This window comes from Camellia sinensis, chromosome 6 (assembly GCF_055761805.1).
Source record: "Camellia sinensis isolate YWXY chromosome 6, ASM5576180v1, whole genome shotgun sequence".
Taxonomy (NCBI): domain Eukaryota; kingdom Viridiplantae; phylum Streptophyta; class Magnoliopsida; order Ericales; family Theaceae; genus Camellia; species Camellia sinensis.
In genome coordinates this window covers 95,927,139-95,999,227 of record NC_138966.1, presented here as the reverse complement: position 1 = coordinate 95,999,227, position 72,089 = coordinate 95,927,139, and the positions used below count along the sequence as shown (strand labels likewise).

At 36.4% G+C, this 72,089-nt stretch overlaps 2 protein-coding genes across 2 annotated transcripts; both read right to left on the bottom strand.

The window, feature by feature from the left end:
- Nucleotides 1-8,261: 8,261 nt before the first annotated feature.
- Nucleotides 8,262-8,762, bottom strand: LOC145793431 (uncharacterized). Its single transcript, XM_082876255.1, has one exon. The coding sequence runs from the start codon at nucleotides 8,760-8,762 to the stop codon at nucleotides 8,262-8,264; it is 501 nt and encodes a 166-aa protein (XP_082732381.1).
- Nucleotides 8,763-39,710: 30,948 nt separating this feature from the next.
- On the bottom strand, nucleotides 39,711-41,300 carry LOC114297769 (VQ motif-containing protein 9). Its single transcript, XM_028242241.2, has one exon. The coding sequence runs from the start codon at nucleotides 41,125-41,127 to the stop codon at nucleotides 40,156-40,158; it is 972 nt and encodes a 323-aa protein (XP_028098042.2). The 5' UTR covers nucleotides 41,128-41,300; the 3' UTR covers nucleotides 39,711-40,155.
- Between the last annotated feature and the right edge of the window lie 30,789 nt (nucleotides 41,301-72,089).

Below are 72,089 nucleotides of genomic sequence, written 5' to 3'. Positions count from 1 at the left end.
CGTGCTCAACATGGTCGAACTGTGATGACCCTGCTATAGGTTGGCATCTTGCCGAGCTACCCCTAGCTCGGCCCACTGCCCTGGCAATATCCCGGTCCACTATAAGATTATCCTGAGATAGCTAGGTCTAAGCCCTAACTACACAAATCTGACCAGTTTGGTGTATGCTCAACCCAAGACCGAGCTACGCGAGGTCTTATTTTAGCCCACTTCGTAGCCCAACATTCAAAGTAGATTTTACCCAACTCGACCTAATTCGCACACAAATTATCCTCTCAATTGCCCCTTAATTCTATCTATAACACATGACTGGGATTACTTTCCTCTCGCATAGCTAAAAATATTCAAATTAGCTAAACAAGAGACTTTGCTCGGTTTCCTTGTTTGGTTCGGAGAAGTCATTATCAACCGTACCATACGTTCCTTCACTTGCTAGACACATCTGACACAATCCCATACCTGAGACATATGGCACACCCACGTTGGCTCTATATCTTTGTCACAGCAGTCAAGCACTGATGCCAAAAATTTGAAACGTCCTGTTGTTTTACCTCCATTATATATATATATATATATATATACATGAACAGTCCCTATTGTTTGTCTTCATTACTGTTCATTTCCTTTGCTGCAAATCCTCACACTCAGAACTCCAAACCCTTATTTCCTACACTCAAACCACAATCCAAAGATTTGCTTCACCTCCTCTTGCTCGTCATTGCTGCTGGTACTCCTTCTTCTGATTAGATCTTGATTTTGTGCTCGAACCAGTAAGTATTTCACACATTTCTAACTTTTTCCATGAATGGTGTTCTTCATATTTCTGCACTGTTATACTCTTGTTCACGCCTATGAATAGCCTTTTAAAACCAAAATATACGCTAAATATGCTTGAAAATGAAACGGTCTGAAATCCTCAAAACTTCACCCTTAATGATGAATATTTAATGATTAGAGATAAAACTAGCCAAGAACAGCGATATTGATCCAAAATGGTATTAAGGCCGAAATAAAAATCAGTTTGTAACCTTATACTTAGATTTGACCGAACTAAGAGCTCCTTTCATCAAACCGGGCTAAAACCTTGCCCCTGATCCAAGCCGAGCTAAAACCTTTCCCATCTCCATAACCGAGCTACAACCATATTGGCTGTGGACCAACCTTGCTCATCGACCGAGCTAGATACACTTTGCACTTGGTTTATCCTTGTTTTAGCTCGCCTGCCACATGAGCATAACACATTTTTATTTTTCCACTCTATAGACTGGACTAGGTTCCTAAGGCCCACCACTCACTTTGCCTCTTTGCAGCACTTGCTTAACCGAGCCAACCACCATTCAATTTAAGCTATGCTAGGCCGCCGCACAAACCCTTTTAATACATTCAATTTAAGCTATGCTAGGCCGCCGCACAAACCCTTTGAATCGACCTAATATTACTCTAACAAGAGGAGGAGTAAGGTCACAAACTTCTTACTAGAGTTCTCTCCTGAGCTTGACCACATCCTCTCCCAAATCAACCTCGTTCCTCTCATTGAAGAGCAAGAGATGGCAAAAAGGCGTATTGTTCGAGCCCTCATCACCGAGCAACCTTCTGCTTCTAACGTTGAGGTGCAAACCGAACTACCTCCAACCGGTAAGCCACAGGAGACCGTCGTCACCCTCCCATCCGCCAGAGCAACTTCATCTCTGTCAAGTGAGGCCACGCACTTCTTCCATACCGCAGTGCCTGGTGGACGAAGAAGACACCAAGCAGTCGGGAGCCGAGCTGCACGAGACCGACCAACCATAAAATAATCGATGCTCCGACCGCTCTAACCCTTCTTCCCTCCCAGTGTGGGCACTAGTTGTGACCTTTAAGGGCCGCAATATGACCACATTTTATTCTATTAATGCTGAAAAGGACCACCTGTTGGCCTTCAATTTAACCAAAAGTGTTTACCTGCTTACATACCTATTGACAAGAAGCGGCACGAGAACCTGACCGAGCTAAAGGCGATTTGGTCCGCCATCAAGTCCCTTATCTTGGTAAAGTCTGAAGTCTTATACATATATTAACTTTACCTATCTTTTTGTGCGGTTTGGCTAATCATTTTGTATGCTTCACAAACCGTACAAAAAAACCACATTGCCCACCAACGTGCCCTTGAGTTGAGAAAAATGACCAGGGCGGCCATTGCGGATGTGGGCGCTAAAGAGGCCGAGCTATAAGCCCTGAAGGCAAATATCGCTGATCTGACTATTGAGAAAGAAAAGTTGGCTGAGCTAGGTAGTGTGGTCAAGGCTGACAAGCAAAAAGTCCTGGCTGAGAAGAAAGACCGCTACTTGCGCGAACTCGCCAAGATTGAGAAGAAAAAGAACGCCGAGATCCAGGAGCTACAAAAAAATATGGAGGGCGTTGAGGACCGGGGTTTCAAAGAAGGTGAGGACACCTACATCCAGCAATGCGAGGTGGCCCATGATATCTTTTTCAAGTGTGGTTGGAAAGTGGCAGTGGAAAAGCTCAGCCAGGCACAAGACTCTGCTGTGTTTCTCAATCCCCCTCCCCATTACATATCAAGCTATATGACGGACTACGCAAATGTCGTTTAACAGAAATTCTTGGTGGTGGAAGAGGAGAGCCTCACACCAAACAATACTCCCTTAGATCTTTCTGTTTGGTCGGAGGTACTTGACTAGTCCGAACTAAGTCCGAACTCTAGAGGGTGGCGCTAGAACTGACCTGGCAGGTGGTGAAGTCGGTGATAATGCTGATGTCAAGCTGGAAAATCTGTTTGCTTGACCGGGATATGACTCCATATTTTTTGTTTTTTGCTTTTCTTTGTAACAAGGCTATATGCCCTACCTCTTGTAATCATCTTCCAATTAATGAAATTTTTTGATCTTTTTGCTCGGTTACGTTGTTTCTTCTGACATGTTTTACATTATTTTGACTGCATGCCTAGCCGAACTAATTAGCTTGGCCTTTCCTAATCCTGCCAACCTTGTTTGGCCGAGATATTTATCTCAGCTAAGGAATCCCAGAAACTTGTTAGTCAAACTTGCTAACTTCCTTTGGCTGAGATGTCTATCTTCGGTGAAAGAACCCAAAAAAACTTGCTGGTCAAACCTACCAACCTTGTTTGTTTAGATACTCATCTTGGCAAAAGAGGGTGAAAAATGTTTTGGTCAAACCTGTTAACCTTCATTGCCCCCAGTTGGGCAAAGAGTACAAAAAAAATTTGTTGGTCAAACCTGTCAACCTTCTTTAGCCTAGATACTCATCTCCGCTAAAGAGTGCAAAAAATGTATTGGTCAAACCTGCTAACCTTCATTGCCCCTAGTTGGGCAAATAGCACAAAAAAAATTTGTAGTCACCTTGGCTAAAGAGTGCAAAAATTTTATTGGTTAAATCTGCCAACCTTCTTTAGCCTAGATACTTATCTAGGCTAAAGAGTGCAAAAATTTTATTGGTCAAACCTGCCAACCTTCTTTAGCGTAGATACTCATCTCGGCTAAAGAGTGTAAAAAATGTATTGGTCAAATCTGCCAACCTTAATTGCCCCCAGTTGGGCAAAGAGTACAAATATTTGTTTACAAACAGAATAAAGACAAGTACTGGAAAAAAAAAATGCCTACCTGTTTTATTGAATGTTAAAGAAATTACAAGTGTAAAAAATAAAAAATAATAAAATTCTTTGAGATTGATTGTATTCCATGGCCTTGTGATAGCTTGGTCGTCCACGTCTTCGAGATGGTAAGCTCATTTTCCTGCAAAACTCATCACTTTGTACGGCCCCTTCCAGTTGGGTCCCAATTTGCCATCTCTAGGCACCAAATTGTTACCCATTACTTTGCATAGCACCCAATCTTCGATCTTGAATTGCCTCGGATGTACCCCCTTGTTATATTTTTTAGACAATTCCTGTTGATAAAAGGCGATGTGTACTAGTGCCCCTTTTTTTCTTTCTTCGGCAAGATCTAACTCCAAGGCTATGGCCTCTCCATTCAAATCTAGATCGAAATTCTCACTTCTAATGGTGGGGAGGCCAACTTCCAAGGAGATTACTGCTTCCATGCCATAGGCCAAGGAAAAAGGCGTTTCGCCGGTCGACCTCCTAGGTGTAGTTTGGTAAGTCCATAAGACGCGGGAAAATTCTTCAACCTATTTTCCTTTCACTTTTTCCAACCTCTTTTTTAGACCATCTATGACTACTTTGTTGGAGGCATCGGCCTGGCCATTATCTTAAGGGTACATCGGCGTGGAGTTGTAAAATTCTATCTTGTGCTCTCCGCAAAAACCCCTAAAGATTTTCCTATCAAACTAGGTTCCGTGGTCAGATATCAAGGCCTTGGGAATTCCAAATCGGGTTATGATGTTCTGCCAGACAAACTTCTTGACGTATTTTCTTTAATGGATGCGAGTGTCTTCGCCTCCACTGACTTTTTAAAGTAAGTAATCTGTCGCCGCAATAAAAAACTTTCTGTTGCCCGGCTGGGAGTGGTCCTACTATATCTAAGCCCCACATTGCAAAAGAGCAAGGGCTGGTCAAAGGTAAGAGCTCTTTAGCTGGTTAATGGATTTGATACGTGAACTTCTGACATTTCTCGCATTTCTTGATATACTTCTCCGTGCCTGCTTGCATGTATGGCCACCAATACCCCTATAAAATAGCTCGGTAGGCCAGAGATCTTCCTTCTTGGTGGATTTCACAAATGCCTTTGTGAATTTCGAACAAGAATGCTTTGACCTTGCTAGGATAGACACACTTCAAGTACATACCTGTGAAGGACTTTTTGTATAATGCTAGCAATGGGGAGAGCCAAAATCACTGTGACTTCACCCTAATCTTGTTGGCTTCCTTCTTGTCCTCTAACAAAATGCCATCTTTTAAGAACACCATAATGGGGTCCGTCCAAGAAGGACCTAACTCGCCGCTTTAGATTTTTCAATGCTCGATCTTGGCAGAAAGTCAACAACAATAGGTGTGGAATAGATGTGTCCGCCATCGACGCAAAATCGGCTAGTTCATCTGTTTTGCTATTTTCTTCTCGGCCGATTTGCTCTATCCTCACAACTTTGAACTTCATGATCTCCTTTCTGACTAACTTTTAGTACTTGGCCATTCTATCATCTTTCCCCTCATAATTGCCCAAAATTTGGTTGACTACTAGTTAGGAGTCGCTGTACACCATCAGCTTGGTGGCCTTCATTCGGTAGGCCTACTTTAAACCGACTAACAGTGTTTCATACTCTGCCTCATCATTAAATGCTGGAAAACTGAGGTTGATAGCATGCTCAATGGTCAAGCCATCTGGTGAGATGAGGACTATCTCAAGTCCAGTCCCGTGTCTGTTGGACGCTCCATCTACGATGAGCTTCCATATCTCCCCTACGAATAGCTTCCAGTAAGCAGAAAGATATGAGGACGATTCAGGATCAGGGACGTTGACGATGTTTTTTTTCTAAGTTTTTGTCCGTCTTTAGGATTTGATCCTCACTGTCTGACTGTCTTAGCACTTCATTTTTAGGTGGACCTTGCTTGTAGTAGTGCTATCTGCTCCTTTCCTCCATACTGTAAGATTGAATGGTTCGTTGCGCAGTTAAGAAACTTGCTTCGGGGGTTGCACTATTCCTGTGGCACTTTTTCCTATTTGCTCGATTGCCTTAGTCAAGTCAACCGGGCAAAAATAATGACTTCTTGGGGCAAACTTAGCCACAAAGTCTGCCAAAGCTTGGGCCTTTATTGCGGTTCTCGACTGAAACTTAATGTCAAACTGTCCTAACTCCACGGCCTACTTCAAAATTTGCTCAGAAAAGTCCGTCTTTTCAAACAAGGCTTTTAAGGGGAAGGCCAATAAAACGATCATGGTGTGGGCATGGAAATAATATGACAATTTTCTAGAAACCATCATCAAAGCTAGGGCCAGTTTCTCTAATAGCAAGTACTTTGTTTGGGCGCCCAGCAATGTCTTGCTTAAATAAAAGATAGGCAAGTGTTGTATTTCCTCGGCGTGTACCAATACTGCACTAATTGTGTGCTGAGAAACCGCTAAGTACAGGAAAGTTCCTTTCCTGGCATAGGGGTTGCCAACAACGGTGGATAGGTCATGTGTGTTTTTAAGCTCTCCAGAGCTCAGTCGCATTCGTTATCCCACTCAAACTTGGCCTTAAGTGCCTGGAAGAACGATCGACATTTGTCTGATGATTGACTTATGAATCAATTTAGCGTTGCAACTAGGCCCGTGAGGTGCTGTAGTTCCTTGACTGTGTTGGGCCTCTCTAGATCTTGAATGACTTTGATCTGAGAGGGATCGACTTCTATACCTTCGTTGGTTACTAGAAAGCCAAGAAATTTACCTGACCTTACGCCAAACGCGCATTTGGATGTGTTCAATCACAGCTTGTGGGTCTTCAAAATTTGGAACTTCTCAACCACGTCTTTGAGATGGTCTCCCTCGTTCTTGCTCTTGACCACCATGTCGTCTATGTAAGTTTCCATTATTCTACCTAACAATGGTTCGAATATTGTGGTGACTATTCGCTGAAATGTTGCCCTTGCATTCTTTAGGCCAAAGGGCATGACCTTGTAGCAATATAACCCCCCTTGGCCTAAAGGGCATGACCTTGTAACAATATAACCCCCTTGGTGTTGTAAAGGATGTAACCTCCTAGTCTGGTTCATACATAGCGATCTGATGGTATCCACGATACGCATCAAGAAAGTTAAGTCGGTTGTGACCTGCAGTTAGGTCCACCAATCGGTCGATCTGTGGTAGAGAAAAATTGTCTTTTGGGCATTCTTTGTTGACTATCTTGTAATCCACACAAACACGCCACTTCCCGTTCTTCTTTGGTACTACTACTATGTTGGAGATCCACTTGGGATAGTGAACCTCCCTGATTGACCCTACCTCCAATAGGTTCCCCACTTCTTCAGCAACTACCTCGGCGTGATGAAGTGTCGATCGATGAGTTCGTTATATAATTGGTCTGGCGGTTGGGTTGACATTAAGTTGATGCCATATGAAGTTTGGGTCAATGTCAGGCATGTTATACGGCATCCAAGCAAACACTTCGATGTTAGAGATCAAGACTTCCATGATCTCCATTCTCTCTGTGCTGGACAAAGATAAGCTGAGCAAAAAAAACTTCTCTAGGAACTTTTCGTCTATTTTTACCTCCACCAGATCTTCCATTGCTTTCTGTTCAGCTGCTTTGCCGACATCTGCAAATAATTTGTTGCTATTTGGCTTTTCTACCATCTGTACGAAACCTTTGACAGCCCAACTGTCGTTCACCGTCACGAAGCATTGCTTGGATATGATTTGGTCTCCCAAGATTTCTTCAATCACTCCAGCTTTGTTAGGGAATCATATCACCTGATGGTAGTTTGATGTTACTGCTCGCATGGCGTGCAACCTTGCTCTCCCTAAAATAATATTGTAAGTGGAAGGGACTTTCAACACCCAGAATTCCACTTACTTTGTCATTATCCCAGCTTTGACTGGCAAAATTATCTTACCAATCAGCCATTTTGGCATAGAGTTGAACCTGGCATAGAGTTGAACCCGACCAAGGGAGATGTCGTGGGTGGTAAGTCTTTATCCTCTAATTTGAGTTGCTTGAAAATCTTATAGTATATTATCTCCCACAAGCTCCCTTGGTCTATCAAGATCCGCTTGATGTCAAAAAATTTTACCCGCAGAGTAATCACTAGCACGTCATTGTGAGGGCTTTACAACCTTGCTAAGTCCCCGTCAGAAAATGTGATAATGTTTTTCATTTTCGTCTTCATTTTTTTCACGGTTGGTTGTACACTCAGTACTTCCCTCATATGCTCCGTCTTCTTAATCATTCCTCTTAGCTCGCAGACTCTTTCGAGCTCAATTATCCCACGAATCACGTTGATCACGCCTTGAGGCGAACCGTCGAATGGCATCCTATCTGGCCCATTGTGGTCCTAGGGGGCTGGTCGAGCTCCCCTTTCAATGTATTGGTCCACGTGGCCTACGGCCACTAACTCTTCTAGATGCTAATGGCATGCAATTTTCAGTACAGTGCCCCACTTCATCATAGAAGGTGCACCGATATCTATTGCCCTAGCCCTTTTGCGCTTCCCTCAACTTAGCTGGCCGTCGAACGAAGGGTTCATTGCATATCTCGCTAAGAATCCTGTAGATAGGCTTCTTGAACACCATGGTGATGACGGTGCGGACTCTCAATCTCGTTGTCTGGGAGTCCACGCCGTTTGGTCATTTGCCTCGACCGTTTTTGCTCAGTCAGTCATCCCGGCCAACCGTGTTAACTTTTGCCGCAAGCTTTTTGTCAGATAGCGCTGTTGTGTTGGACTTTGCCTTGGTGCGAGCACCATCTTCATCTACCTTGATGTGTTTGTGCACTCTCTCCATCAAGGATTCTATTATGAGGGGTGATGTCATTGTCGTTGAATCCCTCAATTTATAAGCCGTTGGCAAACCCCGTTTATACTGTGCGATAGCTAAGTTAGTGGGACAATCGCCTATCTGGTTGAAGGTCTCCCAATACCTATTGTTGTAAGCCTTCAACGTTTCTTTCTTGCCCATGTCAATGGTGAGAAGCTGGTCTATCTTGACCGGTGTTTTGGTGTTTGTCTTGAACTTGGTAACAAATGCCTTCGCCAGTTGCGCCCATGAAGCGATGCTACCTTCTGGCAACCTCTCAAACCAAGTCAAGCCTAGGTCGCCTAAGCTTGATGGAAACAAGATACACATTAGAGTCTCGTTCCGTCGATGTATGGCCATAACTTAACGAAAGTAGCGAAAGTGCATGTAGGGGTCTGACTTTCTCTCATAAGTTGTGAACTTAGGCTGGTGGAAGCCCCAAGGGTAATGATGCGTTCTCTATCGCTAAAACAAACGGTGAGCTTTACAACCTTACTAATGCTTTGTCTGTTGGTTCGTAAGTAAGGCGTGGCATTGGCATTCCAACCTCGACACTTCCATGTATCCAATGAGCCAGCTACTATAGAGCAGAGACCTTTTGGAGGTCGCGTGCTTGGGCGTCTTCTGTCTTTCGAGCCCTTTCTTCTAGCACGGTTCACAGGTCCGCTGACCTAGGCAACTCGGTGTGCTGAGAAGTGGTTTGATACGTATGAGATGGTCAATTGCTTTCCTCCGTGTAAGACCTTTTAGTCCTCGTTCTCTCATACCTAGAGTAATAAGTCCTAGAGGTTCTTGATTGTGTATCGCCTGTCCTGAGGCTTCTGGTCTTAGATTGCGATGATGTGATTCGCCTGTCGTGATCCCCTGAGTGGTGAGAGCACGTTCTTCCTTTGCGGATCTCTTCCTCTTCTATCCCGTTGCCTTTTATCTGGCGCTTCATGGTCGCTATGTCAGCCGCTATTCTCCTTATCAATTCTCCTTGTTCCTTCATGCAATCTTCCAGAACCTGAGAATCCACCATTCATCTCTGTCCATCTGGGCTTTGAGAACGATGAGGACTTGAGCCCCATTTTTCCCGCGTGACTCTCCATGGGTTCCGTTGCTGAGGGTCCAATTCTGCCATGGATAGAACAAAAGGCAAATATTCGCGTCTCCTCTCCTCTTCTAGAGTTTGCCTATCGACAACAGACTGAGGCAAGTCTTCGTTATGCGCCATTGAAATCAGTTGAAGGAAAACTTAATCAAAAGGTTTTTTCTCTGTAATGGTTCCCACAGACAGTGCCAATTGTACGAGCACAGAATAATCTTCTCGTATAATCCTGTTGACCAAGTTTGCCCACCCCCAAACGTCGTCGCTCTGATACTTGGAAACACAAACGTGAGCTAGCCGGCGGGTGTTTGCCAGAAACCTCTCCGATACCTGAGTTTGCAAAATAGACAATAGACACAAAAGCTCTGTGTATTTGTGAGTAAAAATTGCAATACTTGTCCATAGGTTCTGTCATGAGTTTTTATAGATTTCGCTAGGCACATTCCTGATAGGACTCTAACTCTCGTTAGCAGAGTCCCCCTAGGAATCCCAATCCTAAAGGATAATGCTTATTCCTAGAACACCTTACTCACTGCCACCAAGTGAGATGGTGAAAACTCTTTACTTCGGCTGACACTGCGGTCAACCAACCTACCTCGGCTCCATGCTCAACATGGCCGAACTGCGATAACTATGCTGCAGGTTGGCATCTTACCGAGCTACCCCTAGCTAGGCCCACTACCCTAGCAATATCTCAATCCGCAATAGGACTGTCCTAAGATAGCTAGGTCTAAGCCCTAGCTACACAAATCTAACTAGTTTGGTGTCTGTTCGGCCGAAGACCGAGCTACACAAGGTCTTATCTCGCCCCACTTCGTAACCCAACATTCAAAGTAGATTTTACCCAGCTCGGTCCAATTTGCACATAAATTATCCTCTCAGGGTAAAACCAGAACTAATCTGTTGTCTACAGTTTCATAAAAATTAAAACAAATTCAATCCATTTAAATCGTAGAACCAATCCGAACCAAATCATTTAAACACGATTAGATTCGGTATGAAACCACGGATTCACATAATCTATTAACAAAGAAAAATCATATAATATTTTTATTTCATAATTTTTCAAAACATAAACATGCATATTGTTCTACCATTAATTTAAACAAACATAATATCTAGTTCCGCAGTAACAACAGTAATCACAAAATTCAAAAATAAATAAATAAATAAGTAAAATTAATTCCACCATTAGACCATTACAAAATTAAAACTAAAGATTTTTAAACACAATAATAGCAACGAAATTCCATGGCCACAACAGCCTCATAGCAACAAATTTCATATCAAAGTCCACATGTGTATGATATGAATATAAGAGGTATGATAGTATGTATCAGGGGTGTATGATATAAATATGGTCTAAGTTGCATACGGTCCTGTGAAGTGTAATTCAAAACCGATCCGTGAAATATAGTTCCTCAATTTTTCAATCCAAAACCGAATCACAAATTCAAAAAACTAATTCAAACCTACCAAATTGAATTAGATCAAATCAATTTGCAAATTTTATAAATTCCTTGCTCAGCCCTAATGAGCCGACTGCCTTGTTCATGTGCTGTTGAGTTTGATGAAGTGCAGTTTGTATGAATTTCCTCCTTAAAGTAGCTATGGAGTGGGTTTAGTGCTTTTGATGATGATGCTCTAAGGGATTTTAAAATGTTTTCATTAATGAAAGGTTATATAAAGGATTTAAGCATGTCATGACATTTGTAAATAACATTATATATAATTAATCTTTCATTAACTGAGTTATTTGTATCTTATATTGTATGGTCTTTTTAGATTTTCTAGTAGAGTATGTATTCTCATTCTTTTATAATAGTAAATAACGATTTTATTTATAATATATTTATTATAAAAATAGAATAATAATATAACCTAAAATAAATTAAAATTTGACTTTCAATCTTTAACTAAGTTTCTAAATTGAGCATTTATCGTTCACTCAAAAAAATGCATAAACAAATATTGGTTGTCACTAAACACCTATGGTCCCTGAATGGGTATGATGGGACTAATTTACTCCCCCACTCAATGAGAGTCCAGATCCTCTCCTTACACTCTTTCCTTGAGTTCTTACTGGCAACGATTGAGATGCACCCAACCAAATCTAACGGTCCAGATCTGGCTATAAAAAAAAAATTAAAACATATTGAAAATGAAAGTTTCCGCCCAGAGCTATACATACAGGTTATAAACACTTTTTTGACCTCACTCGCACTCAGCCTCACCCTCACCCTCACCGCTTCTCCTCCACCAAACCCAACCTCACCGGCGACCCACTCCCGACGGCAACCCACTCCCGACAGCGACCCACTCCTGCCATGGAGAGGACTCTTCTCCTCTTTGTAACATCATCTCCTAAGCACCCTATCACCGTCTGGCACCATCCATGGTACGTCACTGCCATGTTGATCACCCTTATTAGGCGAACGGTTTAGGGAAGTTTTTCGTTTATGCCCTGCAAAAGATGATTGAAGTTCAAAACGTCCACACCCATTGCTCCCAAGAACAAACATTTCCACCACCATGTGAAGTTGTATTTCAGTGGATGTAGCTTGCACTATTTCATTTTCCCCTTCTTTTTTTGTTGGCACAAAATAAACATAGTTGTTTGATTTCAAATCTGGGTTAGACAATGCATTGCAAATGTTTGAAGAAATGTCTGACTGGATAATTGTTTCATTTTGGTTAACAAGTTCCTCATACTCTGTTAATTTTTTCTGATATAAAGTGCAAATTATTTTTATTTTATTTATTTGTTTGAATAAATGAGTACACATTTTAGCATGGATGTGTGGCGACTTGTCAAATTACTAAACATTTTAGCACATTATGAATTGATTTCTTTAACTTATTATATGTTGGTAATCTCTTGTTGATGTAACAATGATAGACTTGGATGTTTGTAATGATTTGAGCTTCATAGATGGCCTAACAAATTAATGTGCAACTGGTGTTCAAAAAAAAAAAAAATTAATGTTCAACTTTCATTGTTGAATGCAGCAATAATCAAGTAGCACATTGAGCTTTGTGTTTTGATGGGCTAAAAGGGCCTGGATGGAAGATGCCCCTACTTCAGTTATTCCATTTGGTCTTGTTGGTCTTAAGTTTACCTTTTAATCCTTTGGTAGTTGCATACCCAAGCTTGACAACAACAAAAAATAAAATCTGCAGCCTATGTGCTCTATTTTTTGAATTAGACGAATATGAATTTGTTGATAAGAGGTAAGATAATCAATAATATTTTTAAGATTACAATTCAGCATGATTAGGTGAATTGGCTAAGCAATGACTAAAAAGTTAAGCATTGTGATTTATTATGTCATTTAGTCAACTTGATTTTGCAAGTCCATTTGTATTAAAACTAAATATCAAAACACCATCTAGTATGACAATGATAAAGAACATTTTGTTAAACCTATAACAATTTTTTTTTTTTTTTTGGTTGAATTTTTTGCCTTGGTGCATACTGATAGATATTAATGGGAGAGAAAATCTAAAGATCAAAATTATTAGCCAAAGTGGGCACATGTATAAAGATCTATACATTGACACCACAATGAAAAAAAAAATCAAAATTAATTTATCAATCTTGAATATATGCGTATATATACAAGGGATATATATATATATATGAAATAAAAAGGAAGAACATTACACCATAAAGAGGCATCCAACCAATTAATCAAATCCAATGTTCAATTGGTTTACAAAGACAAAACATTGTTAAAGTTGACCATGGGTCTAATTTTAGCATCCCTTTCTCTCGCTAACAAAACCTTATATAATTTGCTAAACTACTTTCTCTTCTAATCTTTCTCACATTTTGCATGCTCCAAAAAATAAATAAATAAATAAATAAATAAAATACAAGCAACTGAGAACATCAACAACTCATTCCACCTTTAGAATCAGTTAAACTTGTGCAACTTGCACTATCAATACCACCACTTGCACCAAAGCAACAACTTATGTAGTACATAAAATATTTACATTTGTACATGAAGGAATCAACCTAAAGGATGAGAAACATGTTAACTAAAATGAAACACCATATTCATTCAGATATTTTTACAAACACTTGCAGTGCATTATGCAACCTAGATTTTAAATCAAATACTTGTATATTTGTTGCCAAAATCAAGCTAAAAGAAGAAGATAAAATGCAATGTGCATTATAGTGCTTATTATGAACAGTGTTAGCCGTTGGTTCATGGTGGCGGATGACGATGAGAACCATTATGAGATCTCATGACACACAAGGAGAGTTTCTCTTCAACTAAGCCCACATCTTCTCCATGGCTGCTTGCATAGTAGGGTGAGAGTGACATACCATGGATGGTGCCAGACGGCGATGGGGTGCTTAGGAGATGATGTTACAGAGAGAAGAAGAGTCCTCTCCATGGCAGGAGTGGCTCGCCATCGAGAATTGGGTTGCCGGTGAGTAGTGGCGGAGCCACATAGGGCTCAGGGGGGTCATGTGCCCCCCAAGAGTTTTGGGAATTTTTTTGTTTTTTATAGACATAAAGAAAATATTTTAAATAAAAAAATTTATAAAAGTATTATTTAAAGTGAAATGTCAATGACATTTTTAAAATTATGAGAACAATAATGGTTATTTTGATTGAAAATAAAGAAATTATGATAAGCCATATTATTATCTATGAAAATTTCAATATAATGGTGGCATCTATCATTATTGACATGCGAACATAATTAATTTCAATGAAGATATGGAATTTATTGGATTATTAGTTACATTTGACATGTGGAGTTTATCCTTCATGTGTTTCTTTTCATTCATAACTAAAATGACTACTATATAAATTATAATCAAGCCACACATCTTCAATTATAAAAAATAAAATATAAAAAAAAATTACAATAGGTCATAACTAATATCAAAATGAATCATAACTAACTATTACTTGATATATAGTCATAACCAAAATAACAACCATAAGAAGTTATAACTAAATTATATCTAACACTATAATGTATTATAACTAAAGACTACGAAGATCATAATCGCGACATATAATAGACGCTTTTTTTGCGATATATTTTATAGAATTTCTCTACTAAAATATATCATTTCTGTTTCAACGTATCTTCTTTCTTAATTTTTCAATCCACCTATAAAATAGTTACTCCACAACATTTGTATAAAATTTAATCTCAAATCTTTTAATTTAAAATTCACATTTATCCAAATTAACTCTTAACATTTAAGTTTAGTAATATCTCATTGTTATTTATTATGAAAAAAAAAATTAATATTGTCATTAATTTGTGCTCTCTTTACACTAAATTCCTAGCTATGCCACTGCCAGTGAGGTTGAGTGAGAGTGAGGTCAAAAAAGTGTGTATAACCCGTATGTATAGCTTTGGGTGGGAAACTTTCATTTTCAATATATGTTTTAATTTTTTTATAGTCAGATTTGAGCTGTTGAATCTGATTAGGTACATCTTAACCGTTGTCGGTAAGAACTCAATGAAACAGTGTAAGGTGAGGATCCGGACTCCCAAATGATCCACTCATGACTTGTCTTAATCACTCTAATATTTTTTTTCTTAGTTGGTGTAATGTCGTTGTTATATTAAGTAGTTGTTTAGGATGTGCTATATAAGTGTATTTTTTAGTTAAAAAATTAAGGAAAAAATATGTATATTTAAAATAATTTTTTGACTTTTTTACGAAGAGATATGTAATAAAATATTAAATGATCATTTTACTCTTTTGACTTTTTTACTTTTAACTTTTTGATTTTTTGAATAATTGAATTTAAAGAGTAAAATAATAATTTTACCCTAGTGGCTTCCCCCACAAGTTACTCTTAAGTAGTATAAATTTTTTAAATTTTTTTTTAATAACTTTTTAACTTTTTAATTTTTTTTCGTTTATTCCAAACAAGGCCTTGGCCTTATTTAGAAAGTTGACTATTTTAGTAAATTATTTTAATTTTTGGTTATTTTAGTAGGTTAAAGTTTTTTTACTTAGGAAGATAATTGGATTTTTTTATAACTACATATGATATTTGTGATAGAAAATATGAAATGATTATGGGTTTGATGTGACATTTTATCTTACTGGCTATTGTAACATATTTTGTCTTTTTGTGAATTTTATCTTAAAAAGTCAAAAAATAGCATTTGCCAAACAAGACCATTATAGGGCTCATTTTAGAAACATAGGTTAAAAGTCAAAAATTAACTTTTAACTTATTTTGGATCACATTAGTGTTTGGTTTGAGTTTTTTGGATTAAATTTTTTGGTTTTCTTATTTTTTTTTTATTTTTAGTGAATTTTTTTAAAATTTAAACATTTTTTTTTATTTTTTTAGATGCATCTTACTTAGATGTATCTAAAAAGTAAAAAAATTGTGAAAAATATTTTTAAAAATTAATAAATGCATAAAAATATAAAAAATGTACTGAATTCTCGTATTTATTTTTTTTTTTATATTTTTTATATTTAGTGAATTTTTAAAAGGTTTTTTTCACAATTTTTTTATGATCCTTGAATTACCTTAATTAATGTGTGGTGCTTTATTTTAAATATAATCTAAGGGTTACAAAGTTTTCATAATTATTTTTATAAAAGATTTTTCATTATACCTAATATAAACACGTACTTATCACCTATATATACACTCGTTTTGTCCAATCAATCAACCTTACTCAAATTTTAGAATTATTTCCTTTTTCAAAAAAGTTTATCCAATACCAGGATGAAGCTAACAAGGGTCTAAGAGGGTCACGTGTTCTTCTTGAGTTTAAATTTTTTTTTACAAATATAAAAAATATATTTTAAATAAAAAAATTTATAAAATATTATTCAGAGTGAAATGTCAATGACATTTTTTAAACTATGAGAATAATAATGATTATTTTGATTGAAAATAAAAAGACTACGATATTATTATTTATGAAAATTCTAATATAATGGTAATATTTATCATTATTGACATACAAATATAATTAATCTTAATGAAAATATAGAATTTGTTGAATTGTTAGTTATATTTGACATGTAGGACTCATCCTCCATGTGTTTATTTATTATTGATTGGTGATATCACATGTTAATGATGACGTGGTATGATTATTATATTAAATTTTTACGCATATTTTGTATAAAAAATTACTTTATCATTATATAATTTATTTTAAAACTTTATATCCATGACTTTTTTTAATATTATCCGTGATACACTAATTACAAATAATATTATTCTTTTATCTTTCTTAAAGTCAATGGTAAAAATTTATGTGAAATATTATTGTAAAAATTTTTAATATTATAATTAATAAGTGCCCCCTTTGATTTAATTTTTTGGCTCTGCCACTGTCCCATACACAATTAAGGCTGTGTTTGGTTATGCATTTTAAACACATTTTCACCTCATTGATTTGAGTGTAGTGTTTGTTTTATACTTTCAAATTATAATTCCACACTTACTTTTGAAAACTCCTTTTTAGGCGGAAAAATTTGGCTAACCTGCTCGTTCTCCCGAATGTCCATCCGGACATCCGACCGATTGACTAGAACAATGTTCTTTTTAGTTTTTTTTTTTTTGGCACTTGTTATTTTTATATTGTAAATAAAAAATATTTTCAGAATTTTTTTAATTTTTATATGAGTTTTGAATAAAATTTTGAGTTGTGTGTTTGGGTATTTGAATCAAATAACTTTTCTAATTTAAAAAACTCAAAACTCTCTCCAAAACTCAATTCAAAACTCTTTTCAAAACACATAACTAAACAAATTTTTCACAATCAAATCATAATTCTAAAATTCAAAATACAACTTTATTCTCAAATCATATTTAGAAAACTCTATCAAGCGCTGCGTAAGTTTTTCTCCCCTAATTCAAGCCTTGGTGATGGTAATTTGCTTGCGTACTTTAAATTATATTTGGTTAGAGAATTTGATAACATAAATAAAAAGAGAAAAAGAAATGTAATTCAACTTTTTATTTAATTATAATGGGAAAAACATGGGAAAATAAAGTGAGTAAGAAATACAATCCCAGTTTTTGTTTTTAGGTTCACTGTATCGCCCCGAATTACTTCAACATGAACTACCCACATTAATGAACATTCACGAGACAATAATAATCCTTCCACCTTGCCATATTGTAGACACCCCATTTTTGACCGTCCTCAAGACTTGGACGTCACCATTGGAACACTTGGTGATTACCCTTGTTTGTGTTCGTCTTGAGTTCCCGGAGGTCTCGGTTGCGCGCCTTGCCTCGGGATCTCTCGACTCGACCGTGTTGTGTCTGGTTTTGCACCAAACACTTGTGTTTTGCCTTGGAGGGGCAGGGAATGCCTTGTGAGGCATCCCCACACATCACCGGCCATGGCTTGAGGCCACCGGCCAGTGATTTTATGCCATCGGCAATGTATATTGCCGGTCGGCACTATTTGTTGCCGGTCGGCCATTTATTTTGCCAAAATGGAAATTTTGAATGGCCGATCACTGTTCATCTATTTTTAGTAGATATTTTGTGCCAGCTGTGATAGCTGGCACCCACTCTGCTCCCCTCCATACACGTGTATGAAGGGATTTCCCTCTTGGATGGCTTGTTTTGGAAGCCTTACAAGAGGGAGTTGCCTATAAGAAGAGGGCTCCTCTCTTGGCATTAGGGTTACAAAATTTTTAGAGGGAGCACTGGATTAGGGTTAGGGTTGATACATATTTCCTATCTCTATATCTCTCTCTTGTGTGTCTAGTGTGTGTTTGTTCATACTATTGCACACAAACACATAGTGTTACACCTTCTCTTGGTTGTTGAGGGATCAGAGGGTTGTTCTTGGTGTTCTTGACTGGATTTAAGCTCAAGGAGGCAACAAGATCATCATTTGTGAAGGAGGACTTCAAGGGTAAGAAACTATCTCTTTTTACCCCATTTTTGCACACCACTTTTACCCATCATGCAACTGTTTTTTGGCTTTGCATATAATACATAAAAGTTCTGTTTTTAAGGCCTCTAAATAGTTTGTTAAGAGTGTTTTAAGCTTTGGGGTTGTTTGACCACTCTTAAGCCTTGTTTGGCCCTTGTTTTGTGCTATTTTGTGTGAGTTCCGGGACTTTGGTGTTTGGGCCTCCTCACCACTGAAATCTTGAGGGATTTCAGTGGTAAGGATGGTGCCTTGAGGTCCCAAGAAGGAGAGGGCCACCCCCTCTCCTTGTTGTCCTTGAAAAGGACCATTTTCGCCTCTTGAGGGAGCACCTAGCTTAGGCTCTTGTTGGCTATGCCTTAGCTGTTATTTATGCTTATTTTGCCATGAAATAGCATTGTTTAAGTTGGTTTTGGTACACCATACTTGCTTAGCATACATGCCTTGTAATGCCATGATTTGCCTCAACATGTGCCTAGCATTTAGACTACCATGCTCATGTGTTTTGGCCTAGCTTTGTGAAGCTTTTATGCTTGTTTTAGTATGCGAAGGGACTGTTTTTGGTTATTTGAGTCATCCATGCTTTGCTTTGTATAGCTACCATGCGAACTCTCTTGTATACCTTGAGCATTGACCCCTCTAGCATACCATCCTTGCATCATTTCAGTGGTTTGGAACCACTTGTCATGTTATTTCAGTCCTTGTGGCATGCCTATATGCTTGCATTTGATATCCCTTTAATATGTTAAAAGGTTGTTGTCTTATGCTCCTTGTTTGGGCACTTGTGCATGCTTCCATACTTAAGCCATTTAGATGCCATTTAGGTGGGTTTTGAGGCTCATTTTAGCATGTCACATCTCTATTTTTAGTCACTTAATTCATGCCATGTGTGGTTGCACTAAGTGTAGTTTAATGCTTCTTTGGTGAGCCTTAGGCTTTAGATCATTTGTTGCATGTTTTGCTTGTCTTGTTTGCTTGTTTTGGCACCATCATTAACATGATTTTAGAGCTTAATGCATGCTATATGTCCATGTTTGCATCCTCTTGAGTGTGCTTGAGAATTGCTCTTTAATGCTTGAAGTGTTGGAGATCATTCGCATGAATGTTTGTGTTCCTATTAGTCCTTCATTTTTGAGCACCTTGGCCACTGTTTTAGGCCTAGTAAGGGCTGCCTAAACCGTGCTTAAGTCCATCCTTTGCTTGTTGGCATGCTTACCTTGCATATTTGCTTGCATACTTGCATAGATGCATTGTATGCCCATGTTGCATGCTAGTTCACATGCCTAGGTTGCACTCCATCTAGCATGCATGCCTTGTTCCTTGATTTAGTGATGGGAGTTGGGCCTTTGTTTGTTGGTTTGCATTGCATTTGAAATCAACATGCATAACTTGGTCTCTTGAGCCATCATGCATTGAAATGTGCGATTGATGGTCCGAGAACCAAGGACCATGTCCCTTTGAGTCATAAACATGATAAGGGATATGGTCGGTGCATACATTGCTTGAATTGCATTGCCATGCAAAGCCCTGTCCTCTGCTGCTGTCAAACAGATTCTGTAGGAACTTTTTGCCGATCAACTGCACAGAGTGCCGACCGGCAATCCATATGTGGCCGATGGATTCATTTTTGGCCGATCGACACCAAAACACAGCCGATGATGATTCCCTCCAGCCGGTGGCATTCCCCAACATCCAGTGAGCACATCCTGAGACTTTGGCAGTCTTCAGAGAAGCAGAGCAGGGAAAACAGAGGCAGCTTGTGCATGGCAGTGGACTTCCGAGCAAGACCTGAGCACGCGTGCATTGAGCCCTCTTCCCGAGGCCCTTTTTCTTGCTTTCTTAAATTAATTAATTTATTTAATTAATTTAGTTGGTCTGTAATAATTAATTAGCTAGGATAGTTAATTCATTATTCGAATTGTATTATTCTTTCGGTCCCTCCGAGCGAGGGCGAATTTGTAATAAGTGTGGGTGAGTGTGTGCATGTCTTCCAACCCCCACTTCTTTCTCCCTTTTACTTACCTGCTTTGATGGTTAGTAATAGGTCATGTTTAATTTAGCATACCTTATGCTATGCATGTGTGCATCATTCATCAGTATTGCATACACCGGGCTCGGCGTATCATGCTAATTGCATTAGTATTTCAAATCTAACTTGAATATATGCTACTTGTACATTTTCACATGTCATTCATAGACTAGCCGAGCCTACTCTAGTGACATTCCATATGCGTTGCATTAGACATTTAAACATGGACTTGGATCATGCATTGATTGCTAACGAGTTCTTTGTTTTGGCACGGAGTACGATGTAAGTATTTATGCTTTAGCATCCCCGCATGCGTGTGAGTGTTGCCATAATTACATGATTACCATGAGGCTAGCTGCTTATGTGATATAACTACTTGAATGCTTGTGGATGGAGGTCGAATTGTTTAAATTGGGATAACGCGTTAAAACTGTGAATTTTAAGCCCACTAGATAGTGGCAAAACCATCTTTTCTAAAAGCCCACTTGAAGGTGGCAAAACCTGCATTTTAGCCTACTTGCGAGTAGCAAACCATTTTCAAAACAAACATGAAAAGTTTTGTTCCAATTTAGGCGATTTGGTCTATACTTGTTTGTTGTGCGCATAACATAGTGATTCTAGGCTAATAACCAGAATAAGAACACATAATACTTTCAAAACAAGATATCACGGTTAGTAGAGGCCGATCTTTGATCGGGCGAGAGGGGGTGCTCATAGCTGACCTTCCCCAATCATACCCAAGTTCCCGAGCCAAGGCAACTTTGGTGATGACGGACACGTGGCCTTTGGCACCGAGTCAGGGTTTCCTAAATTCCCCCTTAAAAAAATATTTAGGTGGCGACTCTGTATCTGGCAAAGCAGTCCATGTTTGGCACTTCTTTTCAAAAATCTGTTTCTCAAAACGATTTGTCGGATTTAGACTCTTTGGTTCAGATTAAGAACCGTGACACAAATCGAGTCCGAACTGTAGCGGGGTCCCTCGCGGACGTGCTACACATATTTGATTAAAAGAGTTTGATACGAAAGTCCCACGTGCAGTATACATTCAAGAAATAAAAGAACACCTGAATCTATAGCATGTGAAATATCTAGTTCTAAAAATAAATAAAATGCCCTTATAGGCTTCAACTTCTGAGGTTTAAGCCTGGTTACACAAAAGTGGTCTCTCGGACCCATACCAAAAATAGCCCTAGGCTTTACAGATAATCACCACAACATAAAGAGCGCACTACTCTTCTCAAAACATTTCCACGCCCTCAATTCGGCGGGAGCACCACATCTTTACCTACACCAAAACCCATAGGGGTGAGCATAAAGCTCAGTAGAGAAATTCTCACAAAGCATATACAGTTATGCTTTTTCCTTAACATAAAAACAAATGTAAATGCAATGCTATGTCAAGATTAAGAAATGAGGAAAAATATTCATTTCAATGCACCATTTCAAAATCACCATACTCTCAATATTATCATGTGATCTCATCAATTTCAAACTTCCATTATTAATTCAATAGGGGTGGTAAACACGACACTGGTAATCCCTAAGCTGGTCTCTGCAAGTAGACTCTACAAGTACTACCAAACTGCCATTTTTTCCGGTATTAACCGGAAGACTCGATATCTATCTGCGCGATTTTCTGGTCTTTCACTATGGACACTCAGGCCAACTTAACAAAGTTCAACTACACCCCTATCCGGACTTACCATGTATTTACCCCATGCACATTATCATAGTTCTCATTATAATGTAAACTTTCTCAATATAAACAATCTCCAATTCATATCAAGATGTTCAATAATGATAATGAATTTGAAAGCAAATATGATGCGACAATTTATCTCTCACAATGTTTCATCACTTTACCTTCTTCCAATATCAATTCACAAATTGGCCATATGCTCAAACAACGCTATCAACTCTCAACATAACTTCTCATCATGCACATTTCGTTAACATTCTAGCCAATTCAAGATTGTATGAAATTTCTCAAGCATCACCCTCCAAGATTTCAATTTTTTTACAAACCATGGTGTTCAATAATTATCATCTTACCACATTACAAGTTCAAGGATGAGCAACAATATTAACATACCATCTCATATTTCATGTGTCAAGGTCATTGTCGTCATGTTAAACATTAGGAAGGGAGGGGAGGAACTTACTCTCATGCACCCTCTTAATACAAGAAGGGAATTTATTTCAAAGATATTTTCATTATTTTGCAAAATCCCCAATTTCTAGGGTTCTATCAAAAAACCCAAGCAACTCCCATTTTATGGTGAAAATTTATCAAAACCTACCTTATGAGATCATAAGTACAAGATCTTAAGGGTTAACATAAAAACCTTTGAGTCTTTAAACTTCCCTTTGAGAAATTCCATTGTTTTTGAATCAAAAACCGAAATTTCGAAATAGATTCAAGTATAAAAATCAACACTCAATCTTGCAAAACATGTATATATAACTCAAGAATAACCCTACCTTAAGGATTGATGAAGAAGGAAAGGTGAAACCCAAACTTCAAGGATGAGAAGAGTCTTGATTTCCAACACACCAAGAAGAGCCCCAACTTGACCTTCAAGATTTGAGAGTGAGGATGATTATCTAGACCCAATGGATTGCAAGAATCAAGGGGTTTTAATGTTTGGGAATGTTTTTCTAGAGAGAAGGAAGAGAAAATTTATGTTTTAGAGTGAGAGAAATGAACCCCAAATGTGATACAAATTTGGACCAAATGAGTAGAAAAACAGAGTTTTCGAATTGCCCAGGTCCCGCACGTGCGACGCCCATCCCCGCACGTGCGGCACTTCCACCCCGCACATGCGGCGCTTCCCGCACCTTCCTCGCGCATGTGCCTTTTAGGCAGTGTGCAAACCCTAGCTGCTCCACCCTCACCGCACGTACGGCCCAGGACCCCTGCACGTGCGGCCCTAGCCAGCAGCCCAGAAATTTTCCGACTCGATTCCCGAATACTCTGGACCGAACCCCGCACCCTTCGAAACTGGTGAATTCCAACACCGAACAAAACAAGGATAATAGTTTCAAATAGATGAGTGTCCTCTGAACGTTTCGAACCCAAGAGAACAAATGAGGACAAAATCAACAAGAAGGAAAGGAAATGGAGGAAAAGAGACCCGGCCATCACAACCTCCCCACCATAAGAAATTTCGTCCCCGAAATTTGATTAAACCAACCAAGAAAGCCCCAATAATTGTGACCATTTTAACATCACTTTCAAGTTACAACATCAACACCCAACCAACATTTATTCTTCTCTCCATCATCATTTCATCAAAACTACTACATTCGTTCAAATTGGATACGCGCGATAAAACATCAACAACAAATGTCATCTTTCCATAAGTCCATGCACAACTTATCAATACACATAATAACATGAGATCATCATATTAACACATTTCCATCAACACCAAGTAAGATTACAATTTAAAACAAAACAACCAAACATGTTCAAATAAACCCGGATACTTTGAGCAGACTTCCGTTTCCCGTTCCCAAGTCGCCTCCTTAATCCCATGCTGTCTCCACAACACCTTCACTAACGGTATGGTCTTACCCCGCAACACTTGCACCCGGGTATCTAGGATTTGAACTGGTCGTTCCTCGTAAGAAGCGTCTTCATCTACCTCCAAATCAACCCAATCTAACATGTGAGAAGGGTCGGGTTCGTACTTCCTAAGTATTGACACATGGAACACGTTGTGAACCCCCGAAAGTTGTTGCGGTAAAACTAACCGATATGCCACTTCTCCAATTCTCTCCAATATCTCGAAAGGCCCAATGAACCTCGGAGACAATTTCCCACTCTTGCCAAACCTCATTAAACCCCGCCTAGGTGAGATCTTGAGAAACACGTGATCACCCACATCAAAGGATAAGGGTCGTCTTCTCTTATCGGCGTAACTCTTTTGTCGGCTTTGGGCCATAGCTAGTCTCTTCCGAATGAGAGAAACTTTCTCGGTAGTCTCCCTAACAATCTCTGGTCCCAACAATGGCACATCCCCTACTTCGGCCCAACAAACTGGTGACCTACAGGGTCAACCATACAAGCCCTCAAACGGTGCCATCTCTATGCTTGCTTGATAACTATTGTTGTAAACGAACTTGACCAAGTGCCTCTCCCAAGACCCCTTGAAATCTAGGACGCAAGCTCTAAGCATATCTTCCAAAATCTGTATACTAAGTTCCGATTACCTATCGGTTTGCGGGTGGTAAACGGTGCTAAAGGTCAACTTGGTTCCCAATGCCTCTTGAAGGCTTTGCCACAACCGGGCGGTAAAATGAGGATCCCTATCCGACAAAATGGTTACTGGCACCCCATGAAACCGAACTATCTTCCTAACATTAAACTCTGCCAAGTGCTCAACTGAGTCGCTAGTTCGCATAGGAATGAAGTGTGTGGACTTGGTCAATCTATCAACAATTACCCAAATGACATCATTGCCCCGCTGCGTTCTAGGAAGCCCAACTACAAAGTCCATGGTCACGTGTTCCCACTTCCACTCGGCTATTGGTAAGGGTTGTAACAAACCCGCTGGTCTTTGATGATTGGCCTTGACTTATTGACAAGTAAGGCACTTTGACACGAAGGATGCAACATCCCGCTTCATACCCCTCCACCAAAACTGACGGCTAAGGTCTCGATACATTTTGGTGCCTCCCGGATGTACCGCAAGGCGTGAATGATGGAGCTCCCAAAGCACTTCTTTCCTATAAGATTTCGGCATAAACAAACGGTCTAGGTAACGTACACTCTGGTCTGAGTGAATGTTCAGACCCTTCTCTTCCTTCCCATTAGAAATTCTATCCTGAATTAACTCTACTTCCTGGTCTCCTTGTTGTGCCTCTATAACTTTGCTAATCAAGACTGGTTGAGCACTCAAGCTAAACAAGGTTGCACCTCCTTCTGATTCACCCAACTGTAATTCAAATTTGCCGACTTCACCCAACATAACCCACTCCCGAATGGCCACACTCGCCAAGCTACTCATGGTTTTTCGACTTAAGGCATTGGCCACCACATTGGCCTTGCCCGGATGATAGTGTAACTCAAAATCATAGTCTTCCAAAAATTCCATCCACCTCCATTGGTGTAGATTCAAATCTTTTTGGGAAAACAAATACTTTAAGCTCTTATGGTCGGAGAAAACTTCAAACTTTTCACCATATAAATAATGCCTCAAAATCTTCAAGGCAAACACTACTGCGGCTAACTCTAAGTCGTGGGTAGGGTAATTCTTCTCATGTGTTTTCTACTATCGGGAGCCATACGCTACAACATTTCCCTCTTGCATCAAAACACAACCAAGCCCATCCCGAGACGCATCGCAAAAGACCGTATACCCCAATCCTCTCTCTAGAATGATCAACACCGGTGCCGTGGTCAATCTAGTTTTGAGCTCCTGGAAAGACTTCTCACAAGCCTCACTCCACACAAACTTAACCCCCTTTCTAATCAATCTAGTCAAAGGCACGACTAACCTAGAGAAATCTCTTACAAATAGATGATAGTACCCCGCCAACTCCAAGAAACTCCGAATCTCAAAGACATTCTTAGGTTGCTCCCAATCTTGCACAGAATCTATCTTCGAGGAATCTACTGTTACTCCCTCTCTTGACACAACGTGGCCCAAAAACTTCACCTCGGTGAGCCAAAACGCACACTTCTCAAATTTGGCATACAACTGATGCTCCCTAAGCAAGTCAAGCACAATCCTCAAATGAGTCTCATGCTCCTCCTCAGAGGTCGAATAGATAAGGATGTCGTCTACGAAGACGACCACAGAACGATCTAAGTACTCCCTAAATATTCGGTTCATCAAATCCATGAAAGAAGCCGGTGCGTTAATCAACCCAAATGGCATTACTAGGAACTCGCAGTGGCCATAACGCGTACGAAATGCCGTTTTCTGGATGTCCTCCTCTCGGACTCTCAACTGATGGCACCCCGACCTCAAGTCTATCTTCGAAAAGCAATAAGACCCTCTAGGTTGATCAAATAAGTCGTCTATCCTGGGTAAAGGGTATTTGTTCTTGACAGTGACTCAGTTCAACTTGTGGTAGTCGATACACAACCGTAACGACCCATCATTCTTCTTCCAAAAGAGAGCTGGCACTCCCCAAGGCGACATACTAGGGCGAATGAAGCCCCTGTCTAAAAGGTCTTGGAGTTGGATCTTCAACTCATGCAACTCCGCGGGCGCAAATCTATACGACGCCATAGAAATGGGTGCCGTTCCAGGTACTAAGTCATTGGTGAACTCAATCTCCCGGTGAGGTAGCAAATTGGTAAGGTCCTCGGGAAACACCTCCGGGTATTCACACATTACCCTTGGTAACTCAACTCGAGTTCCGACACCCTCACTATCCAAGAGAGTAGCTAGAAGGCCGCTAAGCTCGTTCCTACTACGAGGGTCAAACACCGGTGACAAAACCCGATCAACCCTATCCCCCAGAAAATAAAAACAATCGCTACCCGAAGTGCACACTTTGACTGTTTACCGAAAACAATCAATCACTGCCCGATACGAAGACAACCAATCCATGCCTAGAATAACATCGAAACTGGACATGTCTAATAACACAAAAACAAACGAGAGTCTACGCCCGACAACCTCTATCTCACAACCACGACATCCCCGGTCTAGATCAACTGTACCCGCAACTGGCAACTCAACTTTGAGTAGAGACGCTAACTATGCCACCTCTAACCCTAATGCAGATGCGAATGCAGCAGATATGAAGGAATGAGATGCACCCGTATCTATCAACACACTGGCCAAAGAGTTACACACAATAAACATACCTCTCATAACCGAAGGTCCTGGCAACTGCTCTGGCGCTGTAACAGCATACACGTGCTCCTATGGCCTCTGATCAACCTGCTCATCCCTCGGAGCATAGGCCTGCTGTACTGATTGAGCCGAGGCGGCTCCCTGGTGGACTCTCGAAGTCTGGACTGAATGGGTCTGCTGATGACTCTGGGTCTGTCTCAATCCGAATGCGCCAAATGCGCCTCCCAACTGCGGGCAAGTTCTTCTCATGTGCCCTGACTAACCACACTGGAAACAAGTAGGCCCTTGCCCCCTACTCTGAGATTGGAACTGACTCTAGGATCGGTTAAGTGGTAGTGGTTGCAACATTTGCTGTCCTCCCCCCTTCTGCGAACATGCAAAGGCCTTGTGACCCGGTTGGCCACACTTGAAGTAAGAAAATCCACTTGGTGCACCCCTTCCCGAGCCCTCACTAGGCAAGGGAAAGGTGGATCTAGACTGTTGTTGCTGGGGTTGGGATTGCGATGAAAATGTGCTCTTACTCTTCTTATTGGGCCTATAATCCCCCTATGATCCATGGCCCCTAAACCTTGAATTTCGAAGTCTCTCCTCTTCGACTTCCACCGTAATCTCCACATGTGCAGCCGCCTCCACAAGGCGATCATACTCTTGGATCATGTTCCCAGCAACTTTGAACAAAATCTTCGTCCTCAACCTCTGCTCAAACTCAAAGCAATGGCGTTCCTCCGTTGCTACTAACTCCGGTGCAAACCGGGACAAACTAGAAAAGGCCGCCTCAAATTCGGCCATGGACATATTAAGCTGCTTTAGGTCCTTGAACTCTTGCCTCAACCTCTCCCTAGCAGTGGGAGGTAGGTACTTGTCTTGGAAGGCCGTCACAAATGCCTCCCATGTCGGTGTTATCCGGCCCTTTGCATACTTCCACCATTGGCCGACATCACCTTTGAGGTAATAACTAGCAAGGGTCACCCTCAACTCGCCATCATCTATATGGAGCATATCAAAGGTCTTCACAGTTTGTTCCAACCATTCGTCTGCCTTCTTTGAATCGGGGCCACCATGGAATTCATCCGGCTTGGCCCTTAGAAACTCCCTCGTGAGGAAGCTAGCTCTAGTCTCTGCAACATTCTCCCTTGCTTGGGTCTCCGCCCTCAAAATATTCATGGACTCCCTCAATGCCCCCACCATCTCCCGGGCTAGAGCCCCCATTGCTATTTTGCCGGCTTGCCCCGGCACCTCCGCTTGCCCCACTTGTTCAGCCATGTCAGATTGGCCTAAACCATCTTCTTATACCAGGACCTCTTGGACCGGCACCTCAAATACACCTCGGCGACCTCGATCTCGCCTTCCACCCCTACCACCTTGAGCTCAAACTATTCCCGACATCCTAATTGAGAGACAAGACAAATAATTAAGCACATGATTCCAAATGTGCTCGTCACTAACTTCACACGTTAGGCTAAAGCAACAACATACATCCTACAACACAAACAATTTAATTCACTCCACATAAGCACCTTAGTCACATAAACACATACGAATTATCCTTCAGTGATGAAATTTGTCCCATGAGAAACCAAGAATTCTTAGTAGAATGAGTAGTGATCAAGTACCCTTCTAAAAAGACCTCAAGAAAACTAATAAGCGCAAATAACATCCCAAAAGTCTAATCTCATACCCACATAGTCACATAAGCATGCTATCACATAGTCACAAATAAACAAGACATCTCCTAATCATGCGAAATGAGCCCATTGTGGTGTAACAACCACTCCCCGCGAGCCTCAAGTATTCAAACCTGGTAGCTTTGATACCAAGTTGTAACGCCCCGAATTACTTCAACATGAACTACCCACATTAATGAACATTCACTAGACAATAATAATAATCCTTCCACCTTTCCATATTTGATTAAAAGAGTTTGATACGAAAGTCCCACGTGCGGTATACATTCAAGAAATAAAAGAACACCTGAATCTATAGCATGTGAAACATCTAGTTCCAAAAATAAATAAAATGCCCTTACGGGCTTCAACTTCCGAGGCTTAAGCCTGGTTATACAAAAGTGGTCTCTCGGACACATACCAAAAATAGCCCTAGGCTTGACAGATAATCACCACAACATAAAGAGCACACTACTCTTCTCAAAACATTTTCACGCCCTCAATTCGGCGGGAGCACCACATCTTTACCTGCACCAAAACCCATAGTGGTGAGCATAAAGCCCAGTAGAGAAATTCTCACAAAGTATATACAGTTATGTTTTTTCCTTAACATAAAAACAAATGTAAATGCAATGCCATGCCAAGATTAAGAAATGAGGAAAAATATTCATTTCAATGCACCATTTCAAAATCACCATACTCTCAATATTATCACGTGATCTCATCAATTTCAAATTTCCATTATTAATTCAATAGGGGTGGTAAATACGACACTGGTAATCCCTAGGCTAGTGTCTGCAAGTAGACTCTACAAGTACTACCAAACTGTCATTTTTACCAATATTAACCGAAAGGCACATCACCTATCCACGCGATTTTCTGGTCTTTTACCATAGACACTCAGGCCAACTTAACAAAGTTCAACTACACCTCTATCCGGGCTTACCACGTATTTACCCCATGCACATTATCATAGTTCTCATTATAATGTAAACTTTCTCAATATAAACAATCTCCAACTCATATCAAGATGTTCAATAATGATAATGAATTTAAAAGCAAATATGATGCGACAATTTGTCTCTCACAATCTTTCTTCACTTTACCTTCTTTCAATATCAATTCACAAATTGACCATATCCTCAAACAACACTATCAACTCTCAGCATAACTTCTCATCATGCACATTTCGTTAACATTCTAGCCAATTCAAGATTGTATGAAATTTCTCAAGCATCACCCTTCAAGATTTCAATTTTTTTACAAACCATGGTGTTCAATAACTATCATCTTACCACATTACAAGTTCAAGAACGAGCAACAATATTAACATACCATCTCATATTTCATGTGTCAAAGTCATTGCCGTCATGTTAAACATTAGGGTGGGGGGGAAACTTATTCTCATGCACCCTCTTTGTGATAACCCTGGTCCGTATTATGCTAATTAATCTTAATTGTGATTGTGATTATGTGTTTGATATGATTTTGAGTGACATTTATATGAATATATGTGGTTTTGAATTTCTATCTGTTCACCGTACGAAAATCTATTTGATTTAACTACTCTAAAATTTAATTGAAACCCTTATCGGCCACAAAAGCCAAAATTGACTACGCCATTGTGATTAGCTTAATTTTTAGAGCCTGCGGTGAAATTTAATTGAAAGTTTGTTCGGATCAAAATAATTAGATTCAGAACGATTAATTAAGCTCCATTATTTAATTCTAATCACTTTTCCTAAGATAGCCTATAAATAGGCCTCTATACACACAATTTCACTCTTTGAATTCATTTTGCTGAGATTACACTCTAGAGAGAGAGTTTGAATCGGTTAGAGAGAGAGAGGAGGCTCAAGTTGAGGAATTAATCAAGAAGCTTGAAGATCTTGAAGATCAACTCAAGAATTAACCGTAAATTGGGTGATTAGAGCTTCTAGGTAAGTACTTGAGTATGAATTCATGAGTATAAGTTTGTAAATTTGTGTATTCAAGCTAGTTGGGTGATCAAGAACATCAACTGAGATGAAATTCAAGAATTGAAAGCTTATATGTGCATGCATGTGCATGATTGAACTGGTTATACACATTCAAGCATAAAGCATGTTGAATATGAAGAATTGAACACCAAACTTTACATGAATGAGTAATTTTGTGTAGCTTCATGATTTTGAGCACCATTTGCACCATTTGAAATGGAATCAAGTTAGTATTGTACATGCATGCGAGATTCATGTAAGTAAGGAGCTTGTCTGTTTGAATCTTGGAGAATTTGAAATGATTTAAGAAATGAACCATGGTTTTAGTCAATTGGCTCCCAATTAATCATGTCCTTATGTTAGGTGAAGTCCCTCGATGTTTTTGTATTACAAATCATGAGTTTAAAGCCTTTGAATGTTGAGTTTGAGCCTCAAGAACAGTTCTGGAAAACCCAGAATTCGGCATGTCCGCTCGAGTGGGGAAAGCGCCGCTCGAGCGTGAAATACAAGCTCCCAACAGTTTTGCAGTCAGTGATGTTTGCTCGAGCGGGGACATTCACGCTCGAGCGGGGAGCCATGTAGTGTGATCTTCAGCTCGAGCGTCCGAATTCACGCTCGAGCGTAAAAACGAGGCAACCAGTACTTTTGCAGACCATGAGGATCCGCTCGAGCGACAGAACCCACGCTCGAGCGGGAACCCCTGTTTCAGAAATTTTGTAAAGATGTTCTGTGTTTCATTTTCCGTTCTCTTTCACATCTAAGCACTCTTAGGCATACTTTGAGCATTATAAATGAGTTAAAAGGATAATAATGAAGCCTAAGAGGGATGTATGAATTAAGAATGGATTGAATCGTTTGTGACCCATATATATGTTATGTATTGTGTAGGGTCAAGCTCAAAGGCAAATTTACCAGCAGATAACTGTAAGTAATATCTTAGTAAAGATATTTTGAAGTGTGTTAATTGTCCAATTGCTTATTATAAGTCTTATAAGTTTGTTAATTTGAATTGCGGACAAATGTTTGTTATGCCATATGAATGGGCCAGAGGCCGTTGGATATGAATGAATGGGCCAATGATTGGGCCAGAGGTCGTTTGATATACATGAATTAATTGGGCTCAAGGCCGTTTGATATGTTCGGGCTTGAATCGCCTAACGTACTGGATAATACACGAAGTAGAATACTAAATGGGCCCAAGGCCGTATGATATATGTGAATCTCATTCGTGTACTTTCTTTATTTGATATTATTCACTGGGCTTTCGCTTACGCTCATTCATGTGTATGTAGGTGAGCCAAGGGATGTCCAAACCCAGCCTCCATGAAATATATGTGAAACAGTCAAGGTTTTGAGGAGTCAGCCCAACGTCTCACGCTCGAGACTTGTCTTCGCCTCTTTTGTTCTTTTGTTATAGTTTTGTCACATTGGCGAAAACATTGAACTACTTTTGTATATAAACTTTGGGTTTGACTGACTTAGACTCGAATGATCCTGAATGTACAGTTTATATGTTAACTTCCCTTTTGATATGAGTTATTAACGAATACTTATGTGAAATGTTATGATGTGCATATAAGCACAGCTCTATAGACAAAGTTTTAATTGCTTCCGTTTGGCCCCTTTACTCTGATGAGTTATGTCTTATATGGTTTGAGGCCGTAGGTAATCTCTTGATTACTGGCCGGTTATGTCCTTAACCCATAGGGGCGGGTTCGGGTCATGACACTCTTAATACAAGAAGGGAATTTATTTCAAAGACATTTTCATTATTTTACAAAATCCCCAATTTCTAGGGTTCCATCAAAAAATCCAAGCAAGTCCCATTTTATGGTGAAAGTTTATCAAAACCTACCTTATGAGATCATAAGTACAAGATCTTAAGGGTTAACATAAAAACCTTTGAGTCTTTAAACTTCCCTTTGAGAAATTCCATTGTTTTTTAATCAAAAACCAAAATTTCGAAATAGATTCACGAAGTATAAAAATCAACACTCAATCTTGCAAAACATGTATATATAACTCAAGAATAACCCTACCTTAAGGATTGATGAAGAAGGAGAGGTGAAACTCAAATGTCAAGGATGAGAAGAGTCTTGATTTCCAACACACCAAGAAGAGCCCCAACTTGACCTTTAAGATTTGAGAGTGAGGATGATGATCTAGACCCAATGGATTGCAAGAATCAAGGGTTTTTAATGTTTGGGAATGTTTTTCTAGAGAGAAGGAAAAGAAAATTTAGGTTTTAGAGTGAGAGAAATGAACCCCAAATGTGATACAAATTTGGACGAAAGTAGTAGAAAAACAGAGTTTTCGGACTGCCCAGGTCCCGCACGTGCGGCGCGTCTTTCCCGCACATGCGGCACTTCCACCCCGCACGTGCGGCGCTTCCCGCACTTTCCTCACACACGTGCCTTTTAGGCAGTGTGCAAACCCCAGCTGCTCCACCCTCACCGCATGTGCAGCCTAGCCCCCCGCACGTACGGCCTCCACTCCACACATGCGGTCCTAGCCAGCAGCCCAGAAATTTTTCGACTCAATTCCCGGACACTCCGTACCGAACCCCACACCCTCCGAAACTGGTGAATTCCAACACCGAACAAAACAAGGATAATAGTTTCAAATAGAGGAGTGTCCTCTGAACGCTTCGAACCCAAAAGAGCAAATGAGGACAAAATCAACAAGAAGGAAAGGAAAGGGAGGAAAAGAGACCCGGCCATCACATTCACTTAAGCACTTTTCTTTCTCAATTTCTCAACTCAACCAAATATAATTGAAATTCGAATTCTATCAATTCTTTCTCATTTTCTTTCTATTTTATTTTCCCTTTTATTTCTCTCATCAAATCTTCTAATCAAACACAGTCTTGAAAGTCTAAATTTGTTAGTAACATTCAGGGTCGGCCTTGAGGGAAGGCGGGTAAAGCCACTGCCTCGGGGTTCCCAAATTCTGTCTAAAAAATAGGGTTTCAAAATAATTTCGATCTTAAGTTATGTTTGATTAATTATTTCAGTCTTAAGTTATGTTTGATTTATTAAAATAAAGTTGAATAGAGTAATCATTCTATCATAATATCCATTTTCATGTTTGATTTACTAAAAAAATTACAAATAAATATGATTTACATCAATAATTATGTGTACCATAAATGTAACAAATTTATAGAAGATATATGCAAAATAAAATAAAAATTATTATTATTATCAATATATATATTTTAAAAATATATATGAGATTCAAGACTCCATCTTTTGAATTCGTTTTTAGCCCCAAAAACTCAAGACTAGTTCAGATAATGTTTACATAACATCATATTTGCTGCGACTTTTATATTGTAATCCCAAGTGTAAGATATCGTGAAGTAATATAACTCGGTGAGTTCAAGGTCGAATCCACAAGGACCAGTTTGTTCAAAATAATTACCGAACACTCAAATAAAGTAAAGAAAAATATGATTTTGAATTTTTGAAATGGTTGAATAATTTGAGAAAAATAATTAATTAAAAGATAAAATAAGGTGATTATAAAGAGGATGCTAAGGCATCAAGGATCCTCTACCAATCCTTTCTTTAAAATATTTCAGAATCAATTTATATAACTCAATTGAAACATACACAAAAAGTATTTTCAATCGGAAGATAAAAACGATTATTCCATATAAAAATTAATAAAAAAATTAATTACTTTCATTGATTGATTACACCATAAAAATCTAATTATTTGATTTGCAGGGAATATCAAGCTTCTATCGTGTCTGAAGTCTACAATAGAACAAGATAATATACAGAATAAAAAACTTTTTCCAAAAAAATAAATCAATCAACTAAAATAATATGACATTAAAAACCATGATTGAATCATAAAATGATTATAAAGAAAACATTGGGGTTTTATCTCTAACATTAACAAACAAAATTTAGAACATCATAAAAACAAAAGGGAAATAATATGTATGAAATGTGCTTGCTTTTCTTCCCAAAATTCCCCTCCTCTCCTCAATAGATTAACATGTATTTATAGTGATTGGGGAGAACAACAATGATTCATCCTCCATTTTCCTCCCACCCCCTTTGACCCCCTCTCTCTCTCATTGGTTACATTTTCTTTTTCTTTTTCTTTTTTTTCCTGCTCCTCCAATCACCCCCCGCCACGTGGCAAAAGGGGGGTGAGGGGGTGACCCCAAAAGGGGGTCCCAAGCATTATTCTTGGGGAGAATTGAGTTTGACTTCAATTAGCTCTCTTCTTTTCCTTATTTTGCCCGATTCTTATCCTTATTGTGAATTATCCTACAAAAAGTAAAATTATTTCATTAAATTCACAATTAAAAATAAAGTGGGAGAATTAATTTAAGAAAAAAGATTGGTAGCTCGAAATGTGAGGCTCGAATTTGGCCCAACTTTTATACGACGTCGTTTTGACAGATTTGAGCCATTTGAGCCACAAAAATTTGAGCTACTAAACATTTTCCTTCTTTTATATCTGAAACAGGGGAGGGAGGGAGAAAGAGCGAGAGAAAAGAGAAGAAAGAGAGGGAGGACGAACAGAGAGAGAGAGTTGGCGGCCGACGATGGCGACGATGAGCTGGCGACGGTGACGATGAGCTAGCGACGGTCGATGATGGGCGACGATGGCGACAGAGAGAGAGAGCTGGCGACAGTCGACGATGGACGATGAGGGATTAGATCTGTGTTTGTTTTTTTTTTTTTGATTTTGATTTTGAAAATCTGTGTTTGATTATGATGATGTTGTGTGTTGTTGTGGTTACAGTCGGTGGGAAAATTTGCTCTGTTTTCTGATGTACCAATCTGATAGGAAGATGTACCGATCTCTCTGTTTTCTCCTTGATATTGTATCACCGATCTAAATGTATCACCGATCTGAATGTATCTTCTTGATAGGAAAATTTGCTCTTGAAATTGTATCACCGATCGGAATAAAATAAAAAAAAAAAAAAAAAAAAATTTGTTGATGTTGATGAAACTGTCCAGGCACTGCTCCAGCTTCCTCTTCTCTTCCTCTTCTTCTCCTTCTTCACTTTCATCTTTTGCATCTTCAGGAAAAAACAAGAAAGAGAAAGAAAAGAAGAAAAAAAAAGTCACGAGCCATTCGAGCCCCAAAAGTCTCGAGCTACCAATCGCGGTTGTTAATTTAATAAAAATAATAAAATAATTATACATTTTTAACCATTCATTAATATTAACCGGAGACGTAACATTGGTCTCATGGCATCCTACACCCTACAGTAAACATGATTCATATTTATTCGATTTATAAATAAACTAGTGGGTGGCACACACGATGTGTGTGCAATTTAAATGAGTAGGAATAAAAAATAATAATAATGAAATTAATATTATAATATGTACTTAGCTTAAGTGGTATGAGTTCTCCTACTTAAACCCATGGTCATGGGTTCAAGCCTTGTCCATCTCTTTGTTTAAGTTTTTTTTTTTAAAAATAAAAAATACTGCCACATGACATGAAGAGAGTAAAGCTTCAGGACACCAAAGTTCCTGTTCACTTTATAATAGTATAGATAGATAGATAGATAGATAGATTAATGACCGAATTAGCCCGGAATTAGCACGGGTAACGTTCACATAACATCATAGTAACTGGAGACATAACATTGGTCTCATGCCATCCTACACCCGTATAGTAAACATGATTCATATTGATTCGATTTATAAAGAAATTAATGACCAAATCATCATTTACAGTTTGATGAAATTTGAAACCAATCAATTCAAATCATAAAATTCTTAAACTAAACCAATAAAAGGGTTGGATTTCAAATCACAATCTTGGAAATCTTATCATCATTCACAATAGAGCAAATTTCATTTTACACTCAAACTATCATTCACAAATCAATTCAACTCTTATTTTTCTAATAATCTCAATTTTATACCTAAATTCCTTGATTTTGCATAAATTTTATCCCACCACCAATTGTTGTCTCTAATCAAACAGAAGTTATTGATGTAGTACCAAAATTTTATTTGAAATCTTATTTAATCTCCCAAACTATTCAAAAAATATCGAATAGGCCCTTGAATAAAATGAAATTTAAGGGCCTAATTAATATTTAGAAATAGTTTATGAGATAAAGTAAAATTTCAAACAAAATTTTGATGTCAAGCCATTGATTGTTGAATGATAGCTTGGGAGGTAAAATAAAATTTCCAATTCACAATATGATCACAAGTATAGCGTTTCAACTTTTGATATATATTTGATACAATAAGATATTTAAGTGTTTAATAACAAATTATACATATCTAATGGTCTCAAACCAAATTATTGAGAAGTTCAAAATTGACTTTTTTATTATTTTTTAAAATGTAAAAAAATAGAGATAATATGACCTAAAAAAACCCTAAAAAAAAACTGCTTTTTTCATTGTTGTTACACATTTTTACACCAAATCAATATTTTTACACGAACCAAATCAATCCAAAAAAAAAAATCAAATATAATTACACTTCATAACCCTAGAAAAATATTTGATTTGGTTTGTTCTAGGCTAAAAAATATTTTCTATTTTTAGAAGCTAAAAAATATTTTTCAAACTAAATCTTATCAATACAGTCAAATTACCACCACTAACACATTAGTTTTAAAATCCCGATCAAACATTAACAAATATTTTTTTACGGAAACAAATTAAATTGCGCGATAATAAGAAAACAAGGAACAAAGAATGGTAAGAGAGAATTATCATTGGAGCTTGAAGACGGGATTTGGTCACATATTATTCACGTACGGAGAAATCTGTGTCCATACACCGACATAGCAAAAGAAACTATAGTGGTCATTACTTGTAAAAAGCTGAAAACCAAACAGGGGGAAAAAAAAAACACAAAGGGAAAAAGAAAAAGACAAAGAACAAGAACAAGAATAAAGGACAATGCCGGAATTCAAATAAAAATGCTTTTAAGACATACAAATCCACTCAATCTGACTACCATTGTGTATAATTCAAATTAAAGTTGCACATTCTCACTTTGGTACAAAGTCCAGTAACACACCAAACCAGATTTACGAGCTTACTAAAGCCCCCCCTGTGGTGGTATTGCTCATAAACCCTTGGTACCAAACAAACCTCTTTCGTTTTGTTTTGGAAACCAACTCATCCAAATATTCCAAGTTGAACCAAAAAGTATACAAAATGGTTTTCACAAGCAAATAAAGAAACTGCAAATATTTAGATATGAATACACACTACTGAATCTTAATCTACCATCCAATCATTACTAAGAATTTTGAGACCTGCTTGGAACACACACTATAATCTGCCATATTGTAAAAATACAAGCAGCAGCAGAATGTCGAACAGGAGTGCAAGGGTAACATCAGCTTAAAGATCTACAAAACAGAGGTAGGGGCGCTCATATGCAAATGTAGCACAAAGCTACAGTAGACATTTTTTTTTTTGGGATCAGCTACAAAAGAAAGCTATAGTAAACATTTCATACTCACATACAACAAAGCTATGTCAAAAAAAAAAAACAGATAAGGTTTTTCTCTCATACTCATACAAGAAGGCTATCAAAGCCCCAAAGATCTTGAGAAGGGTAAATTCATCACTGCAGTCTCCCATTCCTAAAGATAATGACCAGTGATATAGCTAACACAGAAGAGCAATCAAAATTGTTACCGATTCAGAAGAGTCCTACTGTATGTCATAAGCATAGAACTGCAATTTCAGAACAAAAGTATATCACCTGCTACAGAAGATTCTTGCAACTAAGCATGCCGTCTACTCCTCAGAAATTTACTGAGCATACTGTCACGGTCTCAAAGTTGGAAAAATATAAACTCCAAGAACATTTTTCAATAGCAAAATCCCACCAATAATGGCCAAAAGCCATTCACATGATAATGATGCAGCGATTCTAGAACACTGTCAACTAGAATCTTCACGTCTCCACCAGATGTTTAAACAATTTAACATGGACCACCTGATCTCAACTAATAGGATTAGGGATGCATCCATGCGAAATTGAGCACCAGATACTTTGAACACGAAGTTCAACTGCACATGAACAATCTAATGGAAACTTTTTCTACAAGTGTTGTTGGTTTACACGAACTTCTATAAATTTATGATGTTATTATGTTGGAAACTCGACACTTGAAAAGATATGCAATATGTCTAGTTGGACATGCACCAAACAAAAGATATCAAAGTAGTGGAGTTTACTATGCACACAAGATTCCCAGTTTATGTATCAAATGCTCTATCTATGGTAGTTTATAAACAAAATTTTACCTTCAATTTCTTTTTGATATATATATTTAAATAATATGAAATCTAGTTATATCCAACACCCGTGTCCAAACCATGTACAAAGGAAATGATGTCATTGAACATTAGAATTAGATAAAACCCAACACCCACCTCCAAGTCTATGTAATGTAAAAGCATGGCATCAAAGTGCCACTGCATATCGTGCTAGCATTCAATCCACTTTTAACTCTATCACAACGAACTTCATGAGCTCATGTGGAGTGGGTGTCGTAATTTATCAAAGTACAACAAATTAAAAGGATTGAAACCGTGAACTCATTCAAGCAGCACATCCACTTGCTTTAGCACAAATGAATCGTCTATCTTGCATGAAGGGACTAAACTCCTGTGGTTCTTCTACATGCTTCAAGAACCCAAAGTATGAATATTTGACCCACCAATAATTGACATGTTACAGTATCTAGTCATTAACAAAAAAAAAAAAAAAAATTACAAATTCATCAACACACTACAAATCAAAAACTTGTACAAAGAAATCAAAATGAAAGGGGGGGTCTAATCTAACAAAAATCAGAGCTTTTACGCATGCTTGTCAAGATTAATCTGAAATGAATAGGGAAAATATAAACAGAAAAACAAAGTTGATTACACTTTCACAGACAAATAGCTACCAACAACCTCTAAATCCCATCAAAACTGAAGAATTTTGAACTTTTGTCTTCCCCAACTCCAATCAAGAAACTAAAAAACAAAGAAAAGACAGACCTAGGGTCCTCTTTTTCACATTGTCTATCACAAACATTCATGTACAGTACAAAACTCTGATTAACCAGTTGTCAACTATGATTTCTTCCAACAACTGGCCATTGAATATAAATCCCCACCATGTACAGATATGGATATAAGTATAAAACCCACCAAAACAAAAAAACATAAAACAAAACCCTAAATTCCTTACCTTCTCAACTGTGAAATCTGGATTCTACACCATAAAAGAAACAATCTCTCAACAATCTTTCCACCTAGGACTCGGCACGGGTAGCCTTGGAGAGATTGGGAACTGTTGAAACCCTAATTGACCGGTCGTCGATGGCGAAAACAACAGACTTGGGGAAAGTAAAGGGTACGGCGATCGAGGTGATGGTATGCACCCGAAAGGCAGTGGCGATGTCGGCATCAGGAACGGTGATGATTGAGTCGGCGCCGGAAAAACGTTGTGCTGCGGCGGAGGAAGCGGTGGTTGGTGATTCTGCGGGGGTGGAGGCGGAGGCGGACCGAGATTGTTCCACCTGGGGGAAACCATGAATCGCTTGGGATCCGATTCAAAAGCCGAGATTGAGGTCTGGAGGTAGCGCATGTAGGCGGAGATCGGCGATTCCGCCGCCGCGTGCACCGTCGGGAACGGCGGAAGCGGCGACAGCGGCGCCACCGCCCTCTGGTTGCTGTTTCCACCGTTTCCGGCGGCGTTCATGGGGTGGTGGTGGTTCGGCTGTGGAGGAGGTACGGCGTTGTGTAGCAGGGGAGGAGGGCGGTTGGCAATTTGCGCCAACGGCGGAGGTCGGATCCGCTGCAGCCGAGAGCTCGGAGGCTTGGGAGGCTGAATCGGCGGAGGCTTCGAGAAGCGCTCGTGAGCAGGAGAGCCAGTGAGCTTCTGAACCACATCTCTGAAATCGCTCTTGTTAATGTTGTAAACCGGCGGCTGGTGCTGCTGCGGCTGAAGACTCTCCGGCTGCTGAGACTGCGGCGGCGGCGGAGGAGGCGGCGGGCGGTGAACCTGATGGTGATGATCAAAAGTGGGTGTGGGTCTCCTAATGGGTTTAGAGATTTTGTGAGAAATTTTGTTGAGGTGATTAAGATATTGATCTCTGTTACTGTTGTTATTGTTGTTGTTGTTGTTGGTGGTGTTGGTGATGCTAGTGCTGCTTGAAGTAGCAGTGGTGGTAGAAGAATCCCCAGAAGAGTGACAGCTTTTATCCATCTCTCTCTTCCTTCTTCTCCTCTAATTTCTCTCTCTGTAATTGATTACTTGTTTTTCTCTTTCTAAATATCTCTATATGTATATGTATATGTATGCATGTGGGTATAAGTTTTGTCTGTGGTGGGGAGGTCTTTTTCTTCCTTCTTATTAATAGACAAAAAAATGTCACCCATATCATTCTATATAGGTGTAGACTATTAATTTTTGTAGGTTGAGGATATGTTTCAAAATTTATTATCCTTCCGGCTTAAAATATTAATTTTTTATTTTATTTTTTATTATCTTAAAATTTTTTTTTTTTTAAATTAAGTATAAAAATAATATAAATTTTTTATTTTGTCTTTTTTAAATTTATTAATAATATAAAAATATAATTATAACATTAATATTTTTTTAAAAATTTATTATTAAATTTTTTAAAAATATTTATTATTCTAGACCGGAGAGAGTATTAACATTTGATTATTTCTAGAGAGATAGAGAGGTGTGAAATAGCCAATCCGTGTGTGGATGCTAAAGTGCGCTATTTCTCTGCGTGTGTCTGCTTTTTTACTCATTGTGATATCTTCGGGCTTTTAAAAGAAGACACAACGGGGACAAGATGACCCGTAAGTAAAAAGCACGCAAACTCTCGGTGCACACTCACCCCTTAATGATTCATCTCCCTTTTCCCCCACCCCTTTGATCCCCTCTCTCTCTCATTGGTTACCTTTTCTTTTTCTTTTTCTTTTTTTTCCTACTCCACCAATCACCCCTGCCACGTGACAAAAAGGGGTGAGGAGTGACCCCCAAAAAGGGATCCCAAGCATTATTCTAATTTTTAAAGTAAATTATAAGTACTCTTGTCAATTGTTTAAAGAAAAGTATCTATCAATGTGTTTATTAACGTGTTTGGTTTGAATTTTTTGAATTAAATTTTTATATTTTTGTATTTGTTATTTTTAGTAAAATTTTTTTTGTTTTTTAGATATACTTTACTTAGATATATTTAAAAAATAAAAAAATTATGAAAAAATATTTTAAAAAATTAATAAATACATAAAAATATTAAAAAAAATGTACTGAATTATCGTATTTTTTTTTGTATTTTGGGTATTTAGTAAATTTTTAAAAGGTTTTTTTCATAAATTTTTTATTTTTTAGATACATCTAAGTTAAGTATGCCTAAAAATTAAAAAAATTACTTAAAATATTAAAAAATAGTAAAAATAAAAAAATACAAAAAATAAGAAAGTCGAATTTTCTGAAAAGTGTTTTTTGAAAAGTGAAACCAAGCATAGTGAATAAATTTTAAAATTTGATTTTATGAATCGGTTTTTCTTTTTTCATGAATTTAAATTTTTCATTAAAATAAAAATTATATAAAATTATGTCATTTATATGTTTCGATTTAATTTTTAAAGGATAAAAATAAATTTATCAAAATATAAAATTATATATTTAGACAATTCATACCATAGAGGTTTTGGATTTCTCTCGTTCAGAAACAAATCTCATATTACGAATAAAAATATAATATTTTAATATAACACACAAAAAAATTTCTTAGTATATTTTTCCAAACATAACAATGTAACAATCTAAAAAAAATTATACTTTTTCCAAATATAACAACGTAATAATATAAAAAAAAAAATTAGTATACTTTTTTCAAATATAATAATTGTGTGAGTGATTTTCCGTCTGCACTGCCAACTCAGTATTCAGCTGGAGAGCACTGGCAGAATAGATGGCACCTGTCTGACCTGCAACAGAAAGAGAAGATTCCGGCGGTGGTTCGTCCACCCGGGGGCACTCCGACGATCAAGTCAGTATATCTCTCAAAGATAATCAATAATGCTAAACTCACTATTCAGAATATAAATTGCGTACCTTAGACCCATGGGGGTACCTCTCTTTTATAGCAAACTCAATCCTAGTCCCAATAGAAGCCTAGCTCTAATGGACTTAGGATTACTGTTAATCTTGGACTCCTAGTAGGATTAGGATAAACTCTCTAAGAGTCTTATCTTAATCCAAACTGAAATCTTCTCCCATTCTAGGACTCTTCTCCCTTATCCGCTTATCTCGGATTCTGGTATTGCCGCAGAATACCTTGGCAGTGCTCCAAATATCTCGGCAAATATGATCTGCCCACATAGCACCTCGGCTAATGTCACGACCCAAACCCGCCCCTATGGGTTTAGCACCGTAACCGGCCAGTAATCCGAGATTACCGAAGGCCTGCTTAACAGTAATACAATAATACAGAGTACAGGGGCTGGTGGAAGCCAAAACAGTAATTAAAAGATGTCCAATGAGCTGTGACAGTCTGTATGCAAAAAGACTTTTCATATATATATATATATACAATCAGTACCAAAACAGTATGTACAATATATACAATCATTCAGGACAGGGACTTAACCCCTATTAGAATAGTACAATACAACACCATTCAGTCTATAAAGTAATTACAAAATAGATACAAAAAAAGGGGGAAATTAAAACACCCCAAAAGCCCTAGTTTGAAGGACTTGGAACCTCTCAGTGAGGCACGTTGGTTGGCTTGACAAAATTGGAGTTTACCCTGACGCTTCTAGCAACAGTCCGGTGCCTAAACACCTACATATATATATGAGCAGTGAGCTAAAGTCCAGTGAATAACATATGCGTAAAGAGGTTAAGAATGAATGTCCTTTCAGTATTGAAAACAGTCATTTAAACAGTATATCAGTCATTTAGTTTGTGGCTCATAATTCATGCCACAACAGTCATTCAGAAACTATAATAGTTATATGTGGTACATCCAATAGCAAAGCAGTACAGTAGGTCTTAACAGACCGTGCAGTTAGTGATGGCCATTAGTAATGGTTCCAAACATGGGAACCGACAGAGATCTCTGTAACAGTAGCAGTAACAGTTCAGTAACAATATATTGCTATGGATGCCACGAATACAGTTCACAAATAGGACAAACATTCACTCAGTAAACAGTGTCATTTCATAAAGCAGTACAGTCATTTGTTCAGAAAATAATCTCATTTGAACATATCTTTACAACATTGTTACTCACAGAGTTCTGGGCTACAGATAAGCTAGTACGCGTCCTCGGATGCCAACCCTACACAGTTACAGAGTGAACACACACTAAGCTACACAGTTGGGAAAAATAATAACTTAATCCCTAATTTGCCTCGGTGTGGTTCTACGTCAATATCCTCATTAAGATGCCTTAAACTAGGCCTAAGAATGCCTAGAATTGAATGAGGATGCAAAGATGCACTTTAAAAATATTTTCAGAATTTTCAGAAAACAGAGTTCCCGCTCGAGCGTGGGTTTCCCCGCTCGAGCGTACATGTAAACAAAAGCATCCGCTCGAGCTTAAACTTTCCCGCTCGAGCGGACTGCAAAAATACTGGATGTGTGAAAATCACGCTCAATGGGTGCTCGACACCCGCTCGAGCGTGTGACACAAGTCCTCGCTCGAGCGTGCAAAACCCCGCTCGAGCGGACTGTAAACACAACAAAAGTGCTGGATACACGAATTTCCCGCTCGAGCGCCACTTACCCCGTTTGAGCGGGAGTCCAAAATCTGGAATTTTCAGATTTGAACCTCAAGCTCAAAATCAAGTTTGAATGCATCAAATTCGATCCTCTTAGGCCAATTTTCTGGAAAACACTTGTAAATTCATAGTTTAACATGATTCAAATCTCAATTTGTAAAATCAAGACCCAAATGTGAGTCAACTAAACACAATTTCAAACAAATTCCATGAACATGATGTAAAACATAACATGCATGAGTTTAATCAATTCCAAAACTTCAATTACTTGCTCAAATGAGCTCAATTGCCTAAAAAACAAGATGAATTCGTGGACTAAGCTCAAGATATGAACATGCATGTGGGATTTCATGAACTACAACCTCAAAACTTCAAAATGTAAACATGCATGCAAGAATTAAGCCTCTATTCAACAATCTTAACCAATTCTAGACTCAACTCTTCAATTTAGCACGAAACATGAAAGAACTAACTTAAATTCACAATTAAAAGGATGGACACACTACCTTAGGTCCTCAAACTCAAGAATATAAGCTTAATTGCACAAATCCTCTACTAATTCTTCAAGTCTCCAAGAAAATATAAGATGAAATCAAGTTTCTCTACTCCTCTCTCTCTCATTCGGTTTTGCTCTCGAAAAGGCTGAGGGACATGTTGTATCAAAAGTGTATAAGGTAAAGAGAGGTTAGCCTAGATTACTCCACTAGGTGGCAAATTTGTAGAAAAGTCAAACCCTTGTAATTTATCATTATTAAATCTAATTTAATCATACCCAATCAAATTTCAATTAAATATGCCATAAAATCATATAAATCTTAATTAGCACAAAACATCAATCAATTTCAAATTCGGCCGCCGATAAGGCCTTCAATTTGCAGTTTAAAGCATAAAACATGAACAGATAATTTAACAGTCAACAGATAGAATTGCATTCAAACTAGCACAATCAATCAATCAGCTTAGTAATTCAGTCAGTCAGTCAATTAACAGGCTTAATCATGGATTAGCACTAATCAGTGGTGAGGGTTGTCACAGCTAACAACCTCGGCCACGTGGACTACCCAAAAAATGTCCCCACAACTGCCCCCTAAGTTCTATTACCTCGGCAAACTAAGGTGATGGAACCTATATTATCTCTTTTATCTAGCACATCGGCTAAGCTTACTTCATCATTTATTGCTGAAGTTAGAACTCGTCAGCTCAATATGACACAAACCTATAGTTTGCTTTCATCAAGGCTTTGGAACCAACAACCAAATTCGTTCAAGTTTCTCAGCCGAAACTGTCCTTCTAGCCGAGGTATTTGTTTCATTAAATCAAGAACTTCAAGAGTTTTCTTCATGCGTATGAGCTGGCACGTACAATTTTTCAACCGTTTCTGCCACGCATCTTTCCTCTACTGAGCCGTGTCTGATACGTGTCATTAAGTCGCCTTGCATTTGCGTATTTGATCAAAATCTCTTCACTCTCTCCGTCTTTTCACTTCTGCATCTTCGTTTTTGTTTAAACTTTTCTCTTTCAAATCCTCTATTGCTACTTTTGCGAAGCTTTCTGCAACCAGTTTCACTCTCCCCTCTGGTGAGGCTTCTGCTGTACTTCCTTGCTTACGGCCACCGTCTGATCCCGGCGAACTTTACTTTGGCTTCATTGCTTTACTCGTTCATGTCTTTTGATCATTTAACCTGTATCTTGAATTTCACCATGTACTGAACATGTACTGTCTTTGTACCTTGTACTTTTTTGTTTACTCAAACAATTTATTCTTCAATGTCAAACCGAAATGCCTTTTTTCCTTATTTGAATGCATTTTTTAACTTCTTCTTTCAAGTGTTTTGAATGTTTACCCTCTTCTTAATGCCTTTTATGATTCCATACTTAGAATATAATTTACATGTCTTCAACATACACCTTAACTGTGCAATCTCCCTAGGTTAACATACCTCGGACAAAACTTCCAACCTTGCTTATCTCGGTCTCGGTTTAACACTTGAAAACATTGCAACAAATATTTTCACAAATGTTGCTTTTACTTCTTAAGACTTCTGTCTTCCATTATCTTCCAAGTCTTGGTAACATAGTCACCTCGGCACATGTATAGATACTTCTATAACCTTGGATTTAACTTCAACTTGTAAATTTTCTCAAAATTTCAACAAGTGTTAAATTAATCTTCTTTCTCGGTTTAACTTCAACTTGTAAATTCTCTCAAAATTTCAATAAGTGTTAAACATCATCTCGGTTTAACTTCAACTTGTAAATTCTCTCGAAATTTCAACAAAGGTTAAACATCATCTCGGTTTAACTTCAACTTGTAAACTTTTCTCAAGTTTCAACAAGTGTTAAACATGGTCTCGGTTTAACTTCAACTTGTAAATTCTTTCAGAATTTCAACAAGTGTTAAATATCATCTCGGTTTAACTTCAACTTGTAAACTTTTCTCAAGTTTCAACAAGTGTTAAACATCATCTCGGTTTAACTTCAACTTGTAAATTCTCTCGAGATTTCAACAAGTGTTAAACATCATCTCGGTTTAACTTCAACTTGTAAACTTTTCTCAAGTTTCAACAAGTGTTAAACATCATCTCGGTTTAACTTCAACTTGTAAATTCTCTCAGAATTTCAACAAGTGTTAAACATGATCTCGGCTTAACGTCAACTTGTAAACTTTTCTCAAGTTTCAACAAGTGTTAAACATCATCTCGGTTTAACTTCAAGTGTTAAACATCATCTCAGTTTAACTTCAACTTGTAAACTTTTCTCAAGTTTCAACAAGTGTTAAACATCATCTCGATTTAACTTCAACTTGCAAACTTTTCTCAAGTTTCAACAAGTGTTAAACATCACCTCGGTTTAACTTCAACTTGTAAATTCTCTCGAAATTTCAACAAGTGTTAAACATGATCTCGGTATAACTTCGACTTGTAAACTTTTCTCAAGTTTCAACAAGTGTTAAACATCATCTCAGTTTAACTTCAACTTGTAAACTTTTCTTAAGTTTCAACAAGTGTTAAACATGATCTCGGTTTAACTTCAACTTGTAAACTTTTCTCAAGTTTCAACAAGTGTCAAACATCATCTTGGTTTAACTTCAACTTGTAAACTTCTCTCAAGTTTCAACAAGTGTTAAACATCATCTCGGCTTGTGAAATTCTAACTCTCAAGCATCATTCTTCAATCATTTGCCCCCTGATGTGAACTTAAGTTCCACTTGGGTTCTCATTAGGCACGTGGCTTTAACCTTGATATTGCTCTATGGGCAGGGGATCTGCCCCTTGCATGGCTTCCACATACTCCTTTGTGGAAAAAAAAAATTCCTTAACTTAGGCCAGGCTTTTTTTTTCTCGGACTTAATCATCAAAACCGATATCTTGTCTTCTGGGATCTGGGATTCTAGATCTGGAATCTGGGATCTGCTCACTTGGGCTAGGCTCTTGTCTTCTCGCGTCCAGTATTATCTCGGCTTTGCTTCGATGAACCATTTCTCTTCTCTTATTTGGACGCCTTTGTCACCGGCATGTCTTCTTCCGCTCTGGCATACTTTTCTGTTCTAGCCATCAGCTCCACCATGCTTTTCGGCAATGTCTTTGCCAGTGATTTTCGAAGCAGGCAGTCATCCTTCAAGTCGTTTTTAAATGACATAACCGTCACCTCTTGGTTGCATACTGGTATTCGGTTGAATACCTCATAATACCTTTTGGCATAGGCCCTACAGCTTTCATCCTCGTCGATCTTCAGGGCCATTAGGGCGTCTACCCTCAATGGCTGTAGTTTGTTTGTCATGAACCTAGCCACAAACATCTTGGCCAGGCCTTCCCAAGTTTTGACAATTCCTTTCGGTAACTTGTGAAACCAGTCCGATGCAATTTCCCCGAATGATGAGGGGAACACTTTGCAGAGCAACGGTTCGTTTCCAGTATATAATGCCATCGCGTTCAGGTATAATCCGACGTGAAAGTTGGGGTCCGACTTCCCATCGTATATTTGGAACCTCGGCATACTGAATCTCTTCGAGACCTCAACTTTGTCTAATTCTTCTGAGAACGGCGTTCTCGGTTTGACCAGGGAGGTTACCTCAGCATCTTGTTGCTTTCTCTGTAGGTGATCTTCTAGATCCTCTTTGGCTCATCCAAGGGCTCGGCTATCTTCGGATTTTAGCCTCTTTAGGGCACTACTTCTAGTGTTATCGTGATTCCTTTTGGACCTCCCTCCTTTAGTCTTGTCGAAACAGAGTTCCTTCCCCTGAACATCCCGATGTTCTTTGGTGCAGGTTTTTTTTGTTCGACGTGCCTTCTGAGATTCTCCATTCTCGACCTCCCGCGAAGATCGGTGAGAATGTCCCTTGGTCCATGCTGAGGGACTTTAGGAACCGTTTTCTGCCCCCCTTTCTGGGCACCTTTCTTGGCCGCTGGAATCGGGGTATCTTGTAACGGGAACGGTGGCTGCATGACGTTGTTCTGCATTATGAAATTGACGATCGTTTGCAAGTCCGCCAATTTGTCCGCCATTTCCTTTATCTCATCGTCCCTCCGTAGGCATCTATCTTTCCATACCTAGAGGTCGTCCTCGTTATAATACCCGCTCCGATCCGATTTCTTCGGTACGCCGCCCTCCTGGCCGACGTCCTTTTCTCCGTGATTCTTATCACGAGTCTCTTTGTTGCAGTTGTCTTCTTCAACGTCAAGGTCAATATGTTTCCCACTCTCGGTAGGGGTGTCGTCCCCATCCTTCTCTTTCTGTCCGTCGTTGGCCATCTATTCTCCTTTCTTTCCCACAGATGGCGCCAAATTGTGTGAGTGATTTTCCGACCACACTGCCAACTCAGTATTCAGCTGAAGAGCACTGGCAGAATAGATGACACCTGTCTGACCTACAGCAGAAAGAGAAGATTCCGGCGGTGGTTCGTCCACCCGGGGGCACTCCGACGATCAAGTCAGTATATCTCTCAAAGATAATCAACAGTGCTAAACTCACTATTCATAATATAAATTGCGTACCTTAGACCCATGGGGGTGCCTATCTTTTATAGCAATCTCAATCCTAGTCCCAATAGAAGCCTAGCTCTAATGGACTTAGGATTACTGCTAATCTTGGACTTCCAGTAGGATTAGGATAAACTCTCTAAGAGTCTTATCTTAATCCAAACTGAAGTCTTCTCCCATTCTAGGACTCTTGTCCCTTATCCGCTTATCTCGGATTCTGGTATTGCCGCAGAATACCTCGACAGTGCTCCAAATATCTCGGCAAACATGATCTGCCCACGTAACACCTCGGCTAACAACCTCGGCCACGTGGACTACCCAAAAAATATGTCCCCACAATAATCTAATGTAACACACAAAAAAATTCTTAATATACTTTTTTAAAATGTAAAACTCTAATTAATGTAATCTCAAACATAATACTCCAATGTAACATATACAAAAACATTACTAAAAACTCCTTCGTTTACTTTTACCAAACATAACACTCACAGTTTGAAATTATACATTTACCCAAAACTTACTAAGGATTTTTGTAGTCCTTTTCGAATGATTTGAAGAATCCCACATTTTTTTTGGAGTGTTATGTTTGGAAAAAAAAAATATACTTAGAAATTTTTTTGTATATTGCATTGAAATATTACACAAAGAAATTTTTTTAGAATGTTATATTAGAGTGTTAAGTTTAAAAAAGTATACTAAGGAGTTTTGTTAGAGTATTACATTGAATTTTTACGTTTGATTGTTACAGTTTGAAATTATACGTTTACTCAAAACTTACTAAGGAGTTTTTGTATTCCTTTTGAAAGTTTGAAGAATCCGACATCTTTTTGAAATGTTTAAAGAATATCATATTTCAAGTCATTTTTATACTCGTTTTGAAATGTTTTCTAAATAAAAAAGATTCTCATATAAAAATTCATCCCAAATTTGATTATCATAAATTGTGTATCTTATCTTTCTAGCACAAAAGAAAGAAAAAAAGGAAAAAGAAAAAAAGAAGAAGAAAAAAAGAAACATAATGGAAATAAAGGTATAACTGTAAATTCAATTTTTAAATAATATATTAAATCTACCTTTTTCAAAATCAATGTGACTAATTGGTTTATAAAAAAAATTTTGGGACTAAATGAATCACGCATTCTTCAAGATGAGATTTATAGGTAAATTTTTCTTGAAATATAAATTATTTTTTGTAATTTTAAAAATTACATTTCAACTCTTAAAGATTCTAATTTCATAATAAATAGTCTATTTTATTAATAAATTATTAAATCAATTAAAAGTTTTTAATGATGTCAATAATATATTTTAATTAATAATTCATGTAATTTTATTATTTTATAGGAAAGCAGTTATAAATTTTATTTTTTCAGTTAATTTTGTTAAATAAAAAAAAACTGACAATGAAATTTTTGTAAATTTTTAAATTATAGGAAATAATTCATATTTTAAGTAAATCTGAAGAAGTGTATTTTAAATTTATCCTAATTTTTATTGTTTGAATTTTTAAAATGAATAAAAGGTAGTTCATACCACTGGTCTCTTTAGTTTGAGTGAAATTTTATTTTAATACTTATAATTTTAATTTTAATTATAATTACGTTTTAAATTTTATTATAATGTGATCCACTCGTCAAGCATTGTTAACATTTTGAACAAAAAAAAAAAAATTGCGAAAAAATTAGAAGGCTGGTCCTTCTAGTTTTGCACATGATCTTTTTTATTTCCAAATTCTAACAGTAAATGACAGATGAATCAAATTGCAACAAAATTGAAAGTGTAAGAATTAAATTATTCAAATTAAAACTACAAAAACTGTTAAGTCTTGATTAAATCTAAACTTTAAGAGTGATTGTTGTAATTTACTCTTTTAAAGTTTGTATATTTGTACTCCTCATTTACAAAAGTTCGTAACTTTCATCCTTTGTGAAAATATGTTTTAAATTATGTGTTTTACATAAATAAATGAATAAGGTAAATTAATCAGTTGGTCATTTTAGTTTGAACAAAATTTTACTTTAGATCTCATAATTTTAATTTGAATAATTTAAATCATTTATTTTTAATTTTATTATAATGTGATCCATCAATCACTTATGGTTAGAATTTTAAAAATAGGATATTACATATAAAATTAGAGAAATCAAATTGAAATTTAAAATAAATTACATGAACGTTACACTGCTAATCATCAATATCGTTTTTTATTATTATTATTGTTATTTTTAATTCTATTTTTGTCCATCTAATTTTGCATATAATCTTTCACCGTTTAAAATATTAATAGTGCATAACCAAATGACTATATTATAATAAAATTCAAACTGTAGAATGCAAATTATTTAAGTTGAAACCATAGGAAGTAATGTAATATTTAGCTTAAACTATAAAGATTAATGATATAATTTAGTTTAATAAAAGACAAATGCTAACAATTGTTTCTTAGGCATTATTTAATATTAAAAAGTGTAAAAAATATTTTTAAAATATATGAAAATAAAATGTGTACTGATTTTAATAAAAATATATTAAAATTATTAAAAAAACTATCGTATATACTTTAATTTTTTTGTTTTTTATTTATGTTTTAATATTATATTTAGTTGGATAATTTGAGAAAAAAGTTAAAAATAAATAAAATATACTTATATTTTATGTAATTTATATAATTTTTTTTTTAATTTTTTTCAAATCTATCAATCAAACGTTAAAATGCTTATTAAGAGATTGTTTGGAATGATCTAAATAAGTATATTTTTTAATTTTTTATAAAATATGAGTTGAATTTGAAATAATGTGATAAAAAGATGATATGATTTAAATAAAATAATATAACTTAAATAAGATAATAATTTTTTGACTTTTTAATTTTTTTTTTTTATGTTACGACAAACTTAGCCTAACAAAAATGAAATGCGTACATGTGTCGTGATGATGATGATGATGATGCGTTTCAAACCGTCCGTCAGGTAGGAAAATTATTACGTCAACAAAATTTGTCTTGATCCCAAATGACTGGTAGATCCTCAACGCATAACTTTGACCGGTTCAAATAGGTTAAAGTGTCTTTGGCTGTGTACCTAAAGTCACCCACAACTCCAATTAAAATGGGCCCCACATTTTTATAACTTTTTTATTTTTTATTTTTCATTTTGTTTTTATAAATTTATTGAAACTCTTTATAACTGTTTTTTCTTTTAAAAAAATGGTAATACTTCCTAAATAATCTAAAAAGTGAAAACAACCCCCCAAAAAAATTGTAGTCCACACAATACTTAAATTAAAATATATATATTTTTAACAGAACATTAATTTATTCTATTGGTGATAGTGGTTTTTTATTCCTTCTTTTGTAATTTAAAAAGAATGACGAAGATTTACCATTGGTCAAGGATTGTCTAATAAGGTTGTAATCTGGTCAAAGTGGCAATCACGGTAGAATGTGAAAGGCCAACAAAGACAATAATTAGGTTCCTCTTTACTTACTTACTAAAAATAATTAAAAAGTTAATTCATTTAAGACAATAATTAAGTTCCTCTTTACATACTTACAAAATTAATTAAAAAATAAATTCATTTAAGAGGTTGTCTCTTTTTAGGGGTGTAAAAATAGTCCAACCTGACCCGTTGTTGGCCTTAGCAAGCTCCCACAAAAAATTGAGTCGAGTTAGTCCACTTGCACACAATTTTGGCCTAGGCTCATGCTTAGGCCCCGAAGATACTCAGGCCTCAGTTGAGTTAGCAGGCTAGGCTTGGGCCTAGGCTTAAACTTGAGTCGGACTTAAGGTCAAACCTAACCATGTTTTTTATTTTTTTTCCATAATTTATTTTTCTATGAAATAGTTTGAGAATGACATTGGATCTCGTGCAGGGCGAGCCTTAGAGCGGCCTTGAGTAGGCCGAGCCAATCAAACGGGGCTTCGAGCTAGGTCAGGCCCCAAAACACACGGCCCAAGGTCGTAGGTTGGGCTCAAGCTCGGACCTGGGCAAGTTGAGCTGCTCCAGATCGTGGGCAAGTTTCGGGTAAGTCACAGGCCAATGGGCCGATTTTACACCCCCACCTCTTCTCATATGACTAACTATTTGCGGCAAAAACATATAAACGAAAAGTTGCAAGTGTCAAGTGCAATTTATATTGGTTGATTTTCTCTCAGGCTTAGAGGGTATGTGGAGCTCATCATAGGTTTTATTTTGATTATTTTAATCATTCATTTTATAAGACTATTTATATGTATCATTCTTGAAATAAAAAATTAATTAGATAATTATAAATTTTTTATTTTATTATATTTGTCTCTAAAAATATAGATGGTTTATTTTTAAAAATATATTCATCGTCTATTTTTTAAAAAATAAATACAATAAAATAACTTTTTTAATATACAAAATAAATTGTTCAAATTATCAAAACGAAACCCGTGATCCGTGATAGCCTCATGAACCACTCAAGTTTTTTTTTTTAAATTTGTATTAAACTTAAAAAAAATTCAATCAAATTTATATAAGTTGATTATAAAAATAAAATAAAATTTGAACTCCGTCTCACACCATTTAGTATAATTTTTTACTTAAAATTTAGTAGAAACACTTTAAATAAATTGAAAAAAAAAATTATTTAAAAATGAGTGTTTCTAACTTTTAATTTTTAATTTAAAATAAATTGCATCAAAAATATCCAAATCAATAAAAAAAAAATCACATCATTATGAAAACTCAGTTAAAAAAATCAAAACGAAACTGTCTACAAAGCTTCCGTTTCAAAAACAAAAAAAGAAAAGAAAAAACTGTCTACAAAGCTGAAGGAGTTCGAGAGAGGTTGGTTGAATTTTTAAAATTTGTATTTTTTTAAGAAAAAAAAAATAACTAAACTAAACTAGTTTGGTACGAAAAAAGTGAGAATCAAAGTCAAAAAAACACTAAAACCTGCAAAAGAAAAGAGAATCAGACAAAAGGAAAGCGACAAGTCATCATCAGCAAAACTGCTTTGATCTCAAATATAATTATCTAAATTTTTTTACGATAATACTACGTAGTTTAAATTTTGTGATTTAAAAGTGACTTAAATGGTCAAAACGACGTCGTTTTGAGTACAGAACAACATAAAAATGGCCAAAACGACGTCATTTTGGCCATTTGAATCACTTTTGAGCCACAAAATTTGAGTTACGAGACATTTTTTATTTTTTTAAGTAATGTGTTGTATAATAAAAATTAAATTAATATAATGTGAAATTTATATATAACATAAATTTGACTCATAAATATAATATCCTGAGTAACAGGATTACTTTTAAATTTTTATATATAGTATTACTGCATCATGAAACACCAATTCACACAAAGTATCGGTCCTTAAAAAAAAAAAAAAAAAAAAAGGGTATAAAGTTATTGCCCTTTTGGGGTAGGGGCTAGAATGTCATGTTGTTCATTTTCATGCGGTTAGGTGTTCAAATTACTCAATAAATTGAAGAATTGAACCAAATAGATCTCTTTGGCAGGGCTAATTCTACTTTTTTTGGGGTTCCAAAATAAGCCTCTGTTTGGGATTGGCTTTTTTGGGCTTTTTTGGCTAAAATAGCCACAAAAAATAAAATAGGCTATTTTAGCCACAAAAAACAAAACATCAAATCCAACCCATAATCATTACAATCCTCTCTCACAAAAAAAACTAAAAAAACCAAAAAGCCAAAAAGCCCTTCCCAAACCAGGCTAAAATAGCCCAGGCTAAAATAGCCAAAAAGCCAAAAAGCCAACCCACTTCCCAAACGGAGGCTAAGTTTCTAATATTAAACCTTTTATATACACACACATATACATATATATATATATATATATATGGCTTAAAATAAATTTCTAATATGAACCGACATTTAAATCATTTTTTGGCATAATCGAACTAGCTGGTAATTTAATTTTTTTGAACTTTCACATTTTTAACTGTAAAATTACCAATCAAATTTGTTTTAACCAACTTATCAACCAAACACATTCAACTTTTCTTGTGACATGGGAAAAGATAAAAACGTCACGTTTTTATCTTTGAGCAAAACGCGAAAGTTGCGTTTTTGCTCATTTGGAAAGTGGCAAAAAGTAGGTTGGAAAATTACGTAAGTATCCTCAATATTTACATCTTGTGGGTTTGGGTAAAATGTAATTTTTTAAGTTGGATGAGGGTATTTTAGTCATTTTAGTTTGATGTGACACCATAAACAAATATTAATAAAAAAAAAAAAACAGTTTTTCACCAACTTCCCAAATCACTCCCAAAAAGCTTGGTTAAAAGCAAAAAAGCTACTTTTTACCATCTTCCCAAAATACCACTAAATGTATGATTTAATCAATTTCAAATTTGAAATATTTTTTTTTCCTCATAAATACTTGTCTGCAATAACTATAATCAATAACATTCTATATACAATTTATATTTTTGAGAAATAACCATCAATTAGTTTTAAATAATTCACCATATTAATATTTTTTTTTTTTTTGTTTTTTTAGGGCCCCATTTTAGCAAGTACAACAACAAAAAAATAAAACTTATTTGATATTTTTTCAATTTTTTAACGCTCTTTTTTCACCAATTTTCGGGTGCCCAAAGCAACTGCTTGTGCCCAAAGCCAGCACTATTCTTTGGGTTGGGGTTAATCATGTTGTTTCATTTTAATAATGTCTGACATACATTAGATTTGTCATATTTTTAGTATATATATTTTATGTTATTTGACATAAAATATTATCTGTTTAAAATATATGTTGTAAGATGTATTTGTGTTAAATATTATTTAACTGGGAGTTACTGTGTTATATCTGATTTTATGTAAATATTTTAAAATTTTCACTATTAACGTTTTGAAAAATCTGGCCCATCACTATATATTTTTTGACAAATTTGATATTGATTAATTGTCATCTTTTAACAAATTTGGTATTAGTGAGTTATCTTCTTTTGACAAATTTGATATACACACATGTGGTAGTGATTTATGTTTTATTATAGTGTATTTAAAATCTCTACAACAACTACAAAAATTTTAAAAATATATATATTCATATCTATTATAAATGTTATTTTAAAGAGATTTTACTATGCATATAAATATTTTAATAGAGATTTTACTGTGTATTCAAATGTTTTAATAAAAAAAGTTACTATGTAGTTATTGTGCACTCTTTGTTTTTTACGAGAAATGTTTAAAAAAATTGTATTACTATTTATCGAAAGCGATGTTTGGCCAATTGGTTCAAACTTGGCGTGTTCTCCAGGTGAATCCGAGCTGCAATCTAAAGTATCACCAAGCCAAAAGAGGAGTGTGCTTACGTGATTCGTGATGTTAGAAGAGGAGCGTCTCTCCTCCTAATAGATAGATTTTGTGCTATAAAAGGGGTATTTTGCTTGGAGAAAAATACAAGAAGTGTTGAAGAGAAAATTATGTGATATTGAAGTGTTCCCAAATATTGTGTTGTGTACTTTTAGTGATTAATTATTTCTATTGAGAGAAAATCTGTTAAGATTTTGAGCTTTTATTATAAAAGGGTCTTATATCACTTATTCTTATTCTTGTAAAAAGAGTAATAATTTTTTGTTAGTGACTTTTGAGAAAAAATCACTTGGTTGGAGTGATTGAAGTTGATCACTTGTTGTAAAGGTTCACTAGCACCCATGAAATTAGTGGTGTTGTTACTATTTGAAGAATAGTGGAGAACTCTGAAGGAGGAATTTAAGGAGTGTACGTAAGTCCGGTTGTGCCGAACCACTATAAATCGTCAAGTTTGCTTTCTCTTCCATTTACTCATTTTATTTTTTATTACTCTTATATATATTGTTCCGTATATTTATTTATTTGGGCTAAATTTTTAATTTGACAATTTATTTAGAAATCTAATTCACCCCCCTCTTGGGTTGCTTTCTAGGTTACAATTGGTATTAGAGTAAGGGCTCTAGTATTTTTTGACTTAACAGTTTTAGAGTTGTTCAGTGGCAACCATTATAGGAAAACAAATTTTTGATGGTCACTCACCTTCCAACCCTCCATATTTTACTAGTAGTAATTATAATTATTGGAAAAATAGAATGATAATATATATTCAAGGGATAGACTACAATCAAATGTATGGAATATTATTAAAAATTGTCCAATTATTTCCTTCAAAATTGTTGACTCAAAGAAAGTCCTAAAATAGAAGATGAATGGGATGAAAATGATTTTAAGAATATTCAAGCAAATGCTAAAGCCAAACATGTTTTATATTGTGCACATGATCCAAATGAATTTAATAGATATTCTGCATATGACACTGCTAAAGAAATTTGAGATAAATTAGAAGTCAAGCATGAAAACACAAATCAAGCTAAGGAGTCACGTATCAGTATGCTTGTTCATAATTATGAATTGTTCAAAATGAAATCTAATGAATTTATTTCTGAAATGTTTATCAGATTTATTGATATTACAAATTCCTTGAAAAATCTTAGTAAAGTTTATCTAACAGTGAAATGGTAAGGAAAATTCTCAAGTGTCTAACAAAGAATTGGGAACCGAAAGTGACAGCAATCTAGGAAGCCAAGGATCTCAACACACACGGTTTAGATGAACTTCTTGGGTTATTAATGACTCATGAAATTTTGATGAATACCTACGATGATGACAATGACAAGAAGAAGAAAGGTATTGTATTCAAAACAGCAACTCAAGAAAAAGATAAAGATGACAACAACTCAAGTGATGAGAACGATGACATTACAATGATCACCAAATAAAATAAAATAAAATAAAATAAAATAAAAATTCAAGAATTTATTAAAAAGAGATAAACAATTTAAAAGGAGATTTCACAAAAAATCATTTAATAAAAATGAAGAAAAGAAATATCAAATAATCTGTTATGAGTGTAACAACCCAGGTCACATTAAATGTGATTGTCCTAACCTAAAAAAGATGAAGGAAAAGAAGAAGAGCAGAAGAAGAGCTATGGCAGCATGAGGAGAAAGTGACTACAATAGCTCGGATAGTGAATCAAGCGACTCGGAAGTGGCAAATCTTTGCTTCATGAGGTTGAAGATAATGAGGTAATCGAAAACTCTCTTTCCTATGAAGAATTGCTAGATATTGTTAAGGAACTTCATGAAGATTTTCAAAAAATAATTTCAAAAAATTTTGCTCTTAAAAAATCAAATATTTTGCTTATCAACGAAAATGAAAGCTTGAAAAAGTAGGGGTGTACACGGGTCAAGTCGGCTCGGTTTTACCACTGAACCGTCACTTGAACCGATCTACTTCGGGTGGAGAAGAGTTCATCCGATTTCGACTCATATGATGCTCGAAACTGTGCATGTCGGTTGTTCGGTTTGGCAGATGGTTTTCGGTCAAGTGATTTTCTTCACCATTTTAGTTTAATGGCTTTTGTCTCCCTTGCAAAATCACAAAACCAAGCACATACACAAAATCACAATAACATACTATGTATATCTACTTTCCTCACATACTATATATGAAAGGAACAATGGATAAAATTTGAAAACAAAGAGGAGATATATACCTTTCCGCTATGGTACAACGCCACCATCTTCATTACCATACAACACTGCCATTTATGTCTTCAACCAACACTCAATGAACTCCTCTTTCTAATGATTGCCACCTGTGCTCTTTAATTTGCAACAATCAGTGCCCCGTTCATTACTTGAGCCAGTTTCCGTGAATGCGATTAGATCTGAGAACTCTGTGTATGAGAGTGAAAGACTTTGAGATGAGAGGGATGATGAGAGTATAAAGGAAGTTAGAGAGAGGGAGGAACTTTAGGGCTTCTGAGAGAGGGGGAGAAAGAGGAAGAAAGAGTTGATGGTTTCTGAAAGAGTGAGGGAGAGAGAGTCGGTGGTGTTTGACTGATAGAGAGAGAAAGAGGGACGGATGGTGATATTGTTGTATCAACAAGGTAAAAAGTCTCTTTGCCTTGGGAAGATCAGATAAGCTTATTGATGGAAATTCAAAAGGTGCTTTTTATGAGAGAGAGAAAGAGAGGTATTAATGATGGAATGGAGTAGTAGACTGTTGTCTATGACTTTGCCTTGGGAAAGATGAAGTCTATTGGGAACATAATATAAGTCATGAAACATGGTGGTATATATTAATAATAATTATATCGGTCGGTTCGGATTAATCGAATATTTTATTTGCAAAACCGTTACTCGACCGAAATTTTTAAAAAAATGATGTACTTCACACGCAGCCGACCGTGATGTTCATCAAAATCGTCCGTGATTGACACGGGTCGGTCGGGTTAGGTCGGATATGTCGGGTAGTCGGTTATTTGAACACCCCTATTGAAAAGGGAAAATGATTCTCTCTAAAATTCTTCAAATGATTTGAAAATTAAAAATAATTCTTTAAAAGAAAAAAACGAAGATTTAAATAAAAACAATTTTCAAATTTACCCAAGGAAAAGAAAATTTAAACAAATTACTTGGAAATCAAAGATGTGTTTTCGACAAAGCAGGTATTGGATACAAACCTCACAAGAAACAAACTTTTTATAAAAAAATTTTTTGTTAAAGCTTGCTCATCTAGTAGCCCACGTATTACTTGTCATTATTGTTTTAGAAAAGGGCACTCAATTTCTTCATGTCCTTACAAGAAAAATTTATTAGGAACAAATATGAGATGGATTCCAAAATCTAGTAATTCACAAACTAACAATCATGGACCTAAAAAGATATAGGTACCAAAATCAAATATTTGATTTTTTTTATAGGTTTGCTACAAGGCAAAATCTGGAAAAAGAAAATGGCACTTGGATAGTGGATGTTCAAGACACATGACCGGAGACAAATCAATGTTCATTACTTTATCTCCAAAAAATGTTGGATATGTAACATTTGGAGATAATAGCAAAGGAAAAATCATCGGTGTAGGTAGTATTGGTAAAAGTTCATCTCCTTTTATTGAAAATGTTTTACTTATTGATGGATGGAAACACAATTTACTTAGAATTAGTCAATTGTGTGACAAGGGAAATTTAGTTATCTTTGAAAAATCTTTTTGCAAAATAGAAATCTCAAAGATAACAAGATTATATTTGTTGGCCACTGACATGAAAATGTTTATGTTCTTAATTTTTTTTCTAATTTATTATCTTTCAACATTACATGTCTTTCTGCATTTAGTGATAATAGTTGGTTGTGGCATAGAAGACTTAGTCATGCTCACATGGATTTAATTTCAAAACTTTTAAAAAAGGAGTTAGTCATTGGATTTCCTAAATTTTTTTTTGAAAAAGACAAATTATGTGACGCATGTCAACAAGGTAAACAAACTAAAATTTCTTTTAAATCAAAAAAATATTTTTTTTAATTTCGACCACTGCAATTATTACACATGGATTTGATTGGTCCTTCAAGGATACTTAGTCTTGGTGGTAAACAGTACAATCTTGTTGTAGTTGATGATTTCTTTAGATTTACATGGGTTAAGTTCCTAGCTCATAAAGATAAAGCTTTTCAAAACTTTTCAACATTATGTAGGAAACTTCAAAATGAAAAAAGGTTTTATCATTTCAAGTATACGGACGGACCATGATAGAGAACTTGAAAATGATTCTTTTGAAAAAATTTGTTGTGGGGACATATTTTTTGGAGTAGTCCACGTGGTCGAGGTTGTTAGCCGAGGTGCTACGTGGGCAGATCATGTTTGCCGAGATATTTGGGACACTGCCGAGGTATTCTGCGGCAATACCGGAATCTGAGATAAAACGGATAAGGGACAAGAGTCCTAGAATGGGAGAAAACTTCAGTTTGGATTAAGATAAGACTCTTAAAGAGTTTATCCTAATCCTACTGGGAGTCCAAGATTAGAGAAATGGTTCGCCGAAGCAAAGCCGAGATAATGCTGGACACGAGAAAACAAGAACTTAGCCCAAGTGAGCAGATCCCAGATTCCAGATCTGGAATCCCAGATCCCAGAAAACAAGATCTCGGCTTAGATGATTAAGTCCGAGAAGAGAAGAGGTTGGCCTAACTTAAAGAATTTTTTCCACAAAGGAGTATGTGGAAGCTATGCAGGGGACAGATCCCTTGCCCATAGAGCAATATCAAGGTCAAAGCCACGTGCCTAATGAGAACCCAAGTGGAACTTAAGTTCACATTAGGGGGCAAAGAACTGAAGAATGATACTTGGGAGTTGGAATTTCACAAGCCGAGATTATGTTTAACACTTGTTGAAACTTGAAAAAAGTTTACAAGTTGAAGTTAAACCGAGATGATGTTTAACACTTGTTGAAACTTGAGAAAAGTTTACAAGTTGAAGTTAAACCGAGATCATGTTTAACACTTGTTGAAATTCTGAGAGAATTGAAATTCTGAAAGAATTTACAAGTTGAAGTTAAACCGAGACCATGTTTAACACTTGTTGAAACTTGAGAAAAGTTTACAAGTTGAAGTTAAACCGAGATGATGTTTAACACTTGTTGAAATTTCAAGAGAATTTACAAGTTGAAGTTAAACCGAGATCATGTTTAACACTTGTTGAAATTCTAAGAGAATTTACAAGTTGAAGTTAAACTGAGAAAGAAGATTGATTTAACACTTGTTGAAATTTTGAGAAAATTTACAAGTTGAAATTAAATCCAAGGTTATGAGTGAAAGAAGTATCTATGCACATGCCAAGGTGACTATGTTACCAAGACTTGGAAAATAATGAAAGACAGAAGTCTTAAGAAGTAAAAGCAACACTTGTGAAAATATTTGTTACAATGCTTTCAAGTATTAAACTGAGACCGAGATAAGCAAGGTCGGAAGTTTTGTCTGAGGTATGTTAACCTGGGGAGATTGCACAGTTAAGGTGTATGTTGAAGACATGCAAATTGTATTCTAAGTATGGAATCATACAAGGCATTAAGAAGAGGGCAAACATTCAAAACACTTGAAAGAAGAAGTTAAAAAATGCATTCAGATAAGGAAAGAAGGCACTTCGGCCTGACATTGAAGAATAAATTGTTTGAGAAAGTACAAGGTATAAAGACAATACATGTTTAGTACATGGTGAAAATCAAGATACAGGTTAAATGATCAAAAGACACGAACGAGTAAAGTAATGAAGTCGAAGTAAAGTTCGCTGGGATCAGACGGTGGCCGTAAGTAAGGAAGTGCAGCAGAAGCCTCTCTAGAGGGGAGAGTGAAACTAGTTGCAGACAGCTTTGTAAAAGTAGCAATAGAGGATTTGAAAGAGAAAGTTTAAACAAAAACGAAGATGCAGAAGTAAAAAGACGGAGAGAGTGAAGAGATTTTGATCAAATACGTAGATGCAAGGCGACTTAATGACGCGTATCAAACACGGCTCAGTAGAGGAAAGATACGTGGCAGAAACGGTTGAAAAATTATACGTGCCAGCTCATACGCATGAAGAAAACTCTTGAAGTTCTTGATTTAATGAAACAAATACCTCGGCTAGAAGGACAGTTTCGGTTGAGAAACTTGAATGAATTTGGTTATTGGTTCCAAAGCCTTGATGAAAGCAGACTATAGGTCTGGGTCATATTGAGCCGACGAGTTCTGACTTCGGCAATAAATGATGAAGCAAGCTTTGCCGACGTGCTAGATAAAAGAGGTAATATAGGTTCCATCACCTCAATTTGCCGAGGTAATAGAACCTAGGGAGCAGTTGTGGGGACATTTTTTGGAGTAGTCCACGTGGCCGAGGTTGTTAGCCGAGGTGCTACGTGGGCAGATCATGTTTGCTGAGATATTTAGGGCACTGCCGAGGTATTCTGCGGCAATACCGGAATCCGAGATAAAACAGATAAAGGACAAGAGTCCTAGAATGGGAGAAGACTTCAGTTTGGATTAAGATAAGACTCTTAGAGAGTTTATCCTAATCCTACTGGGAGTCCAAGATTAGCAGTAATCCTAAGTCCATTAAAGCTAGGCTTCTATTGGGACTAGGATTGAGTTTGCTATAAAAGAGAGGCACCCCCATGGGTCTAAAGTATGCAATTTGTATTCTGAATAGTGAGTTGAGCACTTCTGATATCTTTGAGAGATAACTGACTTGATCGTCGGAGTGCCCTCAGGTGGATGAGCCACTGCTGGGATCTCTTCTTTCTGTTGTAGGTTGCTCGAGCTTAGTCTATTCTGCTAGTGTTCTCCAGCTGGGTGCTTGATTGGCAGTGTGGTCGGAAAATCACTCACGCATTTGTAATGAAAATAATATAGACCATAATTTTTTGGCTCCTAGAACTCCTTAACAAAATGGTGTAGTTAAGAGGAAGAATAAGACTCCAGAAGAGATGGATAGAACCATGCTTTGTGAAAACTCTCTACCAAAATATTTTTGGGCTGAAACCGTTGATACTGCTTGCTACATTATAAATCAGGTAATGATTAGACCCATTTTAAAGAGAACCCCATATCAGCTAACCAAATGTAAGTCATTTTCATGTCTTTGGGTGTGAAGGTTTTGTTTTGAACAAAGGCAAAGATAACTTGGAAAATTTTGATTTTAAATCCGATGAAGCTATTTTTCTTGGTTATTCTCCAACAAGTAAAGCATATCGTGTATTTAACAAACAAATTTCAGTTGTAGAAGAATCAATACATGTTGTATTTAATAAATCTAACTTTTCTATTTCCAAGAATATTGTAAGCAATGATGATGCAGATATTGAGCAAAAAACAGAAAACTTAGATATCTCAAAGAAAATTGATGAATCTCAAAAAGATGAATCGAAAGAACTTCATCAAATCAATGTGGAGATAATCAAGATTTGCTGAGAGAATGGCAATCCATACAGAATCATCCCATGGATCAAATTATAAATGATCCTTCTAAAGATATAATAACTCGAAACTCTCTTAGAATATTTATGATAATTTAGCTTCCATTTCTCAAATTGAACCTAAAACTTTTTGTGAAGCCAAAAATGATGAAAATTGAATTTTAGCAATGCAACAAGAATTAAACCAAGTTTGAACTTTAGTCCCTTGACCTCAAAACGACTCTATCATTGGACAAAATGGGTTTTTCAGAACAAACTTGATGAATCCAGTATTATCATTAGAAATAAAGCTAGGTTTGTTGCACAAGGATATAATCAAGAAGAATGTATTGATTTTGATAAAACATTTGCACCCGTAGCAAGATTAGAAGCCATTCGTATGCTTTTAGCATTTGCATATTTTAAAGATTTTAAACTATATCAAATTGATGTAAAAAGTTTTTTTTATTAATGGTTATATTTTGGAAGAAGTTTATGTAAAACAACCTCATGGCTTTGAAAATCATGAATTTCCAAATCATATTTTTAGACTCTAAAAAGCTCTATATGGTTTGAAACAGGCACCTCGTGCATGATATGAACACTTAAGCAAATTTTTAATTGAAAATAGTTTTACTAGAGGAAAGATTGACACAACACTTTTTGTTAAAACCAAAAATGATGATTTTCTTATTGTATAAATATATGTAGATGATATTATATTTTGAGCTACTAATGAAAATTTGTGTGAGGAATTTTCTAAGTGCATGCAAGGTGAGTTTGAAATGAGCATGATGGGTGAACTAAAATATTTTCTTGGACTTCAAATCAAGTAAACAAAGGATGGGATTTTCATTAATCAATCCAAGTATACAATCAAATTACTTAGAAATATGGATTTGAAAATTCAAAGCCAATGGGAACTCCAATGAGTCCGTCAACAAAGCTCGACAAAGATTGTAACGCCCTCAAAATAAACCCATTATATATATCATTAACATGCAATATTTAAAGAAAACAATTCATTCATCAGAGTATTACTAAATAAAAACATTACATGTAACATCAAATTAAATGCCCCACGGGCTAACATCTTTCCAAGCCAACATTTGGACACAAAATATGAGTTCTAACTCAAATACAAGTAAAGCCCTAGGCTTGAATGTTTACATGTAATATCAAATAAGTAAATAACAACTAAATAAACAGAGTCTTCAACTCCAATTCCTTCCAAGCTAAGTCCTTGGAGGTAGCTTATCACCTGAACCTGAAAATGATGTTCCCATAAAGGGTGAGCCACAGCCCAGTAGAAAAATACTAAACCATATATAAGCATTGAATAAAGCTAAAGCATTCAATAGTTGGTTAACCAAGATAATCAATTATAACTTAATACCGTCTCATGATACTAATGTCTATGACATGTCTCAATTCCCATTATTATCAATATGGCTCAGAACCTGGCCAAACGTACAACAGTAAACTATATAACATATTCACATTACTTTCAATATCAACAAAACAAATGAGACTCAGGTTCATATCAAAACACTTCATACTTCCCGTTTGATACACATTGTAGTGCTGTATCAATAACATGTAAAAACACTTCAATATAATAAGCACACATAATAGTGATGCTAATGGAGTCCATCCCCTATCTCCTCCCAAACAAAATCTGGTTTAGAGGTCCATCCCCTATCTTCCCCTAAACCGTGGAGTACATCCCCTATCTCCTCCCAAACAATATGCATATGCAATGCTCAATCAATACATGTAATTTCTGTATTAATTCAATAGGTTAAATTTATGACTTAAACAAATAGATTAGTTTCAATTTTCCCTAATCCACATGCAATGTCTACAACAAACACGACTATCCTCCACCGATAGCCCAAAACAGTTATTTCTAGACTGGGAATAAATATATCAATAATTCAATAGGCGAGTGATTTAAATTATCCAACTACACCATTTAATCAATGAATTCCTCAATTTCATGAATTTAACCAAATTCCCCAATTTCCTTAAATTAATTATACAAATTAATTTATTAATACAACTAGGGTTTTTTTTTCCCAAAATTACCAAAGTACTCCCAACATATCAAAATACCAAAACTTAGAACAAAACTTATAGGATAGAGTAGGAAATCCCTACCTCAAAGAGAAGAACTCAAATGGAGGAGATGACGAAAGTCCAAAGTGCCCCAAATCCTTTCTTTTTCAGATTAAAAGAAAGCTCTCGCGAAACTCTACCTTTCTTCCAAAGGAACTAGGGTAGAAGACCACAAGGAATAGATCAAACCTTAGAGAGAAGGTGAGAGTAGAGAGAGAAACTCTCAAATGGCGGTTTTTAAAGAGTTAGGGAAAAGAAGTAGGTCAAAAAGTGATCCAAAAAGTGAAATCACGGACTGATGTAGTCGATTCCCCGCTCGAGCGTGGAAAACCCCGCTCGAGCGTCAGACACAGACTCACGCTCGAGCGTGAAAAGATACGCTCGAGCGTCGATTGCACACTTCCAGAAGTTTTGCAGGCGATGGTATCCGCTCGAGCTTCAAACTATCCACTCGAGCGGAAGGACAAAAACAAAATATCACGCTCGAGCGTAAAAACTACCGCTCGAGCGGTTGAACTGCAGAGTAAAGTACTGGGAGATGGAAAACCACACTCGAGCGTCAAAACTCCCGCTTGAGCGGAGAAGCAACAACGAAGAGCCCGCTCGAGCGTTAAAAGTTTCGCTCGAGCGTGAAGGCCAAAATCTGGGCATCACCTTTTGGTTTCAAAGTGCAACCAACCTGTTTTAAACCTACCCATCACAACCCAAGACTCAAACACAAGGAGTAAAGACTAGAAGTGATAATGATACAAAAACAAGTCCACGAAACCAAGTCCGGAATACAGTATACAAAGGAAGGAAAAGCCGGGATCGCTATAAAGATGAAAACAGTAAGCCGGTAAATGAGAAAAAATACCAAGGTATGATTGGATCCTTACTCTATCTTACAGCAAGTAAACCAGATATAATGTTTAGTGTATGCATGTGTGCTAGATTTCAATCCAATCCAAAAGAATCACATTTATCTGCTATTAAACGAATTTTTATATATCTTGCCGGTACTCAAAACTTGAGATTATTTTATCCTAAAGGTGTCTCGTTTGATTTAATCAGGTTTTTGGATGCCGACTATGCTGGCAGTTTAATAGACCGAAAGAGTACTAGTGGTACTTGTCAATTTCTAAGACTTGCTTTAGTGTCTTGGTTTAGCAAGAAACAAAATTCAGCTGCTTTATCCACCGCTGAAGTTGAATATATAGCAGTTGGAAGTTGTGCTCAATTATTATGGATAAAACAACATTAGAGGATTTTAATTTACATTATGATCATATTCCTATTAAATGTGATAATACAAGTGTAATAAATTTGACTAAGAATGCAGTTCAACATTCTCGAACTAAACATATTGAGATTAGACATCATTTTATATGAGATCATATTCTAAAAGGGAATTTGAGCTTGAATTTATAAACACTAACAAGCAATTGGCGAATATTTTCACAAAACCCCTAAACAAAAATCAATTTTGTTTTATAAGAAAAGAATTTGGAATGTCTAATTCGTTTTAATAAAAATCTATATATATTGGATTATGTCCTATTTATAAATCTTGGATTATTGAATTTAATATAGAGTAGTGATGATTTTAATGTAGAAATAAACTTCAACATTTTTTTATATAAATTATATATCTCTTTCTCTCTCACTTGCTCCAATTCTTTCTTTTTTTCTCTTTCTCACCCGCTTCGGCTCTCGCTTTCACTCCTGCTCTCTCTTTCTCTATAACGATTCTGGTTTGAACCCGACCCATTTAATGTTTTAGATTCGAGTTTTGTTGTTAGATATAGTTATTCTTCTCTTGCTTCCCCTTATATCTCTTTGAGTTTGGCTTTTGGAATGTGTTAATTGCGTTTAGAATAGGTTAGTAGCTTGTTTTTCAAACTTTTGTTCCTTCACTCGAGTGTCACTTCTTGTGCTCGAGCGGTCTTTGTGAACTCTTAGTACTTTTGCAGGTCTGCAAAACTACTGGGAAGTGATATTCTATGCTTGAGCGATGCTTCTTGCGCTCGAGCAATGTCGGCTCAAGTGGCCATTGTTGAGCTCGAGAGATAATCTTCTGTCTGTAAAACTTTTGGAAGTTTGTATTCTGCGCTTGAGCGAAACTTTTTGCAAGCTGTCACATCTTTTGTGTCTAGATACTCAAGCGACACTTCTTGCGCTCGAGCGGTCTGCACGTATATCAGTCCGTAAAAGTCACTTTTTACATCACTTTTTCACCTCTCTCTCTAAACATTTCAAAACCCTAATATCTCTCACTCTCTCTCTAAAACTCATCTATTTCCCTTGAACACATAGATCCGTTGATCTTTTCATCCCTATGCCTTTGTTAAAAAGATAGAGCTCGACGATGGCTTCGTTCTAATTGAGGTAAAGTTAGTTGTTGGCGTCTTTGAGTTTCTCCCACACACTCTCTCTCTCTCTCTCTCTCTCTCTCTCTCTCTCTCTCTCTCTCTCTCTCTCGTCTTGTAAAACTTGAGGTAGAGATTCTTCGTACCTTCTATGAGTTTTAACTTAGTTATTTGTGATTTCTAAACAACTTTGTGATTTGGGGATTTTTGGAACAAATCTAGGGCTTTGGGTAAAAAGATCAAAAGAGGGGTTTTTCACATGGATTCTTGGAAATGATTTTTAGGTTGGAGATAATGTTGAGTTGGGAAGAAATAGTTGATTGTGATACATGGGGTTGATTTTGGAAAGAAAATGAATTTTACCCTAAATAACTCAAATATTGATTTTGTATAAATAATGCAATTGATGTTGAAATTGTGAAATTGGATTGATATTGATGGGGATAGTTAAGTTGGATATGTATTATCACTCACCTCTAAAAATTTGAAAAGTTTATCTTTATGGAATATTATTTATCTATTTAGAAATATCTGTTTTGGACTATCGATGGAGGATAGCTATGATTGTTATAGAATTTGTATAAGAATTAGGGAAATTGAAACTATTTTTCTCGTTCATTTTCATCGGTTATTAATTCATATTTATACATTGCAAATGTATATTGTTTTGAGAAAAGGGTGAATCTAGAAAAGAATTATTGTTATATCAATTAAGTTGGCCTGTGTGTCCAGGGTGGAAGTCTCGAAAATCGCGCGTTTACAAGGGTGCCGATCTCACGGTTGAAATATCCGTAAAATGACAATAATAGTGCTTGTACAGCCTATGTTTACATGGGTGCCGGTGTATGGTTTCCCACGGACAAAATTTCCGTGAAATGTGATAATGTTTAAAAGATTTCCAGAAATATGATTCATTGCCCGGTTTTCCTTTGAAAAGAGAATGTTTTATGAACTATGGTATTCATTTGGCATTGCATGGTTTTTGGAAAGAGATACAATGTTTTGGCACAAGCATTGCATATGCATACACTTTATAACTTTGTTAAGATTCATATATTGTGCTAGATTATTTCTACTAGGCTTTAGCTCACCCTATGTGGGAAAAACATTTCAGGTGCTGATGATATGCCTCCGCCAAGACAATAGCTTGAGAGGACTTGGAGTGAGAGCTTCTTTTGTGTGTTTACTGTATTTGTTTTTGTACAAGCCAAGGGCTTTAACTATATTCGACTTTAAGTCCACTTTTGTTGTAACCAAGAATTATCTTGGAAAGTTGTAAGCCTTTAGAGCATTTATTATCCGTTTTATTTTCATATCTTATCTCATGCTGTGACATATGCTATAGATTCAGAGATAGGCTTATGAATGTATATCTGCATGTGTCACTCTTTTGTAAACTCATTTGGAATCAATGAAAGATAATTACTTATGTTGGCATAGTTATTTAATGCATATAATGGATGGTCTTTTTCTTTTTATTTCGGGGCGTTACACACACACACACACACACACACTCTCTTTCTCTCTCTCTGTCATCCACTCTTGCTCTCTGACTCCATCACCACCATCATCCACCACTTTCATCATTACCATCATCCACCCACATCCATCACTGATCTACCAAAATCCAATACCGCTCTACCAAGATCCATTACCGATCTACACAAAACCTTCATCACTGATCTTCGCCATCATTTCCGATCCACCAAGATCCGTGACCGATCCACCAAGATCCCTCACCGATCTACCAAGATCTATATCTGATCTACAAAAATCCATTCCTGATCTACAAAAAAAAAAACCATCATTTCGATCATCACCATCACCGCCAATCTTCATCATCATCAATCTTCATCATCGGTCCTCATATCCACCAGCATCGTTTCCCTATCGAAATGATAAAATTATTTTTGCATTGTGTAATATTTCTTTTATGGTTATATGTGGTACAAACTCTTTTGTATTTAATAACAATTGCTTCTACCTAGTATGAAGAAATTGGTCTCATTTGAATTTTTTCCTTTTATGCTAGTGCACTCGGTGTAGTTGTATATGGCAAGATCTTAATGGCCCTTGGTATTATCAATTGGTAATCTATTATGTTATTTTTGTGCATTAATTCAGGGGGAGTTTTTATATTCTGTTAAATGCTTGTGTCTCTATTGTTAAATATTTCTTGTGACATTTTTTTTTTCAAAATTGATTCTTTATACCCATGTTAACCTTTTATTTTGATGATGTCAAGGGGGTAGAAGAAATATATAAATCATTTTTTGACAAAGAATTTGTTAATAAAGGCGGAGAAAATATAATGAAAATAATGAAAATAAATGCATGTATTATGATGTTGAATATTTTTTTGTTGAATTTATTCATGTAAAATTTTGTTTCAAATTCATGCATGTATTGCTATCATAAAAAAGGGGGAGATTGTTAATTTTGTTGTTTGACTTTGATGATGTCTAGCATACATTAGATTTGTCATGATTTTTAGTATACATATTTTACATAATTTGACACAAAATATTATTTGTTTAAAATATATGTTGTAAAATGTATTTGTATTAAATATTATTTAAATGAAAGTTACTGTGCTATATCTGATTTGATGTAAATATTTTGAAAATTTCACTGTTCACGTTTTGAAAAATCCGGCCGATCACTATTCATCTTTTGACAAATTTGATATTGATTAGTTGTCATCTTTTGACAAATTTGGTATTGGTGAGTTATCTTCTTTTGACAAATTGATATACCCATGAAGGATAGTGAGTTATTTTTTATTATAGTGTATTTAAAAACTCTACAACTACAAACATTTTAAAAAGGTCATATATTTTCATATCTATAATAAATGTTATTTTAAAGAGATTTTACTATATATTCAAATATTTTAATAAAAAAAGTTACTATGTAGTTACTGTGCACTCTTTGTTTTTTATGAGAAATGTTTCAAAAAATTGTATGTGTTTGGTTTGAGTTTTCTAGATTAAATTTTTTGCAAACTGAGTTTTTTATTTTTCGTATTTTTTTTGTTTTTAGTGAATATTTTTACAATTTTAAGCATTTTTTTTTACCTTTTTAGATGCACCTTACTTAGATGTATCTAAAAAGTAAAAAAGTTTGTGAAAAAATATTTTAAAAAATTAACAAATACAAAAAAATACGAAAAATATACTAAATTTTCGTATTTTTTGTATTTATTGAATTTTTAAAAGGTTTTT

Excerpts from the sequence above, each read along its gene's own strand:
- LOC145793431 (XM_082876255.1), bottom strand. The coding sequence starts at position 8,762 with ATGGCCATACATCGACGGAACGAGACTCTAATGTGTATCTTGTTTCCA.
- LOC114297769 (XM_028242241.2), bottom strand. The coding sequence starts at position 41,127 with ATGGATAAAAGCTGTCACTCTTCTGGGGATTCTTCTACCACCACTGCT.